This window comes from Triticum urartu, chromosome 7A (assembly GCF_056163025.1).
Source record: "Triticum urartu cultivar PI428250 chromosome 7A, HENAU_Tu73, whole genome shotgun sequence".
Classification (NCBI taxonomy): Eukaryota; Viridiplantae; Streptophyta; class Magnoliopsida; order Poales; family Poaceae; genus Triticum; species Triticum urartu.
Window position 1 is genome coordinate 691,065,997 of NC_141879.1, and position 72,089 is coordinate 691,138,085.

The 72,089-nt window shown below is 46.0% G+C and overlaps 2 pseudogenes; both read left to right on the top strand.

The window, feature by feature from the left end:
- The first annotated feature begins 30,377 nt into the window (after window positions 1-30,377).
- Window positions 30,378-31,568, top strand: LOC147961573 (uncharacterized; annotated as a pseudogene).
- Window positions 31,569-49,052: 17,484 nt separating this feature from the next.
- On the top strand, window positions 49,053-50,251 carry LOC147961574 (uncharacterized; annotated as a pseudogene).
- Window positions 50,252-72,089: the final 21,838 nt, after the last annotated feature.

Below are 72,089 nucleotides of genomic sequence, written 5' to 3' on the forward strand. Positions count from 1 at the left end.
AACTTCACCGCCATCATCACCAACTCTTCCCCCCCTCTATGCAGCTGTGTAACCTCTCTCTTACCCGCTGTAATCTCTACTTAAACATGGTGCTCGACGCTATATATTATTTCCCAATGATGTATGGCTATCCTACGATGTTTGAGTAGATCCATTTTGTCCTATGGGCTATTTGATGATCAAGATTGGTTTGAGTTGCATATTTTATTATTGGTGTTGTCCTATGGTGCTCTCCGTGTCGCACAAGCATGAGGGATCCCTGCTGTAGGGTGTTTCAATACATTCATGATTCGCTTATAGTGGGTAGCGTAAGTGACTGAAACACAAACCCGAGTAAGGGGGTTGTTGCGTATGAGATAAAGAGGACTTGATGCTTCAATGCTATGGTTGGGTTTTACCTTAATGATCTTTAGTCGTTGCGGATGCTTGGTAGAGTTCCAATCATAAGTGCATATGATCCAAGTAGAGAAAGTATGTTAGCTTATGCCTCTCCCTCAAATAAAATTGCAATAATGATTACCGGTCTAGTTATCGATTGCATAAGGACAAATAACTTTCTCGTAACAACAAGCTCTTTACTATACCTAACTTAGTTGTGTCTTTATCTAAACAGCCCCTACTTTTTATTTACTTGCCCTTTGTTATCTTGCAAACCTGTCCAACAACACCTACAAAGTACTTCTAGTTTCATACTTGTTCTAGGTAAAGCGAACATCAAGCATGCGTAGAGTTGTATCAGTGGTCGATAGAACTTGAGGGAATATTTGTTCTGCCTTTAGCTCCTCGTTGGTTTCAACACTCTTACTTATCGGAAACTGTTGCGATCCCCTATACTTGTGGGTTATCACAAGACAATAGCGACGAGGGCGGGCGAGAAGACAAAGAATCTCCAGGACATGATCACGAAGTAGATGCAGGACACAGTCATCATGTAGAAGATGCCGGACATGATGATGAGGAAGATCAAGACGAAGGGCATGATCATGAAGATGAAGATGTCAGAGCAGACGACGATGGGCCATCGATGGGCTGGGTGCAGGACCCTCATATTCAAGAGCTGCTTCTCAAGCTGACAGGTAAAGCAAGAGCTGCCGCCCGAGAGAAAGCCAAGCTGGATCAACTGGAGATAGACGTAGTTACTCCATTCTATGAAGGATGCAGGCCCGAGGATACCCGCCTGAAAGTAACGCTCAAGGCTCTGGAGATGAAGGTAAAACACAAAATGACCGACGCATGCTTCGACGAGAACATGTCATTCTGGCACGAACGCCTTCCCAAGGGGAACAAGTGCCCGACTAGTTTCGAGGAGGCGAAGAAAATTGTGTGTCCTCTAGATTTACCGCACATGAAATACCATGTGTGCATGAATGATTGCATCATTTATCGGGACGAGGACGCGGAGTCTACCATATGTCCGGTGTGCAGCGTCACTCGATACAAGAAGAGGAAGAAAGCTCCTCGAAAAGTGGTGTGGTACTTTCCGATCACTCCTCGTCTGCAGCGGTATTTCGCGGACCCTAAGCAAGCAAAGCTCCTGCGTTGGCACGCAGATAGGGAGGAGAAGAAGCGAGAAGATGATGGAAATGATCCGAGATAAATAAAAAAGACAAGATGCTGAGTCACCCTAAGGATGCGAGCCAGTGGCAAGCGTTGAACTTCGAACACCAGAATTTGGGGACGATACAAGGAACATCATGCTGGGCACGAGCACCGATGGAGTCAATCCGTTTGGCATCCAGAGAAGCACACATAGCACCTGGCTTGTGTTTGTGTGGATGTATAACCTTCCCCCTGGATGTGCATGAAGAGGAAGTACATTCACATGATATGCTAATTGAAGGGCTGAAACAACAAGGGAACGACATCAATCTGTATCTAGGGCTGCTGAAAGAGGAGCTAGACACACTATGGAAAACGCCAGCCAATACATGGGACGCCACAATGAAAGAATATTTCCCTATGAGAGCTGCACTACTCACGACGGTGCACGACTATCTTGGTTACGGATATGTCGCGGGGCAGGTGGTCCATGGATTTTGCGCATGCGTCAGGTGCATGGATGGCACAACGTATCGCCAGCTAGATATAGATCTCGGGTCTTCGAAAGCCGTGTTCATGGGACATCGAAGGTGGCTTCGCGACAATGACTCATGAAGAAAACGCAAGGATCTGTTCGATGCTGAAACCGAACCCCGAAGACCCCCACGTACGAGGAGCGGCGAGGAAATAGACGAGGTATTGAAAAATTGGAAAGAGTGCGCACCACTGGGAAAGAAGCGAAAGGCGCCAGAGCCGCTGCTGAAGGTATGGAAAACGAGGTCTGTTTTCTAGGACTTGCCGTACTGGAAGATCCTCCGTGTACCTCACAGCCTTGATGTCATGCATATCACGAAGAACGCGTGCGAGAGTCTGCTTGGTACCCTTCTCAACATGCGAGAGAGGACCAAAGATGGGCCCAAAGCAAGGCAGACTTGCAATCAATGGGCATCAGGGAGGAGCTTCACGCAAAACGCCCTAATGATGATGATGAGGCGAAGGACACGGAAAGTCACCGCAAAGGCAAAAAGGCCAAGAAGATCGAATATGACTGCCCTCCCGCGTGCTTCACTCTAAGTCAGGAGGAGATCGAGCAGTTTTTCACCTTCCTCGTAGGAGTAAAACTTCCTTACAGTTATGCGGGGAAGATAAGCAGATACCTAGACTCAGCGAAGCAGAAGTTCAGCGGGATGAAGTCTCACGACTGTCACGTGCTGATGACGCAGATACTTCCAGTTGCAATCCGTGGGATCATGGACGCGCACGTCCATGAAATGCTATTTGGCCTATGCAACTTTTTCGACGTCATCTCTCGGAAGTCGGTTGGCGTGAGGCAACTCAGAAGGCTACAGGAAGAGATCGTGGTGATACTATGCGAGCTTGAGATGTCCTTCCCGCCCGCATTCTTCGACATTATGGTGCATCTACTGGTCCATATCATGAAGGATATCATCCAACTCGGGCCGATGTTCCTATACAGCATAATGCCGTTCGAAAGGATGAATGGTGCCATCAAAGGATACATTCGCAACAGGGCACGTCCAGATGGAAGCATAGCCAAGGGCTTTCTGACCGAAGAGTGCATCTCCTTCTGCACGAATTATCTAGGCATCGAGAACCCCATTGGTCTGCCCGTCAACAGGCACCTCGGCAGGCTCACTGGATGGGGTCACCGCAAGGGTCACCGCGTAATGCATGTGGACTTCAAGGGTCGACTCGCCGACTTTGAAAGAGCAAACCTAGTCGCGCTACAACACATAGACGTGGTCGATCCTTGGGTGGTAGAGCACAAAACCTTTATTGAGAAGGCGTACAATGACCGAGGCCAACAGAGGATGGACGAAGATATAATCAAAGAGCACAACTCATGTTTCACGCGTTGGTTCAAGGACAAGCTTCTGTCGTACCCTTTACATGAGGATTCTTCTGTGGAAGAAAAACTCATATTTGCCTTGTCACAGGGCGCCGAGCACAACCTGATGACCTATGAGGCATACGATATCAACGGATACACATTCTACACCGAGGAAAAGGACATGAAGAGAGATTATCAGAACTCCAGGGTAATGATGGAATCCTACACCGGTAACAAGAAGGACAGATACTACGGAAGGCTCAAGGAGATCTGGGAGTTGAGCTACGCTGGAGAGAATGTCCCGATGTTCCGTGTCAGATGGGCCAAGAGCGTCCTAAAAGAAGACCGGTATTTCACCACCATGGTTATACCCGAAGCCAAATCCAAGACCGTGGGCGCAAACGTCACCGTGAAAAATGAACCATGGGTATTGGCTTGCCAAGTGGACCAATGCTTCTTCATTACCGACCCGTTAAAGCCTAGTCGTGTTGTCGTGAGGAGAGGCAAAAGGAACATCATCGGAATGGATGGAGTCGCAAATGAGCAAGAGTTCAACAAGTACGGCGACCCGTAGATGGAAGATGACGACGACGATGAAGTACCATACACCACAAGAAGAAGCAGGACCAACCTACCTAATGGACGTCCGTTCAAGAGAAGAACTCAAGGGGTTCCGGGGCTAAATTATTTAACCGCTAGAAAGAAGGGCAAGAAGATTGTGAAAAGATAGCTAAGATCGAATCACGACGTGTCGGCCATGTGTGTGTCAGTGGCAAGCTCAATTATTACATGCAACTAAATTATTACATATATCACCTGATTTCAACCATGTCATCTAATTCTAAATCTTTACACAATGGTTTTATCACTCCATTTGCATTTTCCTTTTCTTTTATCTCAAATCTTAAATTATTACATGCAACTAAAAATCCAAAAAAATAAAAAAGTTAGTAATGGCGCACCAGGAGAAGGTGTGCCATTGCTATCACGGTGTTTACGGCGCACCCCTAAATGGTGCGCCATTGATATTCCAATTTTTATGGCGCACCTTTTGCTAACCCTCCCCCCACTAAAATATCCAAGACGACCCAGCCGGTCGTCCTTCTCCCCAATCTGCATCTCGCCCCTCGCCTCCTGCCACCGCCGCTGATCCCCTTCCACCACCACGGGCACCGGCACCGGCACGGCATCCACCTTCGCCTCCTCCTCCTCCGCGACCACGACCTCCACCTCCTCGGGACCCCGCCACACCACCCCTTCAACAACAACAACAATAACAACAACGACAATCGCCCCACGTGTCGTCCCCAAATAGCCATCGCCGCCGCCCCCAAATCACCTGAGCCCGCCAGCTAGAGCCCACTGGTCGGTCTCCTCCGCCACCATATCTTCTCCCTGCTGCGTCGTTCCTCTCCTCACCACCGTCGTGCTATCTCCTGTGGTCGCCACCGTCTAGGGTTTCGGTGGTGCTCACCTAGTCGCTGCGCCATTCCTCTCTCCTACACCGCCGCACCTTTCTTCTCCTTTGGACCATCACATCGCTCATATCCTTCTACCCTGGTTGCCGACGGCTAGGGTTTCGGTGGTGCTTGGCTACCCGCGTTGTCTCATCGTTGCTCCTCTCCCTGCCGCACCGTTCCTCTCAAAGCCGTGCTCAACCACCGTCACCGTCGGCTTCCAAAGGAAACAAAAATGTTTTTTTGATTTGTTTCTTATTCTTATTTTTTTCATGCTTAACCTGTTGTTGCTGATGTTGCTACTGTTGATGTAGTTGTTCTTCCCTGAGCTCCTCTGCCTTGTGGATGCTGCTTGTCGTCGAGCTCCTCTGCTACTGCACTGCTATTCTTTGCGCCGGCTGGTGAGCTCTTCCTACTCTGCTGGTGGTGGTTATTTTTATATGCACTTGTTGTTGATGGTGGTGGTATGCTGCTGCTACTGCTACACTGTTAGTGTAGTGCTAATTAGTTGTTAATTAGCTAGTGTACTTCTAGTGTTGCTGCTTGCTACTGCTTAGGTAGCTAATGTAGTCCTAATTAGCTAGTGTGGTGATATAGTGTTGCTGCCTGCTGCTACTGCTTATGTTGCTTCTTGATGTTGTTAAGGCTACAACTTGTGCTGATGCCTGCTACTCAATTTAAGCTATTAATTAGTTGCTGCCTCTTGCTATTGCTGCTACTGGTTATGCACTGAAAAGTACTGAATCTATCTGTTGCAGTTCCCCAAAATTTCAGGGGCGCCACAACTGAACTAAGGCTCCTTCAATTCAATATTTTATGCAGGGACAAATATTTACCCCTTTCTCCTGAAATGTTGATTAATTTCCGTTTCGGTTCAGAATGGGGCACTCCTAGGTCAAGAAAATTAGCAAAGGTCATGCCCAATTTTCTTGACCTAGAAGGTGCCCGATTCTCAACTGAAACAAAAATTAATCAACATTTATAGACAATGTTATTTCTACAAAGCAAGTATTTCTAAGTGGCTTTTATACTTTTCCCTTATGTTGAAATGCAAAATATTTTTTGTTCCTGCAACAAGAGCAATAGTGCACTTAGTAGGATAGAAAATATATAACCTGCAATAGTGCACCTAGTAGGATAGCAATAGTGCACTTGGAACAATCTTTTGGGTAAAGGGGTGTTTATAACCTGTAATGTGAAAATATATAGGCTAGAAGAATAGATACTACCCTGATCTCATACAATAACTCTAGTAGCCTTTTTTCCTATTTAGAGTGAACATGGCCGACAACGATGAGGCCGGCGGTTCGGGCAAACCATTATGGGAGCTGTCCCATATGATGGAGGAACAACCCCACCGCTATGAGGACGCCGCGGAAGACACCAATCCCGACTACACAACCCCTAGTGGCGTCGGGGATGACAGCACTGATGGTGCAGTCGGGGATGCCACCACTGATGATGGCAGCGAACACACAGATGGCAGCCAACCGAAGAGGCAACGGAAGGACCGACGCACGAACGTGCTCTGCACCGTCAAGGAGGAATTTACTGAAGTGTCCTCCAGTGGGCATCCAACGGCGCCCAAAGAATTAGTCAGTGGGTACGCGAGACAACTCGGGTGCATTCTCTGGAGCACCGTCTCGATCAACACCGAGAACCTAAGGCATCGTGACCGAGGGAATTTGCGCAACCTCCTCTTCACGAAGCTGCACGAACGATACAAGTTCCCCGGTGACTTCGCAAACACACGCCTCTCAGGGAATAAAGTGAATAGTGCCGCCCTCACGAAGATGAGCACGGCCCTGGCTACTTGGAGAGCCACGGTGAAGAGAAGGATTCTAAGTGGTGATAGTTATGAGAAGATCAAGGAGACAAATCCTTCGATCAGCGAAGCTGACTACCTGGAGTTCAAGATCAAGTGCAAGAGCAACGCATCTGCGGAATCAAGTCAGTGGGGGAAAGATATGCGGGACTTGAACTTAGGGGTCCACAAACTCGGTCCCGGCGGTTACAGAGTGGCGGTACCTAAATGGGACAAGGAGGACACGGAGCGTGCCGAGCAAGGCCTACCGCCCCTCTTCAATAAATACCATGAAAAGCAGACCAGGAACTACGTCAGGGCCCGGTACAAGGTGGACCTGGTAACAAAGGAGCTTACCACGGATCCAAAGGTGAAGGCGCTTGAGCTTGTTCTGGTAAGGGATACACCCCCACGTAATTAGCTCCATATGGTTGTGCTACCTTTTTTAGCACTGCGTTGGTTTTCCCCAAAGAGGAAGGGATGATGCAGCAAAGTAGCCTAAGTATTTTCCTTAGTTTTTGAGAAGCAAGGTATCAATCCAGTAGGAGGCTACGTGCGAGTCCCTCGTACCTACACAAAACAAATAAATCCTCGCAACCAACGCAAATAGGGGTTGTCAATCCCTATAGGGCCACTTACGAGAGTGAGATCTGATAGATATGATAACATAAAATGTTTGGTATTTTTATGATAAAGATGCAAAGTAAAATGAAGGCAAAGTAAATAGCAAAGTAAATAACTAAGTAGTAGGAGATTGATATGATAAAGATAGACCCAGGGGCCATAGGTTTCACTGGTGGCTCTCTCGAGAGCATAAGTATTCTATGGTGGGTGAACAAATTACTGTTGAGCAATTGACAGAATTGAGCATAGTTATGAGAATATCTAGGTATGATCATGTATATAAGCATCACGTCCGAGACAAGTAGACCGACTCCTGCCTGCATCTACTACTATTACTCCACTCATCGACCGCTATCCAGCATGCATCTAGAGTATTAAGTAAAAACAGAGTAATGCCTTAAGCAAGATGACATGATGTAGAGGGATAGACTCATGCAATACGAAGAAAACCCCATCTTATTATCCTCGATGGCAACAATACAATACGTGCCTTGCTGCCCTTACTGTCACCGGGAAAGGACACCGCAAGATTAAACCCAAAGCTAAGTACTTCTCCCATTGCAAGAAAGATCAATCTAGTAGGCCAAACAAAGCTGATAATTCGAAGAGACTTACAAAGATAACCAATCATACATAAACGAATTCAGAGAAGATTCAATTATAATTCATAGATAGACTTGATCATAAACCCACAATTCACCGGTCTCAACAAACACACGGCAAAAAGAAGATAACATCGAATAGATCTCCACAAGAGAGGGGAGAACATTGTATTGAGATCCAAAAAGAGAGAAGAAGCCATCTAGCTACTAACTATGGACCCGTAGGTTTGAAGTAAACTACTCACACTTCATCGGAGAGGCTATCGTGTTGATGTAGAAGCCCACCGTGATCGATGCCCCCTCCGGCGGAGCTCCGGAATAGGCCCCAAGATGGGATCTCGTGGATACAGAAAGTTGCGGCAGTGGAATTAGGGTTTTGGGTCTATATCTGATCGTTTGGGGGTACGTGGGTATATATAGGAGGAAGAAGTACGTCGGTGGAGCAACAGGGGGCCCACGAGGGTGGGGGACGCGCCTAGTAGGGTAGGGCGCGCCCCCTACCTCGTGGCCTCCTGTTACGTGCCTTGACGTAGGGTCCAAGTCTCCTGAGTTGTATTCGGTGAGAAAATCACGTTCCCGAAGGTTTCATTCCGTTTGGTATTCCTTTTCTTCGAAACCCTAAAACAGGAAAAAATGAGCAATTCTGGGCTGGGCCTCCAGTTAATAGGTTTTTTCCCAAAAATAATATAAAAGTGGATAATAAAGCCCAATAATGTCCAAAATAGTAGATAATATAGCACGGAGCAATAAAAAAATATAGATATGTTGGAGACGTATCAGGTTGCGTTCTAATTAATGAAGCCAAATTTCTAAATGGTTCACGTTCCTTCCGTAGGAAACAGAAAGCAGTAGCGCGGGGTCTCAGAGCTCCCCGTCAGCCCCTTGGGACACCACTTTAAATAGGGCGTTAACGTAATGAAACACAAGGATAAGTTCAGTAAGCCGTCGTCAGCTGGTTGTGTGGCCGGCAAAGGCTTGTCCATGAAATGGTCGAAATACTATAAGGCTGGGCGAAAGGAGAGAAAGACCAGTTCGGAAAGCCAGGAGCACGAGGTTAAAGAACTCAAGGAACAAGTGGCGCGGATTCCGGAGATAGTCCAAGAGCAAGTGCGAGACCAAGTGGGAGCGACGATCACCGCCATTATGCCTTGCTTCCTTGAGGGGCTGCGGGGCTGGATTGTGGGCGGCCAACATGGGACGCCCCCGATTCCCAGCTTCATGGGCAGCAACTCGCACAACGCGCTGGCATTGGTGTCTCTGGCGGAGGCGGCATTGGTGTCTCCGGCGTCGGCGCCGGCATTGGAGCTTAATGCACCCGGGTGAGGGAAGAATACGCCGGCCGACACATCGGCAGCAAGCGGCGCCTCCGTCACTTGCACGCCCGCCGTTGGCGGTGCCTCGACATTAGTCGAGCTCGACGCCATCACGGTAACTAAGCCTCGGCCGATGAGTTCATCTCCTTGCGTTTGACTGGGCATCCCTGATGCCCTACATGTTTTCGCAGGGCGCCGCCAACGTTCCATGCACTCTCCTGCACTTTGTGGACGGCGAGTTGATCGATGTTGCCAAGGCCAAAATCGTTAAATCGGGCAACCGCGTGTTCCACGGTAATCCGATGCCACTTACCGTGTATAGGGTTCAACTGGTTCGGGTGCTGCGGGGCTGCGACGACTTGTTACCTCCGTATCGACCCCCTGGGGCCGACGAAGATGATGTGATGACCCTCAGCACCTGCTTAAGCTGGTCAATGCTTTGGCCGGAGAGCCAGATTCGTTTGGGGGCGGGGGACACCACCCCATAGACAACACCGCCAGTTGTGCCGGCACCAAGCCATGGCAAGACCGCCGCAATGCTACCGCCGTCAGCTGATCCGGACATGCATATGGCACAGGATCCGGACGACGACGGTACATTTTCCAACATCGATAAGTACATCAACAAACATGGGTACGGTGATGAATTCTTGGGGCCTCCTTCTCAAGAACCCAACCCTGCAAAAGATGATCGCGATCTAGCTGGCACCGCGGAGAAACCCAATTGCAACAGGTATCGTCTGGCGTTCAGTTCTCAGGAGACGCCTCTAGCTGCCGCCTTCATCAAGACTCAAATAGCCGAGGTGCGAAATATTATCAGCCCCAACACACTCAAGAAGGTGGTCTCTAAGCAGAACTCAATCCCATTACAGCAGAAGAAGCAGAAGGGACGAAAAAGAAAAAATAACAAGGGTGCGAGCCAGCCGGCACCTAGTACGATCCGTGCTCAGGACGGGCCACCAATACCTAAGGATATCTCGAGGAGGGTGCATGTGGCAGGTAGGCTGATGCTACTGACTAATCTGCTCAATGCTGCAACCGGTGCTATGCGGAGTCTGCATGACTGTGTTCTTTCTATGGAGAAGTGACGTCTCTCCGAGAATGATGTGACATACCTGGTTTTCGTGGCCAAGGTGCCAGAGGGAAAGGGCTTTGTCGATAGCACCATCGGGCATATGATCGTCCTGCGGTTTGATGACATCTTCGCTATGTTTAACCTCTATCTGCTACACTACACGTTCATTCGGCTATTTTCGCGCAGTACGGAGATGCGGATCATTAGAGACAAGACCCCGGACATCGTGATAGTCGACCCCTTCTACATGCATGCCAACATCTTGGGCAGCACTGGGGACCGGCAAGTCGCAAGTTCATACCTCGAAGGCGTCATTCTGGTGAACCCAGATAAGGATAACTTCCTTGTGCCTTACTTTCTGAGGAAGCCATCCCCTCACCGCCCCGTAACATATGATTTCTTAGATTTCGATCGTTCTTTCTTTTTCTAACATTCCGTGTTTTGTGCAGTAACACACATTTTACACTCATCCTCTTAAGCCCGAAATACGCCTAGTTGATGTGCGACTATCTTCTCTTTTTTGTCTTCTCCACAATCACCATTCTATTCCATCAAAGTGCTATGTCCATGGCTCACGCTCATGTATTGCGTGAAAGTTGAAAAGGTTTGAGAACGTCAAAAGTATGAAACAATTGCTTGGCTTGTCATCGGGGTTGTGCATGATGTGAATATTTTGTGTGGTGAAGATGGAGCATAGCCAGACTATATGATTTTGTAGAGATAACTTTCTTTGGCCATGTTATTTTGAAAAGACATGATTGCTTTATTAGTGGGCTTGAAATATTATTGTTTTTATGCCATGATTAGATTACATGATCAAGATTATGCTAGGTAGCATTCCACATCAAAAATTATCTTTTTATCATTTACCTACTCGAGGACGAGCAGGAATTAAGCTTGGGGATGCTGATACGCCTCCGTCGTATCTATAATTTTTGATCGTTACATGCCAATATTCTACAACTTTCATATACTTTTGGCAACTTTTTATACTATTTTTGGGACTAACATATTGATCTAGTTCCCAGTGCCAGTTCCTGTTTGTTGCATGTTTTTTGTTTCGTAGAAAATCCATATCAAACGGAGTCCAAACGGGATAAAAACTGACGGAGATTTTTTTTGGAATATATATGATTTTTGGGAAGAAAAATTCACGTGAGACGGTGCCCGAGGGGGCCACGAGGCAGGGGGGCGCGCCCCTGACCCTCGTGGCCTCCCCGTAAGGCGGTTGATGCCCTTCTTTCGCCGCAAGAAAGCTACTATCCGGATAGAGATTGTGTTAAAATTTCAGCCCAATCGGATTTACGGATCTCCGGGAATATAAGAAACGGTGAAAGGGAAGAATCGGGGAACGCAGAAACAGAGAGAGACAGAGAGACATATCCAATCTCGGAGGGGATCTCGCCCCTCCCACGCCATGGAGGCCATGGAGTAGTGGGGAAACCCTTCTCCCACCTAGGGAGGAGGTCAACGAAGAAGAAGAAGGAGGGGGGGCTCTCTCTCCCTCGCTTCCGGTGGCACCGGAATGCCACCGGGGGCCATCATCATCACCGCAATCTTCACCAACAACTTCACCGCCATCATCACCAACTCTTCCCCCCCTCTATGCAGCTGTGTAACCTCTCTCTTACCCGCTGTAATCTCTACTTAAACATGGTGCTCGACGCTATATATTATTTCCCAATGATGTATGGCTATCCTACGATGTTTGAGTAGATCCAGTTTGTCCTATGGGCTATTTGATGATCAAGATTGGTTTGAGTTGCATATTTTATTATTGGTGTTGTCCTATGGTGCTCTCCGTGTCGCACAAGCATGAGGGATCCCTGCTGTAGGGTGTTTCAATACATTCATGATTCGCTTATAGTGGGTAGCGTAAGTGACTGAAACACAAACCCGAGTAAGGGGGTTGTTGCGTATGAGATAAAGAGGACTTGATGCTTCAATGCTATGGTTGGGTTTTACCTTAATGATCTTTAGTCGTTGCGGATGCTTGGTAGAGTTCCAATCATAAGTGCATATGATCCAAGTAGAGAAAGTATGTTAGCTTATGCCTCTCCCTCAAATAAAATTGCAATAATGATTACCGGTCTAGTTATCGATTGCATAAGGACAAATAACTTTCTCGTAACAACAAGCTCTTTACTATACCTAACTTAGTTGTGTCTTTATCTAAACAGCCCCTACTTTTTATTTACTTGCCCTTTGTTATCTTGCAAACCTGTCCAACAACACCTACAAAGTACTTCTAGTTTCATACTTGTTCTAGGTAAAGCGAACATCAAGCATGCGTAGAGTTGTATCAGTGGTCGATAGAACTTGAGGGAATATTTGTTCTGCCTTTAGCTCCTCGTTGGTTTCAACACTCTTACTTATCGGAAACTGTTGCGATCCCCTATACTTGTGGGTTATCACAAGACAATAGCGACGAGGGCGGGCGAGAAGACAAAGAATCTCCAGGACATGATCACGAAGTAGATGCAGGACACAGTCATCATGTAGAAGATGCCGGACATGATGATGAGGAAGATCAAGACGAAGGGCATGATCATGAAGATGAAGATGTCAGAGCAGACGACGATGGGCCATCGATGGGCTGGGTGCAGGACCCTCATATTCAAGAGCTGCTTCTCAAGCTGACAGGTAAAGCAAGAGCTGCCGCCCGAGAGAAAGCCAAGCTGGATCAACTGGAGATAGACGTAGTTACTCCATTCTATGAAGGATGCAGGCCCGAGGATACCCGCCTGAAAGTAACGCTCATGGCTCTGGAGATGAAGGTAAAACACAAAATGACCGACGCATGCTTCGACGAGAACATGTCATTCTGGCACGAACGCCTTCCCAAGGGGAACAAGTGCCCGACTAGTTTCGAGGAGGCGAAGAAAATTGTGTGTCCTCTAGATTTACCGCACATGAAATACCATGTGTGCATGAATGATTGCATCATTTATCGGGACGAGGACGCGGAGTCTACCATATGTCCGGTGTGCAGCGTCACTCGATACAAGAAGAGGAAGAAAGCTCCTCGAAAAGTGGTGTGGTACTTTCCGATCACTCCTCGTCTGCAGCGGTATTTTGCGGACCCTAAGCAAGCAAAGCTCCTGCGTTGGCACGCAGATAGGGAGGAGAAGAAGCGAGAAGATGACGGAAATGATCCGAGATAAATAAAAAAGACAAGATGCTGAGTCACCCTAAGGATGCGAGCCAGTGGCAAGCGTTGAACTTCGAACACCAGAATTTGGGGACGATACAAGGAACATCATGCTGGGCACGAGCACCGATGGAGTCAATCCGTTTGGCATCCAGAGAAGCACACATAGCACCTGGCTTGTGTTTGTGTGGATGTATAACCTTCCCCCCTGGATGTGCATGAAGAGGAAGTACATTCACATGATATGCTAATTGAAGGGCTGAAACAACAAGGGAACGACATCAATCTGTATCTAGGGCTGCTGAAAGAGGAGCTAGACACACTATGGAAAATGCCAGCCAATACATGGGACGCCACAATGAAAGAATATTTCCCTATGAGAGCCGCACTACTCACGACGGTGCACGACTATCTTGGTTACGGATATGTCGCGGGGCAGGTGGTCCATGGATTTTGCGCATGCGTCAGGTGCATGGATGGCACAACGTATCGCCAGCTAGATATAGATCTCGGGTCTTCGAAAGCCGTGTTCATGGGACATCGAAGGTGGCTTCGCGACAATGACTCATGAAGAAAACGCAAGGATCTGTTCGATGCTGAAACCGAACCCCGAAGACCCCCACGTACGAGGAGCGGCGAGGAAATAGATGAGGTATTGAAAAATTGGAAAGAGTGCGCACCACTGGGAAAGAAGCGAAAGGCGCCAGAGCCGCTGCTGAAGGTATGGAAAACGAGGTCTGTTTTCTAGGACTTGCCGTACTGGAAGATCCTCCGTGTACCTCACAGCCTTGATGTCATGCATATCACGAAGAACGCGTGCGAGAGTCTGCTTGGTACCCTTCTCAACATGCGAGAGAGGACCAAAGATGGGCCCAAAGCAAGGCAAACTTGCAATCAATGGGCATCAGGGAGGAGCTTCACGCAAAACGCCCTAATGATGATGATGAGGCGAAGGACACGGAAAGTCACCGCAAAGGCAAAAAGGCCAAGAAGATCGAATATGACTGCCCTCCCGCGTGCTTCACTCTAAGTCAGGAGGAGATCGAGCAGTTTTTCACCTTCCTCGTAGGAGTAAAACTTCCTTACAGTTATGCAGGGAAGATAAGAAGATACCTAGACTCAGCGAAGCAGAAGTTCAGCGGGATGAAGTCTCACGACTGTCACGTGCTGATGACGCAGATACTTCCAGTTGCAATCCGTGGGATCATGGACGCGCACGTCCATGAAATGCTATTTGGCCTATGCAACTTTTTCGACGTCATCTCTCGGAAGTCGGTTGGCGTGAGGCAACTCAGAAGGCTACAGGAAGAGATCGTGGTGATACTATGCGAGCTTGAGATGTACTTCCCGCCCGCATTCTTCGATATTATGGTGCATCTGCTGGTCCATATCATGAAGGATATCATCCAACTCGGGCCGATGTTCCTATACAGCATGATGCCGTTCGAAAGGATGAATGGTGCCATCAAAGGATACATTCGCAACAGGGCACGTCCAGATGGAAGCATAGCCAAGGGCTTTCTGACCGAAGAGTGCATCTCCTTTTGCACGAATTATCTAGGCATCGAGAACCCCATTGGTCTGCCCGTCAACAGGCACCTCGGCAGGCTCACTGGATGGGGTCACCGCAAGGGTCACCGCGTAATGCATGTGGACTTCAAGGGTCGACTCGCCGACTTTGAAAGAGCAAACCTAGTCGCGCTACAACACATAGACGTGGTCGATCCTTGGGTGGTAGAGCACAAAACCTTTATTGAGAAGGCGTACAATGACCGAGGCCAACAGAGGACGGACGAAGATATAATCAAAGAGCACAACTCATGTTTCACGCGTTGGTTCAAGGACAAGCTTCTGTCGTACCCTTTACATGAGGATTCTTCTGTGGAAGAAAAACTCATATTTGCCTTGTCACAGGGCGCCGAGCACAACCTGATGACCTATGAGGCATACGATATCAACGGATACACATTCTACACCGAGGAAAAGGACATGAAGAGAGATTATCAGAACTCCAGGGTAATGATGGAATCCTACACCGGTAACAAGAAGGACAGATACTACGGAAGGCTCAAGGAGATCTGGGAGTTGAGCTACGCTGGAGAGAAGGTCCCGATGTTCCGTGTCAGATGGGCCAAGAGCGTCCTAAAAGAAGACCGGTATTTCACCACCATGGTTATACCCGAAGCCAAATCCAAGACCGTGGGCGCAAACGTCACCGTGAAAAATGAACCATGGGTATTGGCTTGCCAAGTGGACCAATGCTTCTTCATTACCGACCCGTTAAAGCCTAGTCGTGTTGTCATGAGGAGAGGCGAAAGGAACATCATCGGAATGGATGGAGTCGCAAATGAGCAAGAGTTCGACAAGTACGGCGACCCGTAGATGGAAGATGACGACGACGATGAAGTACCATACACCACAAGAAGAAGCAGGACCAACCTACCTAATGGACGTCCGTTCAAGAGAAGAACTCAAGGGGTTCCGGGGCTAAATTATTTAACCGCTAGAAAGAAGGGCAAGAAGATTGTGAAAAGATAGCTAAGATCGAATCACGACGTGTCGGCCATGTGTGTGTCAGTGGCAAGCTCAATTATTACATGCAACTAAATTATTACATATATCACCTGATTTCAACCATGTCATCTAATTCTAAATCTTTACACAATGGTTTTATCACTCCATTTGCATTTTCCTTTTCTTTTATCTCAAATCTTAAATTATTACATGCAACTAAAAATCCAAAAAAATAAAAAAGTTAGTAATGGCGCACCAGGAGAAGGTGTGCCATTGCTATCACGGTGTTTACGGCGCACCCCTAAATGGTGCGCCATTGATATTCCAATTTTTATGGCACACCTTTTGCTAACCCTCCCCCCACTAAATTATCCAAGACGACCCAGCCGGTCGTCCTTCTCCCCAATCTGCATCTCGCCCCTCGCCTCCTGCCACCGCCGCTGATCCCCTTCCACCACCACGGGCACCGGCACCGGCACGGCATCCACCTTCGCCTCCTCCTCCTCCGCGGCCACGACCTCCACCTCCTCGGGACCCCGCCACACCACCCCTTCAACAACAACAACAATAACAACAATGACAATCGCCCCACGTGTCGTCCCCAAATAGCCATCGCCGCCGCCCCCAAATCGCCTGAGCCCGCCAGCTAGAGCCCACTGGTCGGTCTCCTCCGCCACCATATCTTCTCCCTGCCGCGTCGTTCCTCTCCTCACCACCGTCGTGCTATCTCCTGTGGTCGCCACCGTCTAGGGTTTCGGTGGTGCTCACCTAGCCGCTGCGCCATTCCTCTCTCCTACACCGCCGCACCTTTCTTCTCCTTTGGACCATCACATCGCTCCTATCCTTCTACCCTGGTTGCCGACGGCTAGGGTTTCGGTGGTGCTTGGCTACCCGCGTTGTCTCATCGTTGCTCCTCTCCCTGCCGCACCGTTCCTCTCAAAGCCGTGCTCAACCACCGTCACCGTCGGCTTCCAAAGGAAACAAAAATGTTTTTTTGATTTGTTTCTTATTCTTATTTTTTCATTCTTAACCTGTTGTTGCTGATGTTGCTACTGTTGATGTAGTTGTTCTTCCCTGAGCTCCTCTGCCTTGTTGATGCTGCTTGTCGTCGAGCTCCTCTGCTACTGCACTGCTATTCTTTGCGCCGGCTGGTGAGCTCTTCCTACTCTGCTGGTGGTGGTTATTTTTATATGCACTTGTTGTTGATGGTGGTGGTATGCTGCTGCTACTGCTACACTGTTAGTGTAGTGCTAATTAGTTGTTAATTAGCTAGTGTACTTCTAGTGTTGCTGCTTGCTACTGCTTAGGTAGCTAATGTAGTCCTAATTAGCTAGTGTGGTGATGTAGTGTTGCTGCCTGCTGCTACTGCTTATGTTGCTTCTTGATGTTGTTAAGGCTACAACTTGTGCTGATGCCTGCTACTCAATTTAAGCTATTAATTAGTTGCTGCCTCTTGCTATTGCTGCTACTGGTTATGCACTGAAAAGTACTGAATCTATCTGTTGCAGTTCCCCAAAATTTCAGGGGCGCCACAACTGAACTAAGGCTCCTTCAATTCAATATTTTATGCAGGGACAAATATTTACCCCTTTCTCCTGAAATGTTGATTAATTTCCGTTTCGGTTCAGAATGGGGCACTCCTAGGTCAAGAAAATTAGCAAAGGTCATGCCCAATTTTCTTGACCTAGAAGGTGCCCGATTCTCAACTGAAACAAAAATTAATCAACATTTATAGACAATGTTATTTCTACAAAGCAAGTATTTCTAAGTGGCTTTTATACTTTTCCCTTATGTTGAAATGCAAAATATTTTTTGTTCCTGCAACAAGAGCAATAGTGCACTTAGTAGGATAGAAAATATATAACCTGCAATAGTGCACCTAGTAGGATAGCAATAGTGCACTTGGAACAATCTTTTGGGTAAAGGGGTGTTTATAACCTGTAATGTGAAAATATATAGGCTAGAAGAATAGATACTACCCTGATCTCATACAATAACTCTAGTAGCCTTTTTTCCTATTTAGAGTGAACATGGCCGACAACGATGAGGCCGGCGGTTCGGGCAAACCATTATGGGAGCTGTCCCATATGATGGAGGAACAACCCCACCGCTATGAGGACGCCGCGGAAGACACCAATCCCGACTACACAACCCCTAGTGGCGTCGGGGATGACAGCACTGATGGTGCAGTCGGGGATGCCACCACTGATGATGGCAGCGAACACACAGATGGCAACCAACCGAAGAGGCAACGGAAGGACCGACGCACGAACGTGCAATGCACCGTCAAGGAGGAATTTACTGAAGTGTCCTCCAGTGGGCATCCAACGGCACCCAAAGAATTAGTCAGTGGGTACGCGAGACAACTCGGGTGCATTCTCTGGAGCACCGTCTCGATCAACACCGAGAACCTAAGGCATCGTGACCGAGGGAATTTGCGCAACCTCCTCTTCACGAAGCTGCACGAACGATACAAGTTCCCCGGTGACTTCGCAAACACACGCCTCTCAGGGAATAAAGTGAATAGTGCCGCCCTCACGAAGATGAGCACGGCCCTGGCTACTTGGAGAGCCACGGTGAAGAGAAGGATTCTAAGTGGTGATAGTTATGAGAAGATCAAGGAGACAAATCCTTCGATCAGCGAAGCTGACTACCTGGAGTTCAAGATCAAGTGCAAGAGCAACGCATCTGCGGAATCAAGTCAGTGGGGGAAAGATATGCGGGACTTGAACTTAGGGGTCCACAAACTCGGTCCCGGCGGTTACAGAGTGGCGGTACCTAAATGGGACAAGGAGGACACGGAGCGTGCCGAGCAAGGCCTACCGCCCCTCTTCAATAAATACCATGAAAAGCAGACCAGGAACTACGTCAGGGCCCGGTACAAGGTGGACCTGGTAACAAAGGAGCTTACCACGGATCCGAAGGTGAAGGCGCTTGAGCTTGTTCTGGTAAGGGATACACCCCCACGTAATTAGCTCCATATGGTTGTGCTACCTCTTTTAGCACTGCGTTGGTTTTCCCCAAAGAGGAAGGGATGATGCAGCAAAGTAGCCTAAGTATTTTCCTTAGTTTTTGAGAAGCAAGGTATCAATCCAGTAGGAGGCTACGCGCGAGTCCCTCGTACCTACACAAAACAAATAAATCCTCGCAACCAACGCAAATAGGGGTTGTCAATCCCTATAGGGCCACTTACGAGAGTGAGATCTGATAGATATGATAACATAAAATGTTTGGTATTTTTATGATAAAGATGCAAAGTAAAATGAAGGCAAAGTAAATAGCAAAGTAAATAACTAAGTAGTAGGAGATTGATATGATAAAGATAGACCCAGGGGCCATAGGTTTCACTAGTGGCTTCTCTCGAGAGCATAAGTATTCTATGGTGGGTGAACAAATTACTGTTGAGCAATTGACAGAATTGAGCATAGTTATGAGAATATCTAGGTATGATCATGTATATAAGCATCACGTCCGAGACAAGTAGACCGACTCCTGCCTGCATCTACTAATATTACTCCACTCATCGATCGCTATCCAGCATGCATCTAGAGTATTAAGTAAAAACAGAGTAATGCCTTAAGCAAGATGACATGATGTAGAGGGATAGACTCATGCAATACGAAGAAAACCCCATCTTATTATCCTCGATGGCAACAATACAATATGTGCCTTGCTGCCCTTACTGTCACCGGGAAAGGACACCGCAAGATTGAACCCAAAGCTAAGTACTTCTGCCATTGCAAGAAAGATCAATCTAGTAGGCCAAACAAAACTGATAATTCGAAGAGACTTACAAAGATAACCAATCATACATAAACGAATTCAGAGAAGATTCAATTATAATTCATAGATAGACTTGATCATAAACCCACAATTCACCGGTCTCAACAAACACACGGCAAAAAGAAGATAACATCGAATAGATCTCCACAAGAGAGGGGAGAACATTGTATTGAGATCCAAAAAGAGAGAAGAAGCCATCTAGCTACTAACTATGGACCCGTAGGTTTGAAGTAAACTACTCACACTTCATCGGAGAGGCTATCGTGTTGATGTAGAAGCCCACCGTGATCGATGCCCCCTCCGGCGGAGCTCCGAAATAGGCCCCAAGATGGGATCTCGTGGATACAGAAAGTTGCGGCGGTGGAATTAGGGTTTTGGCTCTATATCTGATCGTTTGGGGGTACGTGGGTATATATAGGAGGAAGAAGTACGTCGGTGGAGCAACAAGGGGCCCACGAGGGTGGGGGACGCGCCTAGTAGGGTAGGGCGCGCCCCCTACCTCGTGGCCTCCTGTTACGTGCCTTGACGTAGGGTCCAAGTCTCCTGAGTTGTATTCGGTGAGAAAATCACGTTCCCGAAGGTTTCATTCCGTTTGGTATTCCTTTTCTTCGAAACCCTAAAACAGGAAAAAATGAGCAATTCTGGGCTGGGCCTCCAGTTAATAGGTTTTTCCCAAAAATAATATAAAAGTGGATAATAAAGCCCAATAATGTCCAAAATAGTAGATAATATAGCACGGAGCAATAAAAAATTATAGATATGTTGGAGACGTATCAGGTTGCATTCTAATTAATGAAGCCAAATTTCTAAATGGTTCACGTTCCTTCCGTAGGAAACAGAAAGCAGTAGCGCGGGGTCTCAGAGCTCCCCGTTTGCCCCTTGGGACACCACTTTAAATAGGGCGTTAACGTAATGAAACACAAGGATAAGTTCAGTAAGCCATCGTCAGCTGGTTGTGTGGCCGGCAAAGGCTTGTCCATGAAATGGTCGAAATACTATAAGGATGGGCGAAAGGAGAGAAAGACCAGTTCGGAAAGCCAGGAGCACGAGGTTAAAGAACTCAAGGAACAAGTGGCGCGGATTCCGGAGATAGTCCAAGAGCAAGTGCGAGACCAAGTGGGAGCGACGATCACCGCCATTATGCCTTGCTTCCTTGAGGGGCTGCGGGGCTAGATTGCGGGCGGCCAACATGGGACACCCCCGATTCCCAGCTTCATGCGCAGCAACTCGCACAACGCGCTAGCATTGGTGTCTCTGGCGGAGGCGGCATTGGTGTCTCCGGCATCGGCGCCGGCATTGGAGCTTAATGCACCCGGGTGAGGGAAGAATACGCCGGCCGACACATCGGCAGCAAGCGGCGCCTCCGTCACTTGCACGCCCGCCGTTGGCGGTGCCTCGACATTAGCCGAGCTCGACGCCATCACGGTAACTAAGCCTCGGCCGATGAGTTCATCTCCTTGCGTTTGACTGGGCATCCCTGATTCACTACATGTTTTTGCAGGGCGCCGCCAACGTTCCATGCACTCTCCTGCACTTTGTGGACGGCGAGTTGATCGATGTTGCCAAGGCCAAAATCGTTAAATCGGGCAACCGCGTGTTCCACGGTAATCCGATGCCACTTACCATGTATAGTTCAACTGGTTCGGGTGCTGCGGGGCTGCGACGACTTGTTACCTCCGTATCGACCCCCTGGGGCTGACGAAGATGATGTGATGACCCTCAGCACCTGCTTAAACTGGTCAATGCTTTGGCCGGAGAGCCAGATTCGTTTGGGGGCGGGGGACACCACCCCATAGACAACACCGCCAGTCGTGCCGGCACCAAGCCATGGCTAGACCGCCGCAATGCTACCGCCGTCAGCTGATCCAGACATGCATATGGCACAGGATCCGGACGACGATGGTACATTTTCCAACATCGATAAGTACATCAACGAACATGGGTACGGTGATGAATTCTTGGGGCCTCCTTCTCAAGAACCCAACCCTGCAAAAGATGATCGCGATCTAGCTGGCACCGCGGAGAAACCCAATTGCAACAGGTATCGTCTGGCGTTCAGTTCTCAGGAGACGCCTCCAGCTGCCGCCTTCATCAAGACTGAAATAGCCGAGGTGCGAAATATTATCAGTCCCAACACACTCAAGAAGGTGGTCTCTAAGCAGAACTCAATCCCATTACAGCAGAAGAAGCAGAAGGGATGAAAAAGAAAAAATAACAAGGGTGCGAGCCAGCCGGCACCTAGTACGATCCGTGCTCAGGACGGGCCACCAATACCTAAGGATATCTCGAGGAGGGTGCATGTGGCGGGTAGGCTGATGCTACTAACTAATCTGCTCAATGCTGCAACCAGTGCTATGCGGAGTCTGCATGACTGTGTTCTTTCTATGGAGAAGTGACGTCTCTCCGAGAATGATGTGACATACCCGGTTTTCGTGGCCAAGGTGCCAGAGGGAAAGGGCTTTGTCGATAGCACCATCGGGCATATGATCGTCCTGCGGTTTGATGACATCTTCGTTATGTTTAACCTCTATCTGCTGCACTACACCTTCATTCGGCTATTTTCGCGCAGTACGGAGATGCGGATCATTAGAGACAAGACCCCGGACATCGTGATAGTCGACCCCTTCTACATGCGTGCCAACATCTTGGGCAGCACTGGGGACCGGCAAGTCGCAAGTTCATACCTCGAAGGCGTCATTCTGGTGAACCCAGATAAGGATAACTTCCTTGTGCCTTACTTTCTGAGGAAGCCATCCCCTCACCACCCCGTAACATATGATTTCTTAGATTTCGATCGTTCTTTCTTTTTCTAACATTCCGTGTTTTGTGCAGTGACACACATTTTACACTCATCCTCTTAAGCCCGAAATATTCCATGGCCACGTATTTCGACTCAGACCGCCAGTCGAAGAAAGACTACACAAATATACAAGAAATTTCTTGATGATGCTCTCCTCGGCTACGCCAAATCTGGAGACACCTTCAGGAGGCCAATTTGTAGGTACGACAAGCACGTGTTCACCCACGTAACGATGTTCCCCTGCGTCAAGCAGCCGCCTGGCAGTCAGAAGGATGCCTACTACGCCCTCCATCACATGCGGGCGATCATACGGGACCATAATCACCTTATGCTACCAAATAATCTCAAAGAATAGGCCGCACGCTTGTCGGCAATCCAGGACGAGGACATCAGACAAGAATTCTTTCGCATCCAGTCGGAGTTTGCGGAAATCGTCTATCAAGATGTCGTTTGTACCTCGGGGCAGTTCTACCTCAAATATCAACCGTCCAACAGTGAAATAGAAGCAAAGCTACAAATGCAGGCTGACAACGACCGCACATTCATGACCATCATGAAAGACGGCGACTACATCCATGCTCCGGTCCCTAAGTCGAGTCGAAAGTATTGATGCTATGTAGTTCTGAAATATCGATTAGCTCATGTTGTAATTAAAATTTAATGAACTTGTGTGTCTCTTTAGTTTGGACAGTCGTTCAACTTATATGTAATCGATGCTATTTATTAGTAGGACCATGAATCGTGCTATTAATGTGTTGCTTTTCTCTTCCGATCATTTTGTTGCATACTTATATATTGCTTATATATTATCTGTGAATTGCTACTAACGTTTCGTTTGTCTAGTGCATAGAGATGTCGTCGTATGTCGTGTACAAGGGTGAGGTTCCCGGAGTCTACGACGACTAGGAGGAGTGTCAGAGACAGGTTCAGCGTTTCAACGGTAACAGTTACAAAGGGCATGCAACTAGGGCGGAGGCGGAAGCTAGATACGACGCTATCTAGCGGGAGAGAGGAAGGAGCGGAGGAGGAACCAGATGAAGATTAGTTTCATCATGATGATGCTCATCGTGACCGCAACCCTCTTCTATGTGATGGTAGTTTAGATATCGACTTGTAGTGTGAAGACAAACTCGCTTGTAATGTTCTAACTTTGTTCGGTATTTTGAATTCGGAGACTAATATGATGAATTGTATTTGGAGACTAATCTTCTATTGTATTCGATAAATCTGCTGTTTATATGTTGTGCTGTTTATATTCTTTGTTGTAATGCATTTTGTAACCTGTGCAAATATCAAAAAAGCAAAAAAAATCCTAATATTCATAGTAGTGGCGCACCATACACTAGTAGAAAACAGGGCTATGGTCCAGGCCGGCTCAGCCCATTAGTCCCGGTTCAGTCTAGAACCGGGACTAATGTGAGCATTGGTCCCGGTTCGTGCGGCTAAGGCATTAGTCCCGGTTCACTCGGGCCCTTTAGTCCCGGTTTAAGACATGAACTGGGACTAAAGGGTGCGATGACCTTTAGTCCCGGTTCGTGCCTCAAACCGGGACTAAAGATTAGACCTTTAGTCCAGGTTTGAGGCACGAACCGGGACTAATGGGGTTGAGACCTTTAGTCCCGGATCGTGCCACGAACCGGTACTAAAGGTCCCATTTTCAAACTCTACCCCCCCCCCCCGTGGATCGCCTTTTCTGTTTTAAAAAAAATAAAAGAAAATAATGGAAATGTCAAAAAAAAAATAAAAGAAAATAAGTTTCTCATGTGATATGTGGTCTAGTTGTTGGGAAAATTTGCAAATGTGAATTTTGACTTTATTTGCAAAATCTCTCTGAAATTTGTAAAAATGGGCATAACTTTTCAAAATCCTCAAAAACCTAATAGAAAAAAAAGTTACGGGGCTTTTAAGATCTAGAGTGGAAAAAATTGAAAAATATTCAAATAGTGGGCAAACTGTGGTCAAACAATCGTCAAACTAATTATTCTAGAATATTAGTGTTACTAAATAATTATTTTAGTTATTTCAATTTTGGTCAAATCTGGTCAAACTGTGGTCAAACAATGGTCAAACTAATTATTCAAGAAATATTAGTGTTACTAAATAATTATTGTTTTTTAAAACAATAGTTTCAAACTCAAACAGTGAAATGTGTCACTTCATGCTCAAGCAAAATTCCTGAAGGTGAATAGGATTGACATCTTACTATTGTCAGGAAAACAACAAGTGCAGACTTGGAGCGAGGGAGAATAGAACCCGGAAGTTAAGCGTGCTCAGGCTGGGGGAGTGGGAGGATGGGTGACCTTTCGGGAAGTTAGATGATTTGGAGTGATGAGGGGTGATTAGAGGATAAATTAAGAAGTGATGAGGGGTGGTGATTACAGACTAGAGGTTAAAATAATTCAGAAGTTTGAAAATAAAAAAAAATTCAAAAAAAAATTTCAAATTTTTTTTCAAAAAAAAAATCATAAAATTTCCTTTAGTCCCTTTTTTTTGAATTTTTTTTTATTTTCAAACTTCTGAATTATTTTAACCTCTAGTCTGTCACCAACCGGGACTAAAGGTGGAGCTCCACGTGGCCGCGCCCTTTAGTCCCGGTTCTGGATTGAACCGGGACTAAAGGGTCAGGGCATTAGTACCGACACTTTAGTCCCGGTTCAGGAACCGGGACTAAAGGCCCTTACGAACCGGGACTATAGGCCCTTTTTCTACCAGTGATATTGCACTTTAGTGGCACACAGAAATAAACACACTAGTGGCGCATTCTCAAAAAGTTCGCCATTAGTAACCCAGAGCACAAGGTACACATGGCCCCTTGGAGTAACAGCAGTGGCGCACTTTTGGGCCTAGTAATGGCACACTTTAACTGCTCCATTAGTGTCTGGGATAGTAATGGCGCACCAGGTGGTGCACCACTATTATGTAGATTAACAGTGGCGCACCAGGCATGCGCCATTACTATTTATTAGTAGTGGCGTGATAATAGTGGCGCACCTATAGTGCGCCATTAATAGCCAAAATAGGTGCGCCACTAGCAGCCTTTTTTCTAGTAGTGACATGACACATATTTGCATCATTGCCATTAAGGATAAAAAGATGGGGTTTATTCATGCATAAGTTTACTTTGATTACATCATGTCATCTTGCTTAAGGCATTACTCCGTTCTTTATGAATTTAATACTCTAGATGCATGCGGGATAGCGGTCGATGTGTGGAGTAATAGCAGTAGATGCAGAATCATTTCGGTCTACTTGTTTCGGATGTGATGCCTGTATACCTGATCATTGCCTTGGATATCGTCATGATTATTTGCTTTTCTATCAATTGCCAAGAGTAATTTGTTTACCCACCGTATGATGTTTTCAAGAGAGAAGCCTCTAGTGAAAACTATGTCCCCCAGGTCTTCTTTTATCATATATTAATATCAAAAAATACCATGCTGCAATTTTATTTATTTTGTGTTCTATCTATCAATCTACCACTATAAAATTTGATCTTGCAAATAACCGCTGAGGGATTGTGTAATGCCCCGGATGTAACTTACAATATTTGTACTTCGACTCTTGCCATTCTCGCCTATAAGTTATGATATTCCCTCGTGGTTGGGTTTTGTCTTTGTTTTGCTTTTTGTCCAAGGCATGCATATCATATCATGTCATCATGTTCATCGCATTTGCATACGTGTTCGTCTCATGCGTCCGAGCATTTTCCCTGTTGTCCGTTTTGCATTCCGGCACTCCTACGTCCTCCCACGCCCCCTTTTTCCTCTTTTCATGTGCGGGTGTTAAACTTTCTCAAAATGAACCGAGATTTGCCAAGCGGCCTTGGTACACCACCGGTAGACCGCCTGTCAAGTTTCGTGCCATTTGGAGTCCGTTTGATACTCCAACGGTTAATCGGGGAACCGTAAAGGCCTCTTGTGTGTTGCAGTCCAACACCCGTCCAAAGTGGCCCAAAACCCATCCAAACCCCCTGCATCCTCTCGGCCGTTCAATCACGATCGTGTGGCCGAAAACCACACTCCATTTGGACTCTCCTAGCTCCATCTACCTATAAAAACATCTTCCCCTCCGAAATTCCCGATGAAACCCTAGACCTAGTCCCTCTCCGCCGCTGGACACGTCCGGGCGCAGCCGGACACGTCCACCACCGCCGCCCTTCCAATCCGCTGCTGCTACGTGTCCCGTGCCGCCGGCCCGCTGCTGCCCGCAGCGGACCCCCAAGGCCCGGTGGCCTCCACCGTCGCCCGCTCGGCGCCCACGCGCCCGCGCCCGTGACGGCCGCCCCGCAGCCTCCGCCGCCAAGCTCGCCGGCGCGCCGTCCCCGCCGGTCGGACCGTGAAGACGTACGACTACATCAACCGCGTAGTGCTAATGCTTCCGCTTTTGGTCTATGAGGGTACGTGGAAAATACTCTCCCCTCTCGTTGCTATGCATCACCATGATCTTACGTGTGCGTAGGATTTTTTTTGAAATTACTACATAACCCAACAGTTTGCTGGCTGATATGTGTGTCCGGAAAACCCTCTGCGTAGACATGGCCCACTTTATCACCGCATACTTTAGTTTTTTCTTTGTATCAAACATAGCCCCTATCTAGACTTTGTTCAGATTATACTGCCATGGAGTCTCATGGACATCATTGACCGTAAGGCCGGTGGATATGTCCTGATCCCATGTAGAAGGAATCGGTACCTCCACTTCAACCTCGAAATTTCCAGAATCCATCCTCGTCCTCTTCCTCCATCACCCTATGCATTTCCTTCCCTTCCTCCTCTTCTCAGGTTGGCTAGCATCCACATCTGGTGGCTGTCACCCGGATAAATAAATCTCGTTAGCCACTTGACTGCCTTAGCCGGGTTCATACACCCTGTGGAGTTGTACAGTATTCTCCTCCTTCGCCACATGTTGCACTAGGGCATATGGGTGGATTCTTCGGTCTGGGCAACGACTTAACATGGTCAACCAATGCTGGCTCCTATCTATCGGCATCAACTCCCACTTGACATTTTTACAAGATTTGGTCCACATTGCATGAATACTGACGGAACATACTTCTGGATCCAGCCCAAAACTAGTAGTCAACCAGTACTTCAACTGTCTAATCACTAGTAGAAAAAGGGTCAAACGTGAAGCACATTAGTGCCGGTTTGTATTTGAGCCGGTACTAATGGTACCATTAGTGCCGGTTCGAACGGATTTGCATTAATGCCGGTTCGTGTTGAACCTTTAGTACCGGTTCGTGGCACGAACCGGCACTAAAGGGGTGGTGGCAGGCTGGCGTCAGGCCGGGCCCCCACGATCACCTTTAGTACCGGTTCGTGGCACGAACCGGTACTAAAGGTCTACCCTTTAGTACCGGTTCGTGCCACGAACCGATACTAAAGGGGTCTAACCTATAGTACCGGTTCGTGCCACGAACCGGTACTAAAGGTCCCATTTTCAAACTCTACCCCCCCGGATCGCCTTTTCAGTTTAAAAAAATAAAAGAAAATAATGGAAATGTCAAAAAAATAAAAGAAAATAAGTTTCTCATGTGATATGTGGTCTAGTTGTTGGGAAAATTTGCAAATGTGAATTTTGACTTTATTTGCAAAATCTCTCTGAAATTTGTAAAAATGGGCATAACTTTTGCATACTAACTCGGATGAAAAAGTTTTTTATATGAAAAATCATCTACTCAAAAAGTTACGGGGAACCCCGTTAAACATTTGCAAAATCCTCAAAAACCTAATAGAAAAAAGTTACGGGGCTTTTAAGATCTAGAGTGGAAAAAATTGAAAAATATTCAAACAGTGGGCAAACTGTGGTCAAACAATGGTCAAACTAATTATTCTAGAATATTAGTGTTACTAAATAATTATTTTAGTTATTTCAATTTTGGTCAAATCTGGTCAAACTGTGATCAAACTATGGTCAAACTATGGTCAAACTTATTCAAGAAATATTAGCGTTACTAAATAATTACTGTTTTTTTAGAATAATAGTTTCAAACTCAAACGGTGAAATGTGTGACTTCATGCTCAAGCTAAACTCCTGAGGGTTAATAGGATTGACATCTTACTATTGTCAGAAAACAACAAGTGCAGACTCGGAAATGAAGGAGAATAGAACCTGAAAGTTAAGCGTGCTCGGGCTGGAGTAGTGAGAGGGATGGGTGACCGATCGGGAAGTTAGATGATTTGGAATGAGTGATCCACAATTGAGCAGTTAAGAGAGGTGATTAGAGACTAAATCATCAAATAATTCAGAAAAATCAAAAATCAAAAAAAAATTCCAAAATTTTCAAAATAAAATTCAAAAAAAAAACCTTTAGTACCGGTTGGTAACCCCCGTACCAGGGCGCGAGCTCACGCCACGTGGTGGCACTTTAGCGCCGGTTCGTGCCGAACCGGTACTAAAGGGGGGGCCTTTAGTGCCGAAATGTTAGTGCCGGTTCCATAACCGGCACTAAAGGCCCTTACAAACCGGTACTAATGGCTCGTTTTCTACTAGTGAATGTCCAGTCTGTCCGGGTCTGGAAGTGTCATCACGCAATTTTATACTCGCTAAGATCAACCCCCAACTCATTATATCGAACACTACCAGGGTGTAGTAAATAGACAAATTTACTGATTCGGACATCTTCACCTGTCAGACATTTCCATCTTCTCATTAATCACTAAAATGACACCACAGACAAATTAAGACTAACTAAACAAAACTCTGCAACTTAGACAAAAAATATGACGACATGGTTATACCTTCGTCGCCTGTCTCTCCTGCTTCTTGCTCCTCTCTTCAACTCAGCGGCACCGGCAACCTCACGGAGTACTTGCACCACTAGACAACACCACTGCACCTCCACCTTTACCACCACCTCCTCCCCAGCTGCACCTCCTCCTCACCACCACCTCCTCCCCAACCGCTCCTTCTCCACCCCACCACCTCCTGCCTAGCCGCACCTCCTCCACCCCACCATGTCTCCTCCTCACGTACATACAAATAACTACCCCATAGCAAAAAAAACCGTAGGCCGCCGGGGATTGCTACAATCTATTGATTCTGCCGCTTGGATGGGAAAATGGGTGGAACACAGAGGAGATCGGCGCGGGGGTGGCCAGTACAGAGTGGAACGAGAGAGATAGAGGAGGAGCTCGCGAGCCAGAGGAAGGAGACGACACTTCGGCCTTATCCACATGTCTTCGGTCGCGTGGAGGCTGAAGACCTTGTTGGTCGCGCGCGGCCGAAGGCAGCCTTCTTCGGCCGCTGCTAGGCCGGCGGGCCCCTCTTCGGTCAGCAGCCCACCGACAATGCCTCTTCGGCCCAGCTAGGCCTCTCTTCGGCCAACAGGTGGTCGACGAGCCGACTTCGGCCCACCTATGGCCGAAAACCATGTCTTCTGCCTTCTAGTGGCCGACGGGGTCATACTTCTGAAATTTATGCATTTTTTTGCCGGAATCTGAAATTTATGCGTTCAGTCCTATACTTTCCAAATTTGCTATATAATACATGTTAGTTTAAAAAAAATCAATACCCTCTCCCATGCCATTGTCATCGCCTCCGGCTTGCCCAAATGTGTCTCCGCTTTTTTCACCATCTGACAGGAAGAAGAAAGACAAGAAAACAATGTAGTTTGGCGAGAGAATTTGACTGTTCACCGCTTAGAAAACAGTCCTTTTTTTGAACGAGAAAGAAAGACAAAAGAATCTCCGTTGTTGTTGTATTATAATACATGTATAAGATTGAACGGACTGTTTACGGATTAGAAATGAGTCCTGAAGGTATACGAAAAACCCTAACACAATAGCATTGTCAATCTGAGAGTTGCCCTGGCGACCAAATTGTCAATCCGCCAGTGGCGTAAAACCCTAACCTTCAGCGGAGATGGAGGGAAAGGAGGCGCCGGCGCCGGTGATCTCGGCTGTGCTCGAAGACGATGATCTCCTCGGCGAGATCCTCCTCCATGTCGCCTTCCCCACCAGCCTCGTCCGCGCCGCCCTCGTCTGTAAGCGCTGGCTCCGCCTCGCCTCCGCGCCCCCCTTCCTCCGCCAGTTCGGCGTCTTGCACCCGCCCCACCTCCTCGGATTCTACGTCAACACGAACAGCGAACACCCGCGGTTCGTGCCGTTGCCTCAGCCCCCTGAGCTTGCCACCGTCGTCCGCCGTGCTAGCTTTGATTTGGACGCATTGGGCTGCGACTGGCACAACGTGGAGTGCTGGAATGGCCTCCTCTCATCACCTCTGGCATGTACCACCAGGGTGCTCCACCCACACTCACGACAAGGGTTCGCTGCCCCCTGTACCCTGCGAGGTATATAGTCATCCTTCCACCAATCCCTGACACCAGGATACACGACGGCTTCGCATACTATGAACATGACATCGTCCCCAGTGTCAGCGGTGATCGCTACTTCTATTTGGCCCTAGGGTATGAACAGGAGCAGTCAGTTTTGGATGTCTATGTGTTACAGGGCGATATCTGGGCCATATACTGTTCGGCTGTAACTGACATCTTCCAAATTGAACTGTTATCTACTAGTTTGATTGTTCATGACAAAATCTATAATCTGGCCAACGCGAGCGGCATTTATAAGTTAGTCTCGCTAGATCTTGCATCATCAAGCTTGTCGATCGTTAACCTCCCAGGAGAGGTGGACTGTACGAGCACAGATCTGTCACTTGCAAATGATTCCGGTGTCCATCTGATCCATGTAAAAGGATCCCAGCTTCGCATCTGGTGCCACATGGTGGATAAGAAGGGCCTCACCAATTGGTTACTTGTAGATAGGACTTGTTTGCGTGAGATATGTGTTAATCATAAGATATCAACTAGAATGTTTGAGGATGTCGGTAATTCTGCTCTTATTGTACATGCAGTTGGGGTCAATTCTTGGTTCCTTTTTCTGGGAGTGGGATGGGGTCCTCTACCTGTTTGATATTAAAGGTAAGGAGGCAAAGAAGGTGTATGAGGTTACACAAAAGGATAGATACATACATGGAGTTAGACCCTTCATGATGGTTTGGCCTCCTAAATTCCCTATGATGAAGGAAGGGTACTGTGATCCAAAAGAATGACGCCCTTTTGCAAGGTTTGCCTCTTATTGAGCTATCTCGTACCATGATCTTCTATTTATTTCTGCTTGTTTTGTAATAAGTCAACACACCAAGAAAATCCATTAGTGCTGCAAGTATGCCCTTGCAGTTGAGTAATAACAAGCTTAACAAGATTTACTTTTTAATCGTTCCATATTCCATATTATATTTTTTAATCTTGAAAACAAATATTTCTCGGCGTAAGAAGAAAAATCTTTTTAGCATCCATGTTGCAGATTGAACTCCTATAATAAAATTCTGTCTATAAACTTTTTATCATCTAGAAATAGAAACTTGGTTGTCGCCCCATTACTCAAGCTTTAGATTCCTGATTCATCGGATTCAAGTAGTTTCCTTGCAGAAACAAAAGATGGTTTATCCTCCTTCAATTTTATGGTGGTTAAAATTTGTATTATGTATGTCAGGACAGCCAACCATTTTTTATATATAGTCTACAAAGGAGATACATGTTCTCAACAGTGCATATCACATCCTAATTTTTCTTTGTTAATGCTTTTGTGGGAATAGGAGTAGATTATTAGAAGACTTCGTCAAACACCAGAGATATAAATAAGGACCAAACAGTTTGGAAATTTTCTTATATGCTTCTCGAAGATTCTTGCACTGCGGTCATGTTCTGCAGAAATATCACTAATGTACATTCTTTCCTCCTGAAGCTATGCAATGATAAGCTAATTTTTCCATATATTTTTATCAGGTAGCCGGAAGAATGGTATCAAGTGTTATCACCAACGGAGGTAGATGAAAATGCAGTAGGGGGTACTGCGAAGCCCCCAATGTCCAATACTAGCTACCCGTTTGAGACATGCATGGTTGTAAGACGTCACCAAGTTGACTTATTAAGCTCTTGGCCTCTTGCCCTTCATATATGCTTGCTTTCTATGTACCTATGGGAGTTCAAAAATATTGTTTCGTTTCAACCTGTCAAGTCAACCCATCGCCTATAATCCTTTTTAGCTAGAGCTGCATCGGAGGTCACATGCTATGAGGGAAAATTAACTACACCTTCCGATCCAAATTAGTTGACGCATCCTGTATACAATGTCCATTTTACATTGTATATATGGAGGCTGCGCCAATCCGACTTAATTGGCGCATCCTCTATACAGTCTCATTTTGCATTGTATAGAGGATGCGTCAATTAATTTGAATTGGAGGAAGTGACACATTTGTCGGCCGTTTGGCTGGGTTGAAGTAAACCTATACCCGAACAACGATATATACAGATGCTTTTGGAAGGCCACCGCAAACTCTTACGATGTACTGGCTGTATTTATGCGCACATTGCTTACAAACTCTAGCTTATTGTTCTGTAGTATCAATTCCAGATTTCATGGATTATGTGCTTTCAGTGTTATATGCAACTTTGTTTCTTTTGATGACGCCTTGAATAGCCATATATCGGAGTAACAATTCCAGATTGGTATGTGCTACTCCAGATTTCTTGGCTTATATGGGTTCTGTGTTGGGGGCAAATTTTATTGTTTGATGACGCCATGAATAATCATGTATTCAATGTTTGATTAGACTGAGATGCTATTTTTTTTATCTCTTTGAGGTGCAGAGGATAGTAATGACTTCTGTACTTTTCGGGGAGATGGTATAAACATTTGGCTTTTGTGATTAGCTTCAACTTTACTAGGCTATGCATGCGCTGCACATTGACAGGTTATAAGTTATGGAGTCTTGGATTTTGTTTGTGCGAAAGATACTTTTGTGTCACAACCATAACAACGGTAAAGGAACAACCAGCAAATCTAAACATATCCTGATTTCAACCATCACCCCCTTGCCTTGACCCGATGCTGAATCAGGCCATGTTTCCGCACTGGCAAATACTTCAACTTTTTAGGCTTCTTCATTTTGGTATACAAGCGGTGTTGTCATGGCGGTCGAGGTTTTTATTCCATTGGAATAAAATATCACTGCTTCATTTTCCATCTTTGTGGGATCCTCTAAGCTACGCTGGTCGCCCTTAGTCAGGCTAGCCATTCTGACTCTTCGATGACGAGCCACAATTCCTTACATTTTTTTGCCGCGGTTGCGGCAGGCGTACGTCTCCACCGAGATGAATGACTGACACATGACGTCGCAGAGAAGGTCATCGTTGGAGTCGGTGGGTGTAAGCGGCTCAGGCGCGGATCTGCACGACCAACTACAAGACCGGCTAGATCTTAATGCGATGTTTTCTGTCTCGCGCGACAAACGGCCAGCGCCTCTGACTCATGTAGCTGCGGATTCAACAATGAAGGCACGAGCAGCCAGCATCATCCAGGAGGAGCTGGAGGTGCCGGGCACCACTGGTCGCCCCCTCCGCCTGACTAGGCAGGCGCGAATTGTGACGGGCATGTACGGAGCTACAGTTGCCCCTCCAGGCCAGCGGGGAGGCCGCGGAGTCGACCTCCTGCTCCTGTCTATCCATGACGATGGATGGAAATGCAGAGGCTCCTCATTGTCTGTGGCAGAGCTGGATTCCTCCTTGAGGAATGCCTTCTAGTCGACGAGGTCAGAGTCGTTGCCAGACAGAGTTGTCCATGGTGGCCATGGTCAGCACTAGTCTAGGGTTTGGTCCAGTGGGTTATATGTAGGGTGGTACTCGACCGGTGTGATGGTGTGAAGTGGTGGTCGCATCCATACCAACCCATATCTGCTCGATATATGGTGTGGATTTGGGATATGCTGGACAGCTCTCATGTTTGGACTGATGGTGAGGGTCTTTTTTGCGGGTGAGGGTGAGGGTATGATTAGATGGTCAATTTTTAATCAGACCTTGATGAAGCTGTTCATTCGGACGTTTAGGGATGGTTCGAGGGGTGTTGTTGTATGTGCTCCAAGAGGGCAATGAATGGACTTGTCCATGCTAAGATCATCTACAATCGGATATAGCAAATCCGACCCCTCAACCGCTCGTGGATGCGCCTGGGCGCGTGTGCGGACAGTGACGTCATGCCTCTAATACGCTCTTCCACATTCCGATACCTTAATTATGAAACTTCAAATCCATACTATTACATGCAACGTAAAACCTACTCTAAGTGGAGCTCGCTCGACTCCGCCATGGCCATGTCCGGTGGCTGGCTGCGCCCCTCAGAGTGTTGCTCCGATCGCCGGCGAGGTAGGGTACGACATGGGACATGGGACACTAGCCGGCTCATGGGACTTAAGGCACTGCCAACTCCCGTGTCCAACTCTTCCTCGTCAGAGTATGGAGCCCTGAAAGTGCCGGTGGACGTGATGTTGATGATGGATCCATCGTGGGAGGAGCCATCACCGTCCACCACGACGCAGTTGTGCCGCCCGGGTTGGGCAGGCCCCATATGGGGTGCTGGAGAATGCCATTGTCTCCCACGCCTGGTTCCTCGCACTCTGGGCATATCGCACCATACTTGTGTCTGACGACGCCTATGCCTTCACGTCCACCTCGGCGCGCCAACGAAGGGACTGCACGTCCGCCATCTGAGAGTAAGAAGAAAGACAAGAAACACTATAGTTCGGGTGAGAGAATATAACTGTTCACCGATTAGAAAACGGAAAACATTGAAAAGCACCCGAATGATTTCTCCAAAAGTTAAGCCGTGTCGCCTGCTCGCCACACGTCCCCGTGGGGCCACACCACAATCTTGTTTAGTTTTTATTATCTCTAGCGTCAACGGCAGTCTCTCTCTCTCACGTTGCCTTTTCCCTACCGCACGGATCCCCTTTTTTCCTCTCCTACCTCTGTCTCACCCGGCCCAGCCTGTCCATCGAGTCGCCATTAATCCTGGTCAGACTCTTCCCCATTAGCCCTCATCAGAGCAACCCTCCGGGGCAGCTTGCAGCACTCGGCAGTGACCTGCCGCACTCCAGCCGTCAACGACCTGCAGCTCCCATGCGGGCTTGATGGGCACAACGGTGCTGCCGGGGTTGAAGGTGTTAAGCTTCAATCCAGAACCGGGACTAAAGGCCCTCCACGTGGGCAGTGCGCAGAGCCCAGTCAGGAGACTCTTTGGTCCCGGTTGGTGGCACCAACCGGGACCAATAGGCATCCACGCGTCAGCACTTCTGTGGCTGGGGTTTTTGTTTTTTTTAAAAGGGGGGGGGGGGTTGGGGGTTTTGGGGGTTAATTTAGGTGTTTCATATATTGTGTTAGCTAGTTATAATTAATAGAGAGAAGTGTCCTCTCTTATGTCCGTGCTTGGTCGACGCTACGTACTATACATACGTATATAGAGAGGACTAGACACGCTAGCTAGCTAGTAAGCAAACGAAGGAAACAGAAGATCGTCATGAACATATATGCATATATACAGAGAGAAGTGATATCGACCACCTCTCCTTCTCCGAGAGATTGGTCGAACAACAAGTTCTCGTATATCTATCTGACACTACCGGCTACATATATACAATAATTATCTCTTACAAATATAATCATACGGACTCAGGGTCCACATAGAATTCTCCGTCTTCAGGGATCACGTGGTCAAGAAAGAATGCTGCCAATTCCTCTTGAATTGCTCGCATGCGAGCTGGTGCTAGGAGTTCATCCCGCTTCCGAAACATCTAATTTGAAGAAGGGGGTCAATACATATATATATATATATATATAAATGAATGAAACTCAACACAAATGATGGTAATAAAATAAAATTGTGAATGTTGTTATTTACGTACTTCATATTGTTCGTTAGAGTACCCGCCCCGCTCACAGGTCGTGTGGCCGATGGACTCGCAGATGTAGTATCCACAGAAATCATTCCCTTGTTCCTGCCACAACCACTTTACAAGAAATAGAGGTCAATCAAACTGATAAGCAAGAATGCTAAATGGTATTGATGAAACTAGCGCTTGAATCACTAGGAGATGCGCGGAACATGCTACTATAGTACTTACTTTCGGGTGTCTAAATTCCAGCTCCTTCGGCAGTCCCGGAACTGTTTTGGTGAAATTTCTCCAAACCCTACCGGAAAAAGAAAACAATTACTTGATATCAGGAAATGAACAAAGTTGCTGATATGGTGGATAATGATCGATTTAACTTACTTCTTGAGGATTTCAGTCATGTCCGCATACTCCTTGGGATCTTTTCGTTTAGAGTCCAAGACGGTTACTACTCCCTGCTCAAGCTTAATCTCTAGGAGAATATAGTGGTAACTGCACACACATGCATAATTCATCAATTACATTACTATAACCTTGACTAATATATAAGGGAAACCGAATACGCACAAGACAGTAACACTCACCTGAAATTGTAAGGAAAGAGTATTATATCTTTGTTTTGATTTATTACGAACGATCGTAGCAAGTTGGCCTCGGTAGCTGCGGCATGAAGTTTAACCTCAGTTGCATCTATGAGATATGTGTTAATGAACCCAATATCACCGACTTGTCTTTTCTTCAATTCGGCGATCTTCAATCTGCATAATATAGTGAGGATGATTATAAATACATGCAATGAAAGAGCTAAGCTATATAGAGAAACTTAATGACAGAAGTAGTACTACTTACAGACAGTAGCAGGCGACCGTTGTTTTATCGAGGGCCAATTGATTGAAAAACTGATAGAACTCCTCAAATGGAACATGCAACAGATCAATTCCAACGAGGTCATGCTCCGGTTTAACTCTCGCATACAAAGTACTCCTCCCCCCAGAGTCTCTGCAGATTTTCAAGTACCAATCATGCAATCTTCGCATCATCGTTGATAGAGATCTTTCATCTTTGACGAGAGGCTTCCCGTACTCGTATCTTTGTATCTGCACCTCCATGGGTTCATAATGTACTTCGTCGGGCAGGTAATCTGCAAGATTGCTATAACCGGGCACCATCCTCGGATCATTATCGACGTTGTGGCTAGGCACCTTGAGCGGGGGGCACGATTGCTTCGCTTGTTCGCCGAGCTGGGAAATTTGTTTCCCAGCTCGTCGTTCTTTCAGCCTTTGATCACTGACAGTACTTCCCGACCGCTCCGCTTCGGCAAATTCCTTTCCAATAATACAGTCATAGTTTCCTTTCGGCAGATCAGACTTCGGTGGTTTTGTCAAGGCAGCCAGAGTGCGCTTCACTTTCCCCGATCTACCTTCTCCTCCGGAGGTGGATGTTTCTTTGCTTTCACCCCTTCAAAGAATTTCTTCACTTCTTCTCGCGCGATCTCGGCGTTCTCCTCCTTGGTCCTCTCGTATGGTAACTTCTCTGGAGTCTTCAGAGAAGGACCGCATCTGTATGTCCTCCCGCCTCTGGTTGTACTGCTAGACGCCGACCGAGCAGACGTAGCGGTTGTCTTCTTTACTTGCTTAAGAGGCGGAGGAGAAGGACTACGACGCACCGGAGCAGCTGGAGCGGCGGCAGGTCTCTTCCGCCCTTGCTGACGAGGCGGAGAAGGAGGAGGCTAGCTGCTCGGGCGCGTCGGCGCAGGCGGAGAAGGAGGCGGAGTGCCGCCACGCGTCGGAGAAGGAGCCGGCCGAGGGCCCTGATCGTCACTTGCCGGAGGAGGAGGCGGTGGAGGCGGAGTGCCCTGACTCGCCGGAGGAGGAGGAGGAGGCCGTGGCGTCCAGTTCGGAAGGTTGATGAGCTCCTTCCGCCATAGGCATGGAGTCTTCAGAGCAGACCCCAGCCGAGTCTCCCCTTCACCGGTAGGGTGGTCAAGCTGGAGGTCCTCAAATCCCTGCGTTATCTCATCCACCATCACCCTAGCATATCCTTCTGGAATCGGCCGGCAGTGAAAAGTTGCGCCGGGTTCAGTAGGAAAAACAGAGCCAACAGCCGCCTTGACCTTCAAATTCATCCATTGCGTCATAAGGTGGCAATTTTGAGACTCCGTTATAGCATCCACGGGATAGCTGGCAGGAGCTGTCAAGGCATGCTCCGGCTGAAGCAGCTCGGTGGAAGCCACGCTGCTTCTGCGCTGAGATGGCGGGGTAGCTTCGGGGGAGGCTTCGGCAGTACGTTTGCTGCGATTTGCTCTCGTTCCTCTATCGCGTCTACCCTTGCTTTCAGCGCCTGCATTTCGGACTGCTGCACTTTTTTCCTCCTCTCATGGGATTTGTAACCGCCTGCGTCCGGAAACCCAACCTTCCACGGAATGGAGCCTGGCGTGCCTCGTGTCCGTCCAGGGTGCTCAGGATTCCCGAGGGCCATTGTGAGCTCGTCGTTCTCTCTGTCTGGAAAGAACGTCCCTTCCTGCGCTGCTTCGATATACTGCTTAAGCTTACTGACTGGTATGTCCATTTGATCGTTCGTCCAAATGCACTTCCCTGTTACAGGGTCCAGTGTTCCGCCAGCCCCGAAGAACCAAGTCCGGCAACGGTCTGGCCAGTTAATTGTCTCTGGTTCGATCCCTTTATGAACCAGATCATTCTCAGTCTTGGACCACTTAGGCCGGGCTACGAGGTAGCCACCTGACCCCGTGCGATGGTGAAGCTTCTTCTTCGCAGCATTTTGCTTGTTTGTCGCCGACATCTTCTTACTCTTTTCTGATGTCTTGTGGGCCACAAATGCGGGCCAGTGATCTCTGATCTTCTCATATCTTCCCTTGAATTCTGGTGTCTCATTATTTTCGACAAACTTATTCAGCTCTTTCTTCCACCTCCTGAATAGTTCTGCCATCCTCTTTAGAGCAAAAGACTTGATTAATTTCTCTTTAACTGGGTTCTCTGGATTATCCTCAGGCGGTAGGGTGAAATTTGACTTCAGCTCAGTCCAAAGATCATTTTTCTGCATATCATTGACATAAGACACCTCAAGGTCTTCTGTAGCCGGCTTAAACCATTGCTGGATGCTTATCGGGATCTTGTCCCTAACCAGAACCCCGCACTGAGCAACAAATGCGCTCTTTGTCCGGAGGGGTTCAATAGGTTGGCCGTCGGGCACGATTGCTATGATCTCAAACTTTTCATCCGAGCTCAACTTTTTCTTCGGGCCTCGTCTCTTTACCGAAGTTGTGCTCGATTCGGAGGGCTAGAAAAAAGAACAAAGACTTAATTAATATGTGTACATACCAAAACAATGAATGCATCAATCAGCTAGTCAGCATAGGCTTAACTAATATATATACCTGGCCGGACTCGGTTCGGTCACCGGAGCCGTCATCACGGTCTCCTTCTTGCACCGGCATTGGGTCACCGGAGCCGTCCTCATGTTCTTCTTCTTGCACCGGCATTAGGTCACCGTAGCCAGCTTGTTCACCCTCTCCTTCCAGACCATCGGTTTCATTGAGAAACAACGAGATGGCATCACTTCCTTCTGCGATTATGTCCCTCAACAACACTTTTTTTGTTGCTTCATCTAGGGCAGTGTCCATAGTTTCTACAAATATTTACAACATGGCAATTATTATTCAAACATGACAGATGGATATATTAGTGCCAAACGTAGAACTAGCTACCTAATCATAGTAAGCTATCGGGAGGGGGTATATATCGACAACGACGACACTACATCTATGTCCCTCGACGCCCCTCGTTCCCGATAAAAAAAAGAGGAAGAAGAAGAAAAATAAGAGGAGAAGAAAGAATAGAGGAGAAGATCTCCTCTATTCTTTCTTCTCCTCTTTTTTTTCTTCTTCCTCTTCTTTTTTTATCCTCTTCTTCCTCTCATTTTCGATAGGATCGCCGAGGGGTCGGGAGGTTGCCTAGTGTCAAGGGATTCAACAAAACCATGTCTTCATCATTAGGCCAAAGTAACATGTGCATGATGGTACGAAGCTCTTCAAAGTTGTTCTGGAACGGAGTCCCAGATAGGATAATTCGCTTTTTGGTACAAAGTTCAGCAAGAGCATTCCGAATATCGCTATTTGGAAGGCCTTTGCTGAATTCGTACCAAAAGGCGGATTATTCTATCCGGGACTCCATTCCAGAATAACTTTGCAGAACTTCATACCAACATGCCCTGGTTACTTCCGGCTAATGATGAAGGCATGGATTTCTTCAATACTTTGACACTAGGAAACCTCTCTCTACTTCCGGCTAATAAGAATAAGAAGAAGAAGAAGAAGAAGAAGAAGAAGAAAAGAAGAAAAAAAAGAGGAGAAGAAGAAAGGAATAGTGGAGAAGAAGAGAAAATAGAATATATATTCTATTTTCTCTTCTTCTCCACTATTCCTTTCTTCTTGTCCTCTTCTTTTTCTTCTTTTTTCTTCTTCTTATTTATTTCTCCTCTTCTTTTCGGTAGAGGAAACCCTAAATAGCTAGCAAGTATCGTGGGTGTGAGATACATGTGGCCTTCGGTGTCGGACACTACATCCACGTCCCACAAGTGACGTGGGCGTCGAAGCCCGTGCCACTTGTGGGATGTGGGTGTAGTGTCCGACACCGACGGTACATGTATCTCACACCGACGATACTTTCTATTTAGGGTTTCTCCTCTACCGCTCCTCGACCTCTCGACGACCCTCGTTCCCGATAAAATAAAGAGGAAGAAGAAGAAGAAAAAAAAAGAGAAGAAAGAATTGAGGAGAAGACTTCCTCTTCTTCCTCTCCTCTTCTTCTCCCTCTTCTTCCCCTTCTTCCTCGCCTCTCTCATGAATGTCCGGCGTTCTCGACCCCCCCCCCCCACGTGTCGAAGAAAAAAAAAGAAAAAAAAGAGGAGAAGAAGAAAGGAATAGAGGAGAAAAGAGAAAATAGAATATATTCTATTTTCTCTTCTTCTCCACTATTCCTTTCTTCTTCTCCTCTTCTTTTTCTTCTTTTTTCTTCTTCTTATTTATTTCTCCTCTTCTTTTCCTCTCCTCTTCTTCTTTCTTTCCTCTTCTTATTTTCTTCTTTCCTATCCTTCTTTTTCTAAAATTGTAACTTTTGCATATATAAAACTCCTCTAAAATTGTAACTTTTCCTCTATTTTTTCTATTTTTTCTTCTTCTCCTCTATTCCTTTCTTCTTCTCCTCTTCCTTTTCTTCCTCTCCTCGTCTTCTCCTTCTTCCTCTCCACTAACATAAAATGCACTAACCTAAAATGCAACAAACATAAAATGCACTAAATCGATCAACTAACCTAAAATCAGTGATAAAATGCACTAACCTAAAATCGATATCTACTAACAACTTAAAAAAATTAGTACATATATGAAAAAATGCATATATGAAAAAAAACATCATCATATCATCAACAGAAAAAAAACATCATCATATCATCAACAGAAAAAAAACATCATCAACATCATCATATCATCAACCTAAAATCAGTGATAAAAAGGGGCGGCGCGCGGCGGGCGCGGGGCGGGGCGGGCTCGGGGACGGGGCGGGGCGACGACGGGCTCGGGGACGGGGCGGGGCGGGGCGACGGCGCAGGGACGGGGCGGGCTCGGGGACGGGGCGGGGCAGGCTCGGGGACGGGGCGGGGCGACGGCGGGCTCGACGACGGGCTCGGGGACGGGGCAGGGCGACGGCGACGGCGACGGGGTCAGGGAAGGGGTGGCGCGGGGCGACGACGGGCTCGGGGCGGCGCGCGGCGGGCGCGGGGCGACGGCGCGGGGAGGCGACGGGCTCGGGGCGGCGACGACGACGACGAACGGCCTGGGGGCGAATGGGAGCGGTTGGCCAAAATTTCACAAGTGTTGGCTTATATAGCCAGAGCAATGGTCCCGGTTCGTGGCATCAACAGGGACCAATGCCACCCTTTAGTCCCGGTTGGAGCCACGAACCGGGACCAAAGGCCAATTTTCAGCAGCCGAAAGGGCGGGAAGCGGCGGACTTTGGTCCCGGTTGGTGGCACCAACCGGGACTAAAGGGTGGCATTGGTCCCGGTTGATGCCACGAACCGGGACCAATGCCCCCTTTAGTCCCGGTTGGTGCTACCAACCGGGACCAATGGCCTTTGCTGCCCCGCGCCCAAAAGTTTCGTCCCACATCGCTAGCTGAAGGGCGCCGGCACTGGTTTATAAGCGCAGGTGTGCCTCCCCATTCGAGCTCCTCTCTAATGCAGGCTTTCGGGCCTAAACTTGCTACTTCCTGTGGGCCTATTGGGCCTTCTGCGGGCCTAAATCCTGGCCCATGTAGGGTTTCTAGTCGTATTCAGGCCGTGGAGGCCCAGTAGGAGGCATTTTTTTGGTTTTTTCTTTTTTATTTCTACATTTTTTTGGTTTTTTTATTTTTTTATTTCTACTTACAACTAAATACTTACAGTTTTTTAGTGATTTCTTTTTCCTTTTAGGTCACAAAAATTATAAATTTTCTGTTAGTGCCATTAGTTTTAAATTTTGAATAGTTTAAATTTGAATTTTTAAAAATTTGTGTGAATCACTAGTTTATGAATAACTTTACTAGAAAAATAGAATTTTTTTCTATTTATTTTTTATTTATACTTACAACTAAATACTTATAGTTTTTTAGTGATTTCTTTTTGATTTTAGGTCACAAAAATTATAAACTTTCTGTTAGTGCCATTAGTTTTAAATTTTGAATAGTTTAAATTTGAATTTTTAAAAATTTGTGTGAATCACTAGTTTATGAATAACTTTACTATAAAAATAGAATTTTTTTTCTTCTTTTCTATTTATTTTTTATTTATACTTACAATTAAATACTTATAGTTTGATTTTAGGTCACAAAAATTAAATACTATAAAAATTCTTTTTGCTATTGAAGAATATTATAGTTTTATTTTAGTTGATCATAACATAATATTTTAATTGATTTTTTTTATTTTCATAAAGGTTTTGTAGTTCATTCTGTTTGCTATTAATTCATTTTTTGAGCTAAATGACTCTGAAATTGGAAAGCATTTCAAAATGAACTCTGAAAAGGTTGAAAGTTGGCATGGTATCATCATTTCACCCACATAGCATGTTCCAAAAAGTAGAGAGGGTTACGACAAAAACATGATGCACTTCGTGTACAAAATGGACAATCACTTTCGAAGTATCAAAGTTACAAACCATAAGACATGAAAGTATTTCAAATGAACTCTGAAAAAGTTGAAAGTTGGGATGGTATCATAATTTCACCCACATAGCATGTGCATGTATAAAACGGACAATGGTAGCATGTTCGTCTGTTACAAATTTGGCATGGTATCATCATAATAGATGCGGGAGAAAGTCTTCACTTTTTCTTCGCTTGTGTCATTTGCTTATTGCGCCGTAACCATGGATAATCTTCATTGTTTATCAGGATGCTTGGGTCAGCCTTGACATTGAAGGGAGGAATTTCATGAAACATTTCATAATCTTCAGATATGTCTGTCTTGCCGTCCACTCCCAGAATGTCCCTTTTTCCTGAAAGAACTATGTGGCGCTTTGGCTCATCGTATGATGTATTCGCTTCCTTATCTTTTCTTTTTCTCGGTTTGGTAGACATGTCTTTCACATAGATAACCTGTGCCACATCATTGGCTAGGACGAACGGTTCGTCGGTGTACCCAAGATTTTTCAGATCCACTGTTGTCATTCCGTACTGTGGGTCTACCTGTACCCCGCCGCCTAACAGATTGACCCATTTGCACTTAAACAAAGGGACCTTAAAATCAGGTCCGTAGTCAAGTTCCCATATGTCCACTATGTAACCATAATATGTGTCCTTTCCGCTCTCGGTTGCTGCATCAAAGCAGACACCACTGTTTTGGTTGGTGCTCTTTTGATCTTGGGCGATCGTGTAAAATGTATTCCCATTTATCTCGTATCCTTTGTAAGTCAATACAGTCAAAGATGGTCCCCTGGACAACAAGTACAACTCATCACAAACAGTGTTGTCACCTCTGAGACGTGTTTCCAACCAACTGCTGAAAGTCCTGATGTGTTCACATGTAATCCAGTCGTCGCACTGCTCCGGGTGTTTGGAGCGCAGACTGTTCTTGTGTTCATCGACATACGGGGTCACCAAGGTAGAGTTCTGTAGAACTGTGTAGTGTGCTTGAGACCAAGAATATCCGCCCTGCATATTATTGAGTCTCTTGCAAGAGTGCCTTTTCCAGTCAGTCTCCCCTCATACCGCGATTTAGGGAGACCTATCTTGTTAAGGCCAGGAATGAAGACAACACAAAACCCGATAACATCCTCTGTTTGATGGCCCATGGAGATGCTTCCTTCTGGCCTAGCGCGGTTAATTACGGACATATTTCTTTAGGACTCCCATGAACCTCTCAAAGGGGAACATATTGTGTAGAAATACGGGCCCCAGGATGACAATCTCGTCGACTAGATGAACTAGGACGTGCGTCATGATATTGAAGAAGGATGGTGGGAACACCAGCTCGAAACTGACAAGACATTGCGCCACATCACTCCTTAGCCTTGGTACGATTTCTGGATCGATCACCTTCTGAGAGATTGCATTGAGGAATGCACATAGCTTCACAATGGCTAATCGGACGTTTTCCGATAGAAGCCCCCTCAATGCAACCGGAAGCAGTTGCCTCATAATCACGTGGCAGTCATGAGACTTTAGGTTCTGAAACTTTTTCTCTGGCATATTTATTATTCCCTTTATATTCGACGAGAAGCCAGTCGTGACCTTCATACTGAGCAGGCATTCAAAGAAGATTTCTTTCTCTTCTTTCGTAAGAGCGTAGCTGGCAGGACCTTTATATTGCTTCGGAGGCATGCCGTCTTTTTCGTGCAAACATTGCAGGTCCTCTCATGCCTCAGGTGTATCTTTTGTCTTCCCATACACGCCCAAGAAGCCTAGCAGGTTCACGCAAAGGTTCTTCGTCACGTGCATCACGTCGATTGAGGAGCGGACCTCTAGGTCTTTCCAGTAGGGTAGGTCCCAAAATATAGATTTCTTCTTCCACATGGGTGCGTGTCCCTCAGCGTCATTCGGAACAGCTAGTCCACCGGGACTCTTTCCAAAGATTACGTAGTGTAAATCATTGACCATAGCAAGCACGTGATCACCGGTGCGCATGGCGGGCTTCTTCCGGTGATCTGCCTCGCCTTTGAAATGCTTGCCTTTCTTTCGACATTTATGGTTGGTCGGAAGAAATCGACGATGGCCCAGGTACACATTCTTCCTGCATTTGTCCAGGTATATACTTTTAGTGTCATCTAAACAGTGCGTGCATGCGTGGTATCCTTTGTTTGTCTGTCCTGAAAGGTTACTGAGAGCGGGCCAATCGTTGATGGTCACGAACAGCAACGCCTTAAGGTGAAATTCCTCCTGTCTTTGCTCATCCCACGTACGTACACCGTTTCCATTCCACAGCTGTAAAAGTTCTTCAACTAATGGCCTTAGGTACACATCAATTTCGTTGCTGGGTTGCTTAGGGCCTTGGATGAGAACTGGCATCATAATGAACTTCCGCTTCATGCACATCCAAGGAGGAAGGTTATACATACATAGAGTCACGGGCCAGGTGTTGTGATTGCTGCTCTGCTCCCCGAAAGGATTAATGCCATCCGCGCTTAAAGCAAACCATACATTCCTTGGGTCCTTTGCAAACTCATCCCAGTACTTTCTCTCGATTTTTCTCCACTGTGACCCGTCAGCGGGTGCTCTCAACTTCCCATCTTTCTTTCGGTTCTCACTGTGCCATCGCATCAACTTGGCATGCTCTTCGTTTCTGAACAGACGTTTCAACCGTGGTATTATAGGAGCATACCACATCACCTTCGCAGGAACCCTCTTCCTGAGGGGCTCGCCGTCAACATCACCAGGGTCATCTCATCTGATCTTATACCGCAACGCACCGCATACCGGGCATGCGTTCAGATCCTTGTATGCACCGCGGTAGAGGATGCAGTCATTAGGGCATGCATGTATCTTCTCCACCTCCAATCCTAGAGGGCATACGACCTTCTTTGCTGCGTATGTACTGTCGGGCAATTCGTTATCCTTTGGAAGCTTCTTCTTCAATATTTTCAGTAGCTTCTCAAATCCTTTGTCAGCCACAGCATTCTCTGCCTTCCACTGCAGCAATTCCAGTACGGTACCGAGCTTTGTGTTGCCATCTTCGCAATTGGGGTATAACCCTTTTTTGTGATCCTCTAACATGCGATCGAACTTCAGCTTCTCCTTTTGACTAATGCACTGCGTCCTTGCATCGACAATGACCCGGCGGAGATCATCATCATCGGGCACATCGTCAGGTTCCTCTTGATCTTCAGCAGCTTCACCCGTGGCAGCATGATTGGGCACATCGTCTGGTTCCTCTTGATCTTCACCAGCTCCCCCCGTTGCAGCATCACCGTATTCAGGGGGCACATAGTTGTCATCGTACTCTTCTTCTTCGCCGTCTTCCATCATAACCCCTATTTCTCCGTGCCTCGTCCAAACATTATAGTGTGGCATGAAACCCTTGTAAAGCAGGTGGGAGTGAAGGATTTTCCGGTTAGAGTAAGACCTCGTATTCCCACATTCAGTGCATGGACAACACATAAAACCATTCTGCTTGTTTGCCTCAGCCGCATCGAGAAACTCATGCACGCCCTTAATGTACTCGCGGGTGTGTCTGTCACCGTACATCCATTGCCGGTTCATCTGCGTGCATTATATATAATTAAGTGTCCAAATTAATAGAAGTGTACAAATCTCGAGGAAAATGGAGCTTGGAGGTCGAGCTTCGAGAGGAGAAAGCTTAAGTAGTGTGGCTCGGGCATTCCATCGAACACGTCATGTGCATAGGAGGTGAGCTAGAGCACCACAAAGCCCTCTCCCCCTCGGCCAAAAAAAACAGAGCACTGTGCTCTGCTCTTGCGCGAGGGGGTATATATAGGCACCTCATTGGTCCCGGTTGGTGGCATGAACTGGGACTAAAGGGGAGCCTTTGGTCCCGGTTCAAGCCACCAACCGGGACCAATGGTGGTGGGCAGGAGCGAGGCCCATTGGTCCCGGTTCGTCCCACCAACCGGGACCAAAAGGTCCAGACAAACCGGGACCAATGGCCCACGTGGCCCGGCCGGCCCCCTGGGCTCACGAACCGGGACCAATGCCCACATTGGTCCCGGTTCTACACTGAACCGGGACTAATGGGCTGAGCCGGCCTGGACCATAGCCCTGTTTTCTACTAGTGGATGGAGCACCGCCCGCGTGGTGGTGGCGCTTCAACGAAGCTTTGCCGGTGACCGTCCGTGTGCTGCGATGGAGAACCGCCGCGCTGGTGTGGCGCTGCACTGAAACATCGCGGGCGACCGTTGGATGCTGCGATAGAGCACCACCGCGCCGGCGTCGACGCTGCAGTGAAGCATCGCCGCCGCCGGCGAGTGCTCCGACGGAGCGCCGCCGCGCTGGTGTTGGCGCTGCAGTGAAGCGTCGCCGGCGGCTACCCGTGCTCCCATGCAGTGCAGCAGTGGTCGCCGGCGGCTCGGGGTGTTGTGAGATTGAAGCAGAGAGGAGGGCTGGTTTTGAGGAGGAGATGTGCATGCTTTGAGCATTGCACGGGTTGAGAGGAAGGGGTCAGACGGTGTGGTCGGGTTTAATCGAACGGTCAGCGAGGCGACTTAAAATTTCCTGGCAACAGCCGGTTGATTTGTAGCATTGGCCCCTTTTTTGAATGAGAAAGAAAGACAAAAGAATGAAAAAACTAATGCCCACACGTGTGGCATCTTGCACATCGCCCACACGTCTCCATCACCAATCATTTTGCCACATATGAACACATGACATCAGGAGGAATCTTTTTGGTTTTTGGCTTAAAAATGTTTTATCTCCTAACTAAAAAATTGAATTGAAAATTCATTTTCACCATTAAATCCGTCTCGACCAGATCTTCAAAACTAGACCCCACGTTGACATGTTTCGATGAAATTTTTTTTGGTCCAAAAGTTGCCATGATGTTTACACTATAGTTGTCATAGTGCTTAAACTAAAGTTGTCATGTGGAAATTTTAGTTTGTAGAGCATGGCAATTTTAGTTTTTGATGATTGCAATTCTAGTACTTTGACCATGAAAATTATTTTTTGTATGAACCATGGCAATTTTAAGTGCATGTATCATGGCAATTTTAGTTTATGGTTCATGGCAAGTCTAATTTCTTAATTCCCTATTTTATAATATGTCAAAATTCACTTTTAAATGTAGAAGAAAATAACTGAAATATATGATGGCAACTTCGGTGTAAATGGCAATTCATGTGGAATAGACATGGCATGTTTTAACCTCAAAAAAAAAAATTTGTCGGAATATATTGATATGAGATCTAGTTTCGAAAATCTCGTCGCCGGAGATTTAATGGTGAAAATGGATCTTCAATCGGAATTTTCATTTAATAGATAAAACATTTTAAAAGATGAAAATCGAAAAATATTCTCACATGCATGCATGCCATGACGTGGCGCAGGTCTGTGTATTATACGGCGTGTGGGCAGGTTTGGCTCACATCACACGTGCGGGCGCTAGCGTTGTCCCAAAAGGATCTTGTTGTATTGTATGTACGGGTAAGATTGAACGGACTGTTTAATTACGGATTAGAGTAGAAAGCAAGTCGTGAACCAAGGTAAACGTGAAACCCTAACCCAATACAATTGTCAATCCGAGAGTTTGCCCTGGCGACCCAATTGTCAATCTGCCAGTGGCGTAAAACCCTAACCTTCAGCGGAGATGGAAGGAAAGGAGGAGCCGGCGCCGGCGATCTCTGCTGTGCTCGAAGACGATGATCTGCTCGGCGAGATCCTCCTCCGCGTGGACTTCCCCACCAGCCTCGTCCGCGCCGCTCTCGTATGTAAGCGCTGGCTCCGCCTCGCCTCCGCGCCCGCCTTCCTCCAACGCTTCGGCGGCTTGCACCCGCCCAGCCTCCTCGGATTCTACGTCAACACGAGCATCGAATCCCCGCGCTTCGTGGCGTTGCCTCAGCCCCCGGAGCTCAACACCGTCGCCCGCCGTGCTAGCTTTGATTTGGACACATTGGGCTGCGCCTGGCACAGCGTGGATTGCTGGAATGGCCTCCTCCTCCTCACCCCTGGCATGCACTGTTGGGGTGCCACACCCACACACACGAGAGGGGTGCGCTGCCCCCTGTACCCTGCGAGGTATATGGCCATCCTCCCAACAGTGCCGGACACCAGCATGCATGACGGCTTCAAGTACTTCCACTGTGAGATCCTCCCCAATGGCGCCGGCAGCGATGGCCTGTCCTATTTCTGTTTGGCAATTGGGTGTAAAGACCAGCAGTCAGTTCTGGATGTTTATGTGTTACGGGAAAATCTCTGGGCCATCTACTCTTCGGCTGTAACTGAAATCAATGAAATTGAACTGATATTGACTAGTTTGATTGTTGATGACAAGATCTATAATCCGATCCGCGTGAGCGGCATTTTGAAGTTAGTCTCGCTAGATCTTGCGTCGTCATGCTTGTCGCTGGTTAACCTCCCGGAAGAGGTGGATTATATGAGCACGGATCTGTCGCTTGCAAATGATTCCCGGGTCCATCTGATCCATGTAAAAGGATCCCAGCTTCGCATCTGGCACTACATAGTGGATAAGAAGGGTCCCGCCAATTGGTTACTTGTTGACACCATTTGTTTGCGTGAGATATGTGTTAATCATATGATATCAATTAGAATGTTCGAGGATGTGGGTAATTCTGCTCTTATTGTACATGCGGTTGGGGTCAATCCTGGGTTTCTTTTCTTGGAGACGGATGGTGTCCTCTACCTGTTTGATCTTGAACGCAAGGCGGCAAAGAAGGTTTATGAGGTTACGCAAGAGTATATATATACTTATATAGAGTCACTCCCTTCATGATGGTTTGGCCTCCTAAATTCCCTGTGATGAAGGAAGGGTGTGATCCAAAAGAATGACACCCTTTTGCAAGGTTTAATTTGCCTCTTATTGATCTGTCTCGTACCGTGATCTTCTATTTATTTCTGCTTGCTTTGTAAGTCAAGAGGCACCAAGCTAATCCTTTAGTGCTGTTATATATGCGCCCTTGTAGTTTAGTGATAGCAAGCTTAAGAGGACTGACTTTTTTAATCATTATATATTACATATTATATTCTTAATCTTGAAAAACAAATATTTCTTGGTGTAAGAAGAAAAATCTTTTTAGCATCCATGTTGCGGATTGACTTTTAAAGAAAATTCTGTCTATAATTATTATATCATCTAGATATAGAAGCTTGCTTGCCACCCCAATACTCAAGCTTTAGATTCTTGATTCTTCGGTGTCAAGTAGTTTCCTTATAGTCTTCGCAAAAAAAAGTAGTTTCCTTATAGGAACAAGATGGTTTATCATCCTTGAGTTTTGGCGTGGTTAAATTTTTATTATGTATGTCAGGACTGCCAACCATTTTTTTTCAACCCGAAGTCCTGAACACCATGTGTACCTGTATAGTCTACAAAGGAGATACATGTTCTCAACAGTGCATATCACATCCTAATTTTTCTTTGCTTATGCTTTTGTGAGAATAGAAGTAAATTATTAGAAGACTTCAATTTCAAACACCAGATATATAATAAGGACCAAACAGTTTGAAAATTTTCTTATATGCTTCTCAAAAATTCTTACACTGCTGTCATGTTCTGCAGAAATATCACTAATATATTTTCTTTCCTCCTGAAGCTGTGCAATGAATATCTAATTTTCCATATGTTTTTATCAGGTAGCCGGAACAATGGTATCAAGTGTTATCACCAACGGAGTTAGATCAAATGCAGTAGCGGGTACTGCGAAGCCCGCAATGTCCAATACTAACAGTTTGACACATGCCTGGTTGTAAGATATCACCATGTTGAATTATTAAGATCTTGGCCACTTGTCCTTTATAGTATATGCTTGCTTTCTATGTACCTACAGTAGTTCAAAAATATTGTTTCGTTTCAACCTGTCAAGTCAAACCATCGCATACAATCCTTTTAGCTAGAGCTGCATCAGACATCACATGATATTATGGAAAATGAACTACTCCTTCCAATCCGAATTAATCGAAGCATCCTCTATACAATGTCTATTTTACATTGTATATATAGAGGCTGCACCAATCCCAATTAATTGACGCATCCTCTATAATTAATTGGGATCAGAGGGAGTATCACTTTTGTCGGCCGTTTGGCTAGGTCAAAGTAAACCCATACCTAAACACCCCTATATACAGATGCTTTTGGAAGAGCATTGCAAGCTCTTACGATGTACTAGCTGTATCTATGCGCACATTACTTACAAACTCTAGCTTATATTGGTCTAAAGTATCGATTCCAGATTCATGGATTATGGGCTTTCTGTGTTATATATGCAACTTTGATTGTTTTGATGATGCCTGCAATAGCCATATATAGGAGTATCAATTCCATATCCCTCCAGATTTGATGGCTTATATGGGTTCTATGTTGGGGGCAAATTCGATTTGTTTGATGATGCCATGAATAATCATGTATTCAATGTTTGATTATACTGAGATGCTATTTTTTATCTCTTTGAGGTGTAGAGGATGGTAAGGACTTCTGTATTTTTCGGGGAGATGGTAAGTACATTTGGCTTATGTGATTCCCTTCAATTTTATTGTAGTACAGTGACAGGTTATAAGTTATGGAGTCTTGGGTTGTTTGCGTGAAAGACACTTTTGTGTCACAACCATAACAACGCTACAAGAACCACCAGAAAATCTAAACATATCTTGTTTTCAACCATCACCCCCTTGCTTTTACCCGATGCTGGATCATGCCACATTTCTGGTGGTGTTTGTAGCATCGTCGAAAGGGCATGTGAAGATTTATCTCCGGCGGATCTCGCGGGATTCGTTCGGCGTTTGTCTTTGGTGGATCCATGTGGTCTTGTCTTCATTCGTCTGTGTTCGTGTGTCTACATGTTGGATCCTTCCGGTCTCCGCTTCTCTTCGTAGGCGACGGTTGCTGTTTTGGTGCACTAGTCCTATGGGGCCATAGCGCGATGACTTCCCGACAGTTTACAACAACAAGGTTTGCCTGGCTCTGATAAGGGAGGGGCGAAGACGGTGGTGCGCCTTCGGCTCTCTCTAGTGCTTTTAGTCATCGCTAGGTAGTTTATGGACCTGAATGTATTATTTTTACTTCTGATGTTATTCGTACTACCTTGACAGTTGACGAATAGATTAGAAGAAAAATAATTTAAGTTTTTAGGTCGCTTTCCATCTTCATGGGCTCATCTAAGCTATCGAGGAGGGGGGAGGGGTGAGGGCTATGATGGTCGCCCTTTGCTGGGCAAGCCGATCTGACTCCTCGATGACGAGCCACAATGCCTTGGCATTTTTTGCTGTGGCTGCGGCGGGCGTTTTTCTTAGCCAAGGTGAACGACCGACCAATGACGTCGCGGAGAAGGTCAACGTCGGAGTCAGTGGGTGACAGCGGCTCAAGCATGGATCCGCACGACCAGCTGGACCCGACAGGTGGTGCCTTCTACCTCGTGCGGCGAGCGGCCGACGCCTCCGACTCAGGTAGCCGCAGGCTTGACATTGAAGACGTGAGCAGCCAGAACCTTCCAGCAGTAGCAGGGCTGGAGTTGTCGGGCACCACTGGTCACCCCGCCGCCTGACTGGGGAGGCACGGACCGTGACGGGACAGTACGGAGCTGCAGTTGTCCTTCCGGACCACCAAGAAGGCCGAAGTCGAGCTCCCGACCCTGTCCATCCGTAATCAGCGGATGGCAATGCGGAGGCTCCTCGTTGTCTTGGGGCGGAGCTGGATTCCTTCTTGAGGGGTGCCTCCGAGTCGACTAGGTCAGACTCATTGTCAGGCAGAGTTGACCATGGTGGCGTTGGAGCGGTCAGGAAAGGGATCGCAAGAGGAGCAGAGCACACTGCAGTGTGGTGGAGTGGTCAACACTGGTCTAGGGTTGGTCTAGGGTAGGGTATATGTGGGGTGGGACTGGACTAGTGTGACGTTGCGACCACGTTCAGACGAGTTAGTTATCCAAAACCACCACACTTGGGGCGAGGGTAACAGATTGGTACCACATTTGAGGTAGAGCACAAAAAACCACCAACAATGGGGCTAATCTATAACACGGAGCACTGACACTGTGTTTTAGCCCAGAAAACAGCGAATCCGACAGGTGGGTCCTGCATGTCGGGCTGACGTTGTGCGGGTTGACACGCTGTTAGATGGTGACAGACGGCCGTTTCTGCGCGCTCGTATGAGTGGCCCGCACCGGTCGGTGTTCAGACCAGACCAGCCAGTTCGTCCCGCTCGCTCTCCTCTCTCTCGACTGTGACCACCACCGGCGCCGCCACTATCGACTCGCCGCTGTTCGCCGCTCCGCCATGGTTTCTTGGAGCGAACAGTCCTCCAGCTCTTCTTCGGACGGCGAAGAAGTCACTAGCCAGGTATGTGTGTTCGCCTCCTCCATGGAGGGTTAGGGTTAGGGTTGATCATTTGGGGATTTTTTACCAGGTCACTGATTTGTGCAATTTGTGTGCTGGTTAGCTTCCTAAGACTATCCCTTGCTTTGAATGGAGTGCCATTGCTCACGATCTGTCTTCTCGTTGTCTGCATCGAGAACCTTGCGCCAGGCTAGTTGCATTTGAATTCGTGGACACGAGCAGATGTTTTCTTGTGTGTGCTGAGGAGAAGGTATGTTTCTTAGTAGTGTAAATAGATTTTCTTAGTTAGCTTATGCTCCATTAACTTGTGAGTACTCCAGTTTTGTGTATTCAAGAATTTTTCCTGGATAGTTGCTGAAATATGAATTGCTTCAGTACTCCAATCTTCTCTTGCTTCAGTTGGTGTAATAAATCTTTGTGCTTGCCCACAATTTATACATATACAATCTTATTGAGGAAAAAATTATTTATATATGATGTTATAATTGTTTCTGCCCAGAATCTATGCATACAATTTCTTATTGAGAATATCTCTATTAATTTATGATCTAACACTTGTTTTAGCCCCCAAATTATGCATAGAATATAAGCTAATGTAATCTAATTAGCCCGTGCCCACAATTTCATACAGTATTATATAATTTGTGCACATTTCATACAATTTCTTATTCAGAACGTATTTATTTAATTGTAGGCAGAACTAAAGTGCAGCTATCTAGAGTGGATAGACCCTGAGTGGTCAGTGGCTATGAAGTTCAGCCTAACTGAATTGTGGAGCATGTATGACAAAGAAAAGAAGGACAGGCTGAGAGACAATGTTCAGCTTGCTGAACAAAGTTTCAAAGTAGTTGGAGAAAAGAGGAAGATGGAGGAAGATCTGAGGTTTTTCAAACTGGACTTTGCTAAAATGGTTGCTGACAAGGAAGAGGCTATCACACAGTTGGGCAATGCTAGGTTGGCTCTAAGTGATCTCAAAGAGGAGATGGAGAAGAAGAAGTTGGCAGATCATGGTTGTACCAATCTACATTAGCTACTTAGGGCAAAGCTAGAGAAAGAGAGAGACCAACTTGTGCTAGAGAGAAACCAAGTTGTGACAGAGAGGGACCAACTGAAGTAAGAGAAGAAAAAACTTGAGTATATGATTGCAGATCTGCTGAAATAGAAACATGGCTACAAGGACAAGATCAAAAGTTGAAGGAGATATGTGATGATTTTTAAGTATGTATTGTGGTGTGGTTTAGGGTAGCACCGCAGTTGCTATGATTGTGCTATTTTTCACTTAATAAGCTGTGATGCTTTAACTTGTAGTGAATTATTCAGTTTATCTTCAAGACTTGTGTTTGTACTCCCAAGACTTAAATATGTAATGGCATGGATATGATGGCTTATTTTGTTATTATCATTGCATCTTTAGATCAATGTCCAAGTTATGAATGTATTATGTTTGTATCAAATGAAATGGTTGTGGTAGTTCTGCCATAGTAGTTCCTGACGATTTTGCACAGAATATGTACAGAACATATTTTGACAATTCAGATAATTATGCATAGAATATGAACAGAACATATTTTGCACATAATTTACTTTGCACAGAACCTATTTTTCACAAAATATGTTTGACAATCGAGATAAATATGCATAGAATTTATTTTGCACAGAATTTTCACAGAACCTATTTTGCATACAATTTTAACAGCAGGAAATAAACATAGATAACTTGACAGTGAAGAAACATAGATAGTGTGGGGGAACGTAGCATAGCAACGAGACGGGGAGAGTGCATCCACGTACCCTCATAGACCGGAAGCAGAAGCGTTAGATTAACGCGGTTGATGTAGTCGAACGTCTTCACGATCCAACCGATCCAAGTACCCAATGTACGGCACCTCCGTGTTCAGCACACGTTCAGCTCGATGACGTCCCTCGAACTCTTGATCCAGTAGAGGGTCGAGGGAGAGTTCCGTCAGCACGACGGCGTGGCGATGGTGTTGGTAATGTGATCCACGCAGGGCTTCGCCTAAGCACTACGACACTATGACCGGAGGAGTAAAATATGGAGGGGGGCACCCCACACGGCTAAGAAACAACTGTTGTAACTTTGGGGTGCCTCCCTACCCACGTATATAAAGGAGGGGGGAGGAGGAGGCCGGCCCAAGGAGGGGGCGCACCAAGAGAGGGGAGTCCTACTAGGACTCCGTTCCTAGTAGGATTCGGTCCCCCTTTCCTTGCAACAGAGAGGGGGAAAGGGGAAAGGAGGGAGAGGGAGAAGGAAAGGGGGGCCGCGCCTGCCACCCCTTGTCCAATTCGGATTGGGCTTGGGGGGGGCACCTCGTGTGGCAGCCTCCCTCTATCCACTATGGCCCAATAGGCGCATTAACTTTCCCGGGGGGGGGGGGTCCGGTAGCCAGTAGCCTCCCAGTACTCCAAAAAATCCCCGAACCTTATCGGAACCATTCCGATGTTCGTATATAACCTTCCAATATATCAATCTTTACCTCTCAACCATTTCCAGACTCCTTGTCATGTCCGTGATCTCATCCGGGACTCCGAACAAACTTCGGTCAGCAAAACACATAACTCATAATACAAATCGTCATCGAACGTTAAGCGTGCGGACCCTACGGGTTCAAGAACTATGTAGACATGACCGAGACACATCTCCGGTTAATAACCAATAGCGGAACCTGGATGCTCATATTGGCTCCTACATATTCTACGAAGATCTTTATCGGTCAAACCGCATAACAACATACGTCATTCCCTTTGTCATCAGTATGTTACTTGCCCGAGGTTCGATCGTCGGTATCATCATACCTAGTTCAATCTCATTATCGACAAGTCTCTTTACTCATTCCGTAATGCATCATCCCGCAACTAACTCAGTAGTCACATTGCTTGCAAGGCTTATAGTGATGGGCATTACCGAGAGGGCCCAGAGATACCTCTCCGATACTCGGAGTGACAAATCCTAATCTTGATCTATCCAATTCAACAAACACCTTCGGAGACACCTGTAGAGCATCTTTAATTATAATCACCCAGCTATATTGTGAGGTTTGATAGCACACAAGGTGAATCCTTGTAATGATTTTGATGGATCTTCGTGATGATATAATTGAGAGATCTTGGAACTCCGGGAAAGCAAGGATAAAGCATCTCGAACCGAGAATGTGATATGATGAACCAATCCGAAAAGAAGAAATTAGAATGCTTGGATGAAACAAGAATAAGAATTATGTTATGTGTATCCTTCACCAATTTAGATTGATGACAAGCAATGGATTTGGCATACTACTTATTCTCGTAGAAAGGATTAAGATAGATATAGCGCAACTTGAGAAGGTCTTCAACGATCCACCGGTAGAATTTGGAAGGCATGAATAAATAAATTGATATGATTAACGAAGGAAGAAGAATCTTGGAAGAACCACCGTAAGAATTGAACATGAATGTAGCAGAGGCACAAATCACCCAGAAGAATTTGGAAAATGAATGGAGATACTTGAAGGATTTTAGATGCATGAGAACGAATAGATCACGAGCTGATTAGAGAATATTTGAATGATGCACCGGTAAGATTTGGAGAATGAGAGCTGAAGGTTGAGAATGAACAAACCCAAAATGATGATCTTCGGAGAATCAAACTAAAAAGACTCTTGAATTGCTCCAGGTGGGTGAAAAGAATTCTCACAATCAAAAACAATTATGAGAGGATGGAAACAAGCTAGAACCATGAATCTTGAAGAGAATGGATCATGATTTAAGAGAAACTCTTCTTCGTTCTTCAAAATCTGAGAATTACAACGAGAAACACCACCATGAATTATTTAGACACTCCGGAAGAATCAAAAGCGAAGAGGTTGAGCCAACGATGAAAAGAATTTGGAAGATATTGGAGAAGGCATTTGACTGATGATAACTCATTCTTATGTCAAACTTTGAAATGAATTTGAGAATAACTCCGGAAAGATTAAAAGAGTCAGGTAAGATCCTGAGAAAAGACCTGTGGGTTAGGGCCCACTCAAAAGAAACACCGTTGAAAAATTTGAAGGAGATATTGCACCAGATGAATTAAATGGCTTGAATAAGATAACAACCTCGAAATAGCTTGAACGGATTGAATGAGATAACATCTTCTGAGATATCTTCGCACTCCGGAACAAATGAATAGATAGAGGTGAATGATTAAGAGGTGCATCGGCATGAGAAAGCATTTGAAACGAGGAGAGGATATGCTCGACAAAGCTTGAATTGCATCCACCGGAGAAGAAAGAGACACTACACCACAACACCTATTTAGGGGCAGTTAACTGCCGGGAGAAATACACGACCAAGGGCAAAGAAACTGCCAGGAATTCAATAACTGCCGGTAGAAGTACTTAACGGTAGAGAAACTGCCGGGAGAAGTTAACCAACGAGGGCACACAAACTGCCGGCAACGATGTCCACTTGGCACGTCATCCTATCTGCCGGCCTAACTAAACTGCGGCTTGTTGTCTGCTGGGAACTTTGTATGCGACGCATAACCAAGGTAATTGGGCCGTTTCTCAAAAAAAAAACAATTGGGCCAAGCGCGCTTGCATGGGAGAAAGGGTGCTCGCAAGGGGTTCTTTTGGTCGTGGGCTCGTCGCCCTGAGCCCCTGACCAATTCTTCCCCAAATCTTCCAAAACCTAATCCTCAAACATGTCCACGCCGCCGCCGCCACCACCAACCACTCGACCGCAGCGCCGGCTTCCTCCCGGGACACAGTCGCCGCCGACCGCCGTCCTCTACCAACGAAACCCTTCGCTGCTACCTCCCCATCCCCCGCTGCACCCAGCGCTTGCTTCCTCCAAGGAATGCCGCCGACCGCCCTCCATCCCCAAGACAGCCAAGGTATCCTCCGCTGAGCAGGCCTCCTCCTCAAGATTTCTCCCCCGAGCAGGGCCTCCTCCTCCTCCACGAGCATCCTTCCCCAAGCACTAAGCTGGGCCGCCTCCTGTCTCCCTCACCCGAGCACCGGACCTTCCTATACGACCGCTCTCCCGAGAAGCTCCAGCTCCTCTACATCCTCTCCCAGGGGCAGCGCCACCTCCTTGCCTACCGAGAGCACTTGGCCGGTGAGATATCAATCTTTGCAAACTTCTGTTCCCTTTTGTTCTGAGCAGTAACTAGAACAACTTCAGATAGTGTTTGAGTTTATATGGCACTACAGTTGTGAAGATAACGAATAGCTTTGCCATCTGATAGCCCAAGTTTTGCTTATGGTGAAGAGATCTTCCATTGAAGCAAATGGGTGCTCCAACTGCATACTAAATCAGTGAAACCCAGTAGGAGTACTACATGCAAGTTTTGGGGGGGGGGGAAAGCTTTACTCGTGCTACAAATATAGCTAGAGAACTTCTTTCTGTATATTTTTGATGCAAATGTAGACTGAAAGTGGAGTACTACTTATATAGTATAAAGTTTTAACTAGTGAATGTGGTTCAGATTTTAGAAAAGGCTTTATTGCAGTGCCACGAACAAGTAATATAACCCTAGTAGTATAGTACCTTGTCATGCAGGTCCACGAGCAATGGCACAGCAGCAAGGTTCGCCTTTCTTTCTCTGTATTGTGTTTAATGGGACCATGGTAGCCCAGTGGCAAAAGTATGATTTGCTGCCACCTAAAATAACAACTTAACTAGGAGATGAGTAGGTTAGGATGTTAGGACGAATCAGGAAAGAAGGGGAAATTTTCTGAATGTTGTTCAGGAAAGTTTCCCCTGTTGGCTACATGTTGAAATGGCATCAGATCAGAGCAATCTGTTGATTGTTTCATAATGAGAGTTAGTTTTTGGAATCAATCTCAAGCTCCACATGGTCACCAAAGTTCATCCATGTGTCTACCTCTAATCATGTCTTGTTTGCCATGCGATGCAATTGACATACATTTTCGATTATGATACGTCGTTCTACTGCTGCTGATGTTGTACATTTTTCACCTTGTATCTAACGAATCATCTCCTTTGACTATGGTACTATTTGACTCACACGTGTAGGGCAGCTAAGTGAAGGGATGATCTACAACATTATGCCATTCAATCTCATTGAGCATGAAAAGACATTCAGATCGGTAGTATTTGATGAGTAAGTACAAACCTTTTAGGCTGTTTGTTTATGTTCAGCTATACTCTTGTATGGACTATGCACAAGAATTAACATGATTGTCCACTTAAAAATACATTTCCTTTCCTATTGGTCTAAGTCTAATTACTTGCTGATTAGATAGTTACATGTATGTGCACTCTTCTATTTTTTATATACTGATGACAAGTATATGTACTGCAATGACGTGACAGCATGATGACTCAGTAGTTGTAGGAATGGTTGCTGTGAAAACTTAAGGCTTTTGGCTTTATCAAATTGCTATTTGGGGTTAGTTCATGGACCCGTATCTCAATTGTCCTTGATTAAGTGCAAAGCAATCTGTCCAGCATAAAATTTACAAAAAAACTTGCTTGAAATCTGAGCACATGTATCCTCTGTTTTGCAAAAAAGGTAACCTGAAGTTCTTATGCTTAAATACATAGAAGTTTGATTAGTATTTTCTGAAGTCGTGATTAATTTTTTGATTCTGATTAGATTTAGATGATAATTAGATTTTTTGTTTCTAATTTTTTGATTCTGATTAAATTTAGATTCTGATTCTCTCCATCCAGTTTGTCCTGCAAATTACGCATGCATAAACTTGGCCTTGTGGCAAGCATTACAGAACATTATCCTATTTTTCTATACTACTAAGCTACATGTATCCTAGAATTCCGTTACTAAGTTATACCAACACTGACTGGTAAATTACTATTGATTTGAGTTATTACGGGAATCTTGTTACAAATCACTAGTTACATGTTACAATAGTATAGACAAAAGGGCACAAATGCTCGCGAGTGTGTTTTGTACTGCCGCCCCTACTGGAAATAGCATTGCATCATGACTTCTTGAAGCTGTTGTCTTTCTACCTCTAGCCATTGTTTTGTCCTCTTCAAGTTTCTTTCTGTAGGTAGATGTTACAAACATGTATTTGCCAGCAAACAGGTGGGACTTCCATGCTCCTCTCTTTATGAAGGTTTGTCTCCTGTTCTTTTTTTTATGTTGTTCTGCTTTCTCCTTAAGTGCTTCAATGTACTTTGACTGCAAAAACAAAAGCATGGAACCAGGAAACTAAAAAGTTAGACTCCCACTTAAAAGATCACAAAATATGTCCATTTTAGCTGCATTATGTGATTCAGGTTAGTAGTGGGGATTTTTTGCTTTTGCACAACACGCTGCGCCTTCTACGTAATCATATCTTATGAGCACTAGACGCCTAACCCTAGCTACTTGCATAGCAATGGCGAGGCACTAGCCTTGTACATTAGTTTTTGTCCATGGACTGAAACGGTCTGAGCATCTCCCTGGCATTACTTTGTGTACTTAGAAGTTAGCTCTTGTATGTTCAGTGCAAATTAATTGTATGAGTTCATGTTTTGCCATATCTGCCCCTGGAAGATTTTTGTATGTGTAGTGCTAATAATTCCTTCTTGATCTAACTTGTAATGTTGCTTGCTGTGACAATGAAGTGCTGCACATTTGGAAGAGTTTTATCTATGCCGACGAGTTAAACTGCAGCACGTGAAAATCTTTAATGTGTCAATTTAAAATCCAAAATGAGAGCTCCATTTGGAGTTTCCTATCCGTTGCAGGTTTTCGCAAAGATACACAAGTTGATGGAGGTGTGGAATATCTATAGGCTGCTGAAGATTTGGAAGACCTACAATTAAGTTGGAGTGATTATGTAATGTTGTTTATTGAACTTGAGACATTGACAATTTTTACTCTGCTCATTTAGGTGGTTCTTTTGGCACATAAGCCATTGTATGCTCATTTTTTGTTGTGTGCCACATCAGAATCACGTGTACTTTTCCTTTAGGGCCACAATGTCCTTATATATGTTCTTTTCATGCATGTATCCACAAACGTATGTATTTGGTCTTATTGAATGGAGTTTTAAGGTTTTGGATGAGGCCTATATGTAACTTTGGCTGAAGTGTATTGTGTGATATGTCCCGATTGCCCTGAACACAATGGAAGAAAATTAAATTAGGTATATGTTGCCTCGAACAGTATGTTAGTGAAACATAGTGTTATGGCATAACAACTGCCGGGTAAACATGATTGTGACGGCAGTGGAACTGCCGGGAATCAGTCTGCCAGGAGAAATTGAACTGCCGGCAAAAAGATGGGTTAGGGCAGAGAAACTGCCGGGAATAGTTTATCTGCCGGGAGAACTAATTCCCAGCAGCCGTTCTTATGGCAGTTCTATCTCCCGGGAGAACCAGCCTCCCGGCAGTTTATTTGCCCTTTAAAGTGCCTTTTCCTGGCAGTTTTTATGGCCTTGCATCACTGTTGTGGTGTAGTGAGAATGAATAATGATGAACTTGAGGTTCTGTTAGGATCTTCATGAGAATCACCGGGTAAGAACATTGACGGAAAAGAATGGAGAGACTTCCCATCAATAAAATGGTACTTGATTAAGACATCTGATTCCTTGAAGAAAAAGGGTGGGAGGGTGGGAAAACAAAGACAAATTGAAGACGGATGAAAAGAACAACGCTGGGAAAAAAACAAGAGGTGATCTTACGGATGTTGAAATGATCGGATCCACTTGACGAGAAACACACAGGTTGAAAAGATTGACATGACAAACTCGATTATCATGAAGGATTGGTATTCACATAGGAGTATGAGAACACCACTTAGGAAAGGTATGGAATCAACATTTGACTTTGAAGCAACTCGAATACCACAACTGAAAAACAAAACAAAGGATCGGTTTGCAAAATAAGCCGGAACAAACATATGATAGAGATTTCGTCCAGAGTTTTCGTGGTGGGGCCCACACGGGCTCGATCGTACAGCACCATCATGTACAAGGCAGTGCAAATGACATACGAAGCGTCCCCGAGTCAGCATAGCCAAGGACTCTTTAAGACACAACCGTGGATAGGCAGACCACTAGACGTCGAAGCCGAATTTCATATCATACATCTGTCGAAAAGATATCCTTGGAGCTACTTGAATTCCCACTTATAAACTCCCGAAATTTTCTGTTTATGCAATTAGGTGTTGGGGATACAAGGGAAGCGTAATATCTCACCCAAAACTAGCAAATCCTACATCCAGCTGTATCCATCCTTCAACACATAACCAAGAAACCTTCGGAAATCATTTACCTCAACCTTCGAAAAGCATCCGTTATACGAGTTATGGCAATACTCCCGAACTCTCGCCCCGGTACTGGGTGGCGTCGAGGTTATCTCACCAACAACTGCATAAAAAAAATTCGATGTCAGCGAACTCAGGTATTCCAGAACTGCAACGATAAAACTGTGACGACAACACCTCGGAGCTCAACTTCCGGGGACACTGCCACAACCCCTAAATGTCAGGAGGCACCAAGAACAATGTTCTCGTCACAAAACCATCGAAACAATTCCAAGATACCTTCATGATCCTAATTTTTTTAGTGAAATTTGAGAAGAGAAGAGTCAAAACTCTACGTCAGGAGGCCTCACCAGAGCGACAAAGGGACTGAGGAGTAAAAAGAATCCTACTCTCCGATATATATAATCCTACAAGACTCAAAACATTTTTCTAGACTCAACAACGCCAGCGATTCGATCAAGCAGGGGGCTCCTAAGTCGGGGAAGGCTCTGATTACCAACTTGTAACACCCATGATATGGCTATATCTCCCACATGTCGGAGCACGACTTAGAGGCATAACCACATTGTAGGCATGCCGCAAGAGGGGTAATCTTTACACATCCCATGTACTGAATGAGAAAGAGGTACATAGTTGGCTTACAATCCCCACTTCACACAATACATGAATAAAGTATTACATCATCCAGATACAATCAAGGTCCGACTACGGAACCAAAATAAAAGAAGACTACCCCTAATGCAAAAGATCCCCGATTGCCCCAATTGGGCTCCACTACTAATCAACTGGAAACGAAACAACACAACGAACACGATCTTCATCGGGCTCCTCCTTGAGCTCGGTTGCGTCACCTGCACGGTTATCATCGGCACCTGCAACTGGTTTTGGATGTAAAACTGTGAGTCACGGGGACTCAGCAATCTCACACCCACGAGATCAAGACTATTTAAGCTTATGGGTAGGAAAAGGTAGTGAGGTGGAGCTGCAGCAAGCACTAGCATATATGGTGGCTAACTTACGCAAATGAGAGCGAGAAGAGAAGCAAGGCATGGTCGTGAACTAGAAGTGATCAAGAAGTGATCCTGAAACTACTTACGTTCAAGCATAACACAAGAACCGTGTTCACTTCCCGGACTCCGCAGGAAAGAGACCATCACGGATACACACACGGTTGATGCATTTTAATTAAGTTAAGTGTCAAGTTCTCTACAACCGGACATTAACAAATTCCCATCTGCCCATAACCACGGGCACAGCTTTTGAAAGTTCAAAACCCTGCAGGGGTGTCCCAACTTAGCCCATCACAAGCTCTCACGGTCAGCGAAGGATATTCCTTCTCCCAGGAAGACCCGATCAGACTCGGAATCCCGGTTACAAGTCATTTCGACAATGGTAAAACAAGACCAGCAAAGCCGCCCGGATGTGCCGATAAATCCCGATAGGAGCTGCACATATGTTGTTCTCAGGGCACACCGGATTATCCAAACTTCCGGTAGGCCAACCCAGAGTTGCCCCAGGTGGCCACCGGCGGCTGACAAGTTGGACCAACACTCAGAGGAGCACTGGCCCGGGGGGGGGGGGGTTAAAATAAAGATGACCCTTGAGTCTGCAGAACCCAAGCGAAAAAAGGCTAGGTGGCAAATGGTAAAACCAAGGTTGGGCCTTGCTGGAGGAGTTTTATTCAAGGCGAACTGTCAAGGGGTTCCCTTTATAAACCCACCGTGTAAGGAACGCAAAATCAAGGAACATAACACCGGTATGACGGAAACTAGGGCGGCAAGAGTGGAACAAAACACCAGGCATAAGGCCGAGCCTTGCACCCTTTACCAAGTATATAGGTGCATTAAAATAGACAAGATATAATAGTGATATCCCAACAATAAACATGTTCCAACAAGGAACAAACTCCAATCTTCACCTGCAACTAGCAATGCTATAAGAGGGGCTGAGCAAAGCGGTAACATAGACAAACCACGGTTTGCTAGGACAAGGTGGGTTAGAGTCTTGACATGGCAATATGGGAGGCATGATAAAGCATGTGGTAGGTATCGCGGCATAGGCATAGCAAAAGAGCGAGCAACTAGCAAGCAAAGATAGAAGTGATTTCGAGGGTATGGTCATCTTGCCTGAGATCCCGCAAGGAAGAAGAAAGAGTCCATGAAGAAGACAAGCGGATGTAGTCGAACCAAACATCTCAACTCCGGAACGAAACCGAAGCTAACGAGAGAAGCAACCCGGAAAGAAGCAAGCAACAAAGTAAACAACCATCACATAACATGGCATGATGCACAACCAAGTATGATGCATGTCTGGTTTAAATATGCATGGCATGGCAAGGGGGCACAAACAAAACTACAAGTTAAGTGGAGCTCAATATGCAATGAGTTGCATATTGAAGAAACACCACGTCAAATATTTAGTTCATCTCGTTTAGGTACTCAACAATATTAAATGTTGGTTAACATGGCAAGAGGTGAAGCAAAAGTAAACTACACAATCTAAACAATTTAAATGGGGCCGGATATAACAAACAATGCATCCGGTAAATCCCCATATGCATTTAGCAAATTAATGCAAACAACAATTTAAAACGTTTTAAATGTTATTATCATGATGTGGATGGCATGTTCAACTTTTACGCAATTTTTAATTAAAAGTTGACATGAGCGTCATAAGAGCATTCGTGTGACCATGGTAGAAAGAAAGGGGTGCCACGGCGACGAAACGGAAATGATGCCGCAGCAACATTCCGATGATTCGGTAGCTCGCGGGGATACCGGTGCAAAAGGAAGTGGGTGCGAGTGTGTCATGCAAGAAGATGGGGTGCTCCCGGATTCCGGGTTCCCTCATGACGGTGGCAAGGCAAAAGAGGGGCTTCGTGCAACGAACAACTCGGACACGGATCAACACACGGTCCAACTCATACATCGCAAGCATTCATCCACGGACGTTGTCTCGGTGGTATACCTTCAAAGCATGCGTTTCGGGAGGAATGAGTTCGTAGAGGGAAGTAGGTGTTTCTCGCGACGGTAGTTGAACTTGACGTTCGCGTTGCATGGGTCTTCGGCGATGGTCGTTGTACATGGTCCGGAGTGGTACTTGCATCTTCGGACTTGCCGGTCTCGATTCTTACGACGGTAGCGGTATAAGTTTCATTCTCGGAGAGGTATTTAACGAATCCAACGTCCTCGGGGCAACGGTAGTTGTACACGGTCCACGAGACGTCGAGCGTTCGGGGTCCGACTTGCGGGTCTTGCCGACATGAGGGGTACTTGGCATTTTTGTGTAGACGAACTTGGCGCATCTGAAGGGTCATTGAGTACTGGTTTTTTTGGTGAAGTTCGGGTCTTCGGTGTCGTGGTACATGGCGTCCATGTAGTCGATCTTGCCGGTCTTGATGGTCCGAAACGAAGCAACACAAGGACCTCGGTGGGCAGCAGCAAGGAGGCGATGGCAGAGTAGCGGTTCTCGGTGGCCGGCGTCACCGGATCTTGCGGAAGGGAGGTTGATGCCTCGGGAGCTCGCGGGATCGAAAGTCATCGGTGCTGGAGTTGCTGTTGCTGTTCGAGGCGAAGCAGGGCACAGACGCGGACGAGGGCTTGAGGCGGCTGGCTCCGGGATGCAAGGCACGGGGGCCCTGCGTGCGGCGGAGGTGCAGGGAGGTCCGGCGGCACGGGACTTGAGGGAACCGGGCGCGAGGCTCCTGTGGAGGCAAATGGCTGCAGCTAGTTGTCAGGGTCGTGCGAAGGGGCGCCGACTGGCGTTGGACTTGGCAGCCTGCAGGTCAGGAGGAGATGGCGGCCTTGACAAAGGAGAGAGAAGGAGAACGCGGGTGATCTGGACGAACGCAGCTCCTACCCCTGGCGCTGGCTTCACAGGCACCAGGCGGGGGAGGAACAGGGGCGCGCCGGGGGAAGGCTCGGTCGTCGCCGGCTGTGCTGGAGGGGATTGGGCGCGGGGCTCCTCCCCTGGCTCGAAGTGGAAGGGAGGAAAGGGAGATGAAGCGAGGGGGGTCGGGACGAGCAGAGCGCTGGAGGGAGATGCGATGGATCGGGTATGGGGCGCTGCCTCTCTCTCCTCTGGTGGCGCACAGGAGGGAGGAAGGAAACAAGAGGGAGGTGGCGGCGCTACGGGAGGGAGAGGGAGCCGAGTGAGGAAGAGATGGATCGGGGAAGGGAGATGGATCGGGCAAGGCCCACGAAGTCTATGTTAGGGGGGGGGTGGGGCTGGGCCAATGGGCCTAGCGGTTGGATGGGCCAGATGGAAAGGAGAAGCCCAGCGAGTAGCTGAGTAAGGGGCCTTTCCTTTCTTTTAATCTTTTTTGTTTATATAAATAGACAATCAATAAAGGGGAAAATCCAGGGTTTTTTTGGTTAGGGATATGAGATATATAAATATATATCTGGAACGCTGGATTTATGTAGGGTTTGAATAAATTGCTCTAGCATTTTTTGAAGGTAGAAAAATAATTAGATTTTGAATTATTCCCAAACTTCAATCATTTTTGAACCTGACCAAAACAACTTCGAATGGGATGAAATCGGACAGAGAGGGTGTAGGAAGGAGGCAAGATTTATAGGGAAAAGATGAACATTAATGGAGGAGGAATAAGGTCGCTTGCAAAGACATGAAAGAAGAAGGAAGTGAGAGGTTATGATGCATGGGTATGGCTTGAGAGAGAGATGACAAGGAAAATATATGAAGTTAAGTCGAATACAAGAAGAGTTGAAGAGTAATGCAATTGTGTGATGGGTGATTCCAAGTTAATGGAATATTTACAATAGCTCCCTAATAATAGTAGGAGACTTTTATATGTTATAAAGAGAATTTCACCATGTGAACTCCCTTGATTTAAATGGACCGAAGATCCATACAATTTATTTAGTGAGTTTAGAAAAGAAATGACATGATGGCATGATGACATGATGCAATGCACATGATGCAAAGATGAAATGCAACGGACCCAACAAATCACACGACGGAACCCGGAAATCATGGAAGGCACCTGAAGCTCCGGTCTTGGGGCGTCACAGGCACTCTGCTTTGTCTATGTATTCACACATGTACTAAGTTTCCGGTTAATACAATTCTAGCATGAATAATAAACATTTATCATGATATAAGGAAATATAAATAATAACTTTATTATTGTCTCTAGGGCATATTTCCTTCAGTCTCCCACTTGCACTAGAGTCAATAATCTAGATTACAGAGTAACGATTCTAACACCCATGGAGTCTTGGTGTTGATCATGTTTTGCTCGTGGAAGAGGCTTAGTCAACAGGTCTGCAACATTTAGATCCGTATGTATTTTGCAAATCTCTATGTCTCCCTTCGCCAAGGCCATTTCTCCAGTATTGTCACAAAATATTTTCATTGGACCCGATGCACTAGGTATTACACCTAGATCGGATATGAACTCCTTCATCCAGACTCCTTCATTTGCTGCTTCCGAAGCAGCTATGTACTCCGCTTCACATGTAGATCCCTCCACGACGCTCTTCTTGGAACTACACCAACTGACAGCTCCACCATTCAATATAAATACGTATCTTTGTGACTTAGAGTCATCTGGATCAGTGTCAAAGCTTGCATCAATGTAACCATTTACGAGAAGCTCTTTGTCACCTCCATAAACAAGAAACATATCCTTAGTCCTTTTTAGGTATTTTAGGATGTTCTTCACCGCTATCAAGTGATCCACTCCTGGATAACTTTGGTACCTCCCTGCTATACTTATAGCAAGGCACACATCAGGTATGGTACGTAGCATTGCATACAAGATAGAACCTATGGTTGAGGCATAGGGAACGACTTTCATTTTCTCCCTATCTTCTGTAGTGGTCGGGCATTGAGTCTGACTCAATTTCACACCTTGTAACACGGGCAAGAACCCTTTCTTTGACTGATCCATTTTGAACTTCTTCAAAACTTTATCAAGGTATGTGCTTTGTGAAAGTCCAATTAAGCGTGTTGATCTATCTCTATAGATCTTGATGCCCTATATATAAGCAGCTTCACCAAGGTCTTTCATTGAAAAATTCTTATTCGAGTATCCTTTTATGCTATCCAAAAATTCTGTATTATTTCCAATAACAATATGTCATCCACATATAATATTACAAATGCTAAAGAGCTCCCACTCACTTTTTGTAAATACAGACTTCTCCAAAAGTCTGTATAAAACCATATTCTTTGATCACACTATCAAAGCATACATTCCAACTCCGAGAGGCTTGCACCAGTCCATAAATGGATCGTTGGAGCTTGCACACTTTGTTAGCACATTTAGGATCAACAAAACCTTCTAGTTGCATCATATACAACTCTTCTTTAACATATCCATTAAGGAATGCAGTTTTGACATCCATTTGCCAAATTTCATAATCATAAAATTTGGCAATTGCTAACATGATTCGGACAGACTTAAGCATCGCTACGGGTGAGAAGGTCTCATCGTAGTCAACCCCCTTGAACTTATCAAAAATTTCACAACATGTCGAGCTTTGTAGACAACAACATTACCACCAGCTTCGGTCTTCTTCTTGATGATCCATTTATTTTCTATGGCTTGTCGATCATCGGGCATGTCAACCAAAGTCCATACTTTGTTCTCATACATGGATCCCATCTCAGATTTCATGGCATCAAGCCATTTCGCAGAATCTGGGCTCATCATCGGTTTCTCATAGTTCGTAGGTTAGTCATGGTCTAGTAACATGGCTTCCAGAACAGGATTACCGTACCACTCTGGTGCGGACCGTACTCTGGTTGACCTACGAGGTTCGGTAGTAACTTGATCTGAAGTTTCATGATCATCATCATTAGCTTCCTCACTAATTGGTGTAGGAATCACTGGAACTGATTTATGTGGTCAACTACTTTCCAATTCGGGAGAAGGTACAATTACCTCATCAAGTTATACTTTCCTCCCACTCACTTCTTTCAAGAGAAACTCCTTCTCTAGAAGGGACCCATTCTTAGCAACGAATATCTTGCCTTAGATCTGTGATTGAAGGTGTACCCAACAGTTTCCTTTGGGTATCCTATGAAGACACATTTCTCCGATTTGGGTTCGAGCTTATCAGGTTGAAGCTTTTTCACATAAGCATCGCAGCCCCAAACTTTAAGAAACGACAGCTTAGGTTTCTTGCCAAACCACAGTTCATATGGTGTCAACTCAATGGATTTAGATGGTTCCCTATTTAACGTGAATGCAGCCGTCTGTAAAGCATAACCTCAAAATGATAGCGGTAAATCGGTAAGAGACATCATAGATCACACCATATCTAATAAAGTACGGTTCCGACGATCGGACACACCATTACGCTATGGTGTTCCAGGTGGCGTGAGTTGCGAAACTATTCCATATTGTTTCAAATGAAGACCAAACTCATAACTCAAATATTCACCTCCACGATCAGATCGTAGAAACTTTATTTTCTTTGAACTTTTCAAATGTTTCAGACTTATGTTTCATTAAGTAGATATACCCATATCTTCTTAAATCATATGTGAAGGTTAGAAAATAACGATACCCGCCACGAGCCTCAACACTCATCAGACCGCATACATCAGTATATATTATTTACAATAAGTCAGCTGCTCGCTCCATTGTTCCGGAGAACAGAGTCTTAGTCATCTTGCCCATGAGGCATGGTTTGCAAGCATCAAGTGATTCCAAAGGCCCATCAACATGGAGTTTCTTCATGTGCTTTACACCAATAGGACCTAAACGGCAGTGCCATAAATAAGTTGCACTATCATTATTAACTTTGCATCTTTTGGCTTCAATATTATGAATATGTGTATCACTACAATCGATATTCAACAAAAATAGACCACTCATCAAGGGTGCATGACCATAAAAGATATTACTTATATAAATAGAACAACCATTATTCTCTGATTTAAATGAATAACCGTCTCGCATCAAACAAGATCCAGATATAATGTTCATGCTCAACGCTGGCACCAAATAACAATTATTCAGGTCTAAAACTAATCCCAACGGTAGATGTAGAGGTAGCATGCTGACGGCAATCATATCAACCTTGGAACCATTTCCCACGCGCATCGTCACCTTGTCCTTAGCCAATCTTCGTCTAATCCGTAGCCCCTGTTTCGAGTTGCAAATATGAGCAACAGAACCAGTATCAAATACCCAGGCACTACTACGATCATTAGTAAGGTACACATCAATAACATGTATATCAAATATACCTTTCACTTTGCCATCCTTCTTATCCGCCAAATACTTGGGGTAGTTCCGCTTATAGTGACCAGTCCCTTTGTAGTAGAAGCACTCAGTCTCAGGCTTAGGTCCAGAATTGGGTTTCTTCCCTTGAGCAGCAACTTGCTTGTTATTCTTCTTGAAGCTCCCCTTCTTCCCTTTGCCCTTTTTCTTGACACTAGTGGTCTTGTTAACCATCAACAATTGATGCTCCGTCTTAATTTCTACCTTCGCAGCCTTTAGCATTGCGAATAGCTCGTGAATTGTCTTTTCCATCCCTTGCATATTGTAGTTCATCTCGAAGCCCTTATAGCTTGGTGGCAGTGATTTAAGAACTCTGTCAATGACACTATCCCCAGGAATATTAACTCTCAGCTGAGTCAAGTGGTTGTGGTACCCAGACATTCTGAGTATGTGTTCACTGACATAACTATTCTCCTCCATTTTGCAGCTATAGAACTTGTTGAAGACTTCATATTTCTCAACTCGGGCATTTGCTTGAAATATTAACCTCAACTCCTGGAACATCTCATATGCTCCATGACGTTCAAAATGTCTTTGAAGTACCGATTCTAAGCCGTAAAGCATGGCACACTGAACTATCGAGTAGTCATCAGCTTTGCTCTGCCAGACGTTCATAACGTCCGGAGTTGCTCCTGCAGCGGGTCTTGCACCTAGCGATGCTTCTAGGATAGTCCGTGTTGTTTCTACCATCATCTTTCAACTTAGCTTTCTCTAGGAATGCATTAAAATTCAAGGCAACGGTAGCACGGGCCATTGATCTACAACAACATAGATATGCAAAAATTGTCAGGTACTAAGTTCATGATAAATTAAAGTTCAATTAATCAAATTACTAAAGAACTCCCACTTAGATAGACATCCCT